General features: G+C 39.8%; 2 protein-coding genes across 3 annotated transcripts in view; one reads left to right on the forward strand and one right to left on the reverse strand.

Annotated features, from left to right (window-relative positions):
* The first annotated feature begins 1,662 nt into the window (after positions 1-1,662).
* Positions 1,663-56,583, forward strand: KCTD3 (potassium channel tetramerization domain containing 3). Its single transcript, XM_058701415.1, has 18 exons — positions 1,663-2,168; positions 6,711-6,764; positions 7,029-7,074; positions 8,691-8,764; positions 13,234-13,292; positions 13,570-13,650; positions 14,581-14,721; positions 15,436-15,526; positions 20,356-20,546; positions 31,708-31,823; positions 38,183-38,270; positions 38,396-38,512; positions 41,157-41,327; positions 45,362-45,517; positions 49,494-49,590; positions 53,383-53,567; positions 53,654-53,792; positions 54,816-56,583. The coding sequence occupies exons 1-18, from the start codon at positions 2,086-2,088 to the stop codon at positions 55,372-55,374; spliced, it is 2,448 nt and encodes an 815-aa protein (XP_058557398.1). The 5' UTR covers positions 1,663-2,085; the 3' UTR covers positions 55,375-56,583.
* Positions 56,584-60,682: 4,099 nt separating this feature from the next.
* The window catches only part of USH2A (usherin), a 745,506-nt gene continuing 734,099 nt past the window's right edge, over positions 60,683-72,089 (reverse strand). Inside the window, exons 70-72 of one of the 2 annotated variants that reach the window (XM_058701414.1) lie at positions 69,303-69,547; positions 62,985-63,206; positions 60,683-60,937 (exon numbers count right to left, since the gene is read on the reverse strand). In XM_058701414.1, coding sequence (XP_058557397.1) covers positions 60,848-60,937; positions 62,985-63,206; positions 69,303-69,547 — 557 coding nt within the window. In that variant the 3' untranslated portion in view covers positions 60,683-60,847. The remainder of the gene's footprint in view (positions 60,938-62,984; positions 63,207-69,302; positions 69,548-72,089) is intronic. The other variant, XM_058701413.1, reaches the window with a different exon arrangement.

Consider the following 72,089-nt stretch of genomic DNA (forward strand, 5'->3'; position numbering starts at 1 on the left):
AACTGAGTAAATTTGAAGATCTCATTGGTTTTATTCAACAATTCATGAATGGGGTAGCTTCTGACAGTGGTACAAAAAACCAGTTTTTAGAGGCAAAAGGAGGGTGGAATGGGGAGGTTTAAAGATTCAATTATTCCAGGTAGGGTTACCTTTCCTTAGGGAAAGACAAGGGGGCTTATCTGGCAAGTTTCCTCACTAATGCTGATTGGGAAATTCCAGACTAATTGCTTTATTATTTATTTATTTTTTAATTTATTTAGTTTATTTTGAGAGAGAGAGAGAGAGAGAGAGAGAGAGAGAGAGAGAGAGAATGCAAACAGGGTAGGGGCAGAGAGAGAGGGTGAGAGAAAATCCCAAGCAAACTCTGCAAGCACAGAGCTCAATGCAGGGCTTGAACTCATGGAACCATGAGATCATGACCTAAGCCCGAAATCAAGAGTTGGTGGCTTAACCGACTAAGTCACCCAGGCACCCCCAGACTAATTGTTTTAAATTTCCAGTCCTAGAAGAGGCTTAAGCTGCAATTAGGTTAGGCATTAAGTTTTTTTGTTGGGTTTTTTTTTAAGATTTTATTTCTAAGTAATCTCTATACCCAAGGTGGGGGTTGAACTCACCAAGCTTCCACATGAGCCAGCAAGGTGCCCCAGATTAGGCACTAAGTCTTGATGGGGTTTAGCAAAAGTGACTCCATCTTGAGTCTTTTTAACAGAGTTTAGTACCACAGACTAATAATGAACTCTGAAACATGTTAGCTAACATCAGGTATTATAGTGTTATGATTTTAAAAATATACTTTAGGGGGCTCCTGGGTGGCTTAGTCAATTAAGTGTGGGACTTTGGATTTCGGCTGGGTCAGGATGGGGGTAGGTGTGGTGGGATGGAGACCCCATCAGCTCAGCACTGAGTGTGGAGCCTGCTTGGGATTCTTTCTCTCTCTGCCTCCATGCTCGTTCTGAAATTTAAAAAAAAAATTAAAAATTATGTGTATATATAATTATATACATACATACACATACACTTTAGTAGCGGCTAAGTTTTCAGATTCCAATATATATTTAAAGTAAACAATTCTTAAAGTGTGTATTTGTGTGTGTCTAACACTGAATGCTTACTGTATTCCAGAAACACATTGCCCTACACATGCTAGGGGTTGTTTTTGTCCTTTTGTTTCCTTCCCGGTTTAACAAAACAAGTAACAAAACTGCTTGGGGGACTAGGGTTGAGACTAAAGAGGGTAATACAGTAATGAATTTGCTGAGATAAACACTATTTTAAAAAGTTACAAAATCCCCAAATTTTCATTGTATTTGTATTTTTTACATTTAGGCAGCAACTACTACCTCCAGGAAATTTCCCCTTCACCTCCCAAATCGGCGTGAAGGGAGACAATAAAGTTGCTTAGGACAGTCTGCCCAGACTTGCCCCCAATGTGGGGAATCTGACTACAGGAAAACCTTAAATGTAAAACGGAACGGGCTGGGATCGCGCGGGGGGTGGGGGGCGGTTGGAAAGACCTGGAAACCCGCGCCTACGGGCGGCGGCCCAGGAGCACATTCCCTTAACTCCCTCAGTGCCAGCCCCGCTGGGTTGGGAAGCTCCTCCCCCGCCCTTCCTTCCTCCTCCTCCTCCCCCACCTCCCCCGCAGCGGCGGGCGAAGCGGTGAGCGCTGCGGTATTTTGTCCCCAGCGGCGACCCCTTCTCCCAGGCAGGTTGCAGCTGCAGCGGCCGCCTTGGCGGTGGCGGCAGCGGCGGCGGCGGGAGCCGAGCAGTAGGAGAGACCGGGGCCGGCCCTGCGGCCTGGAGGCCGCGAGAGGTGGAGGCCAGGCCGCCCTCCCGCGCCGCGGGAGCGGAGGGGAAGAGGCGGCCGCGAGAGAGCTCGGCCCGGCCGCCGGGAAGGTGGGGGACGCTCCGGGCACCTCCCGCCCTCCGGCCGCCGCCGCCCTGCTGGCCCTGCCGCAGCCGCCGCCCCCGCCGCCGCCGCCCCCGCCGCCCCCGCCGCCCCCGCCGCCTCCTCGGGCTCCCTCCGCTGGCTCGACGGCCCCGGCCGGGGACGGCGGGCGGCGTGCGCGCCCGGAGCCTCCAGAGATGGCGGGAGGGCACTGCGGCAGCTTCGCCGCGGCGGCGGCTGGCAGTGGCGAGATCGTGCAGCTGAACGTCGGGGGGACCAGGTGAGTCCGCGGAGAAGGGCCTCGGAGCGGGCATGCGGCGGACGGCCTGCAGGGGGACGGCGAGGCCAAGGTTGGCGGGGACTTGGGCGAATGTGGGAGCCGAGCCCGGTGGGTGACGCGGGGGCCCTCCCGGCGGGAAGAATGTCGGCGGTCTCGAGTTGAAGTCTCTGCTCCGGGGACGGAGAGGCAGGAGGGCCTCTTGGAATTAGAGCGAGCCGGGCCCATGTGCCCGTGGCTGCCTTCCTAGAATGCCAACCTTTGTCCCTCCCCCTTTCTAAACTATCAGGCCAAGTGGAACATTAAAAAGCCTTCCTTACCTAACCTTAGAGTGTATTTGAGGAATTTATTTTGTAGAAGCCTGGCCTTGTGGTTTGGCTTTTGCAGATGAACCTGCTTCCCTTTTCGGTCAACAAGGTGTCGGTGGGCGTGGGTAAGAAAGAGTACTGTGCTCTTTTACCCTTCTAATTAAGGAGTGTTTGCAGTCTCGAAGGGTTTCGGTGGATGGAGTACAGTAGAGTTGCAGTACGTTATTTATTTTCAGAGTTTCTGGGTGTATAGCTTTGAAGGATCTGTTCAACCTGCAGGGCAGTGGGGTCCAGGAACCGCAATTTTAACAGTTGGTTCTGAGAAGCTTTGGATATTGGCACTGTCTACTCAGAGTAGACAGACTGAAAGCTCTTTATCCTCTCTCTTGCCTTCCACTCCCTGTCTGTGACTTCTATTAAGCTTTCTTGGGGGAAAATCATTTGTGGATTCGGTATGGCTTATGAGTCACTCTTCTCAAAAATGGGACTTTGCCAGTTCTGTTTGAAGGAAGGGGTGGTTGAGTTTTAAGCTTGGTAGGAGATGAACGATAGAGTGCTCGAGAACATGAAAGGATTTCAACATCTCGGACGTAACTGATATTTTTAAAAAAACAAAACAACATTGTGAACCATACGGATAAAAATGTATCGTACTTTAATCCTAAACGTTTAATTCTAAGTGTACTTATTCAACACAAGAATCAGTAATTCTTCATTCTTTCCCGGTCGCCCCCTCCCCCCATGCAAAACCGTTCAACAGTGTGAGGTAGATTATTGCTCTGTATAGATACTGGTCTTCTGGAGAAGACATGTGTCCTAATGTAAGAAATGGATTTTTTCCCTTAAAATCACATGGAAATTTTGCGTGTTTGATAACGTATGGATGCAAAGGAATACCCCCTCTAGAGTCGACCTGCAGTGTGTGTTAATGCTGAGGAATAGCACTATAGTCATTGAAAATACCTGCACTGGTTCCTAATTGCTATAGATTGTGGATGATGTTTCTTTTCAGGTATTCTAAAGTATTACGATATTACTATTACGATAAAAATTAAATGTAGTGTTATTTACTGCATGCTGAAAGTGGATGGTTTAATAATGAGTGAACTCTTGGTAATGACTGTAGAATTGAGTTTAAATTTTTTAATCATAAAAGGCAGCCATCTTGGAGCTGAAACACTTTATTTTATTTCACTGTTTATGAAACGATTTTATCAGGGTGTAAGTTTTTCTAAGTGATGATATTAGCAAAGAATACAAAAATAAGATAAATATATTATTGGATCGAACAGTTTAGAAGACATACGAAAGTTGTTAGATAGGAATGAGAATTTAAATTAAAAAAAACAGCATAAACTTTATAGATTTGCTAGGATAACATGGTTTATAAAATAAGTAATGACATGGCCTATAGAAAATAGGACATCCAACTTCAAGTGTTCTAAGGCTATTTTCTTGAGTTACTTTGAATCATAGACTCTTGCAACAGTTTAGAGCTAGAAGGGATCCAGAAGTCATCTGTATCTTGTACAAAACAGATTAACACAATCACCTTAGCCATTGTGAAGAAAAAAAAAAATCCTGATTTGATTCTCAATAAAGTTGAGGAATTGCCCCTGGGAGAACTACCTGTGGCAAGAATGGAGGTAGGCTCCAAGGTGATAGAGTAAAACTCAAAAGGAGGGTATACTGTGAGCAGAGAAGCATATGTTATATAGGTGAGGTCCTTTCCACCCCCCGAAGAGAGGAAGGATATGAAATTGGACATATTCAAAGGAATTATAGAAATGAGCAATTTTTATGATTTATTTAACACTGTGGGTAATTCAGGAAGTAGAGAAGAAAAGGGTTCACTTAGAATTAACAGTATTTACCAACCCCCCCCCCAAAAAAAAACCTAAAGAAGTGAAAGAAACCTAATATGACTCAATTTGTGATTAATGCTGTTATGAATGAGTACAATTTGAGGCCTCACAAGAGAGGTCTGGGATCTGCTAGTGGGAAACTTATGGACAAAGGACTTTGGAATCATGCAGATACAGATTCCAGTTCCCAGGCTTTCCCTGTAACTACTCAGCAGCCTAGGGCAAATTATTTTTTAGTGCTTAGTTTTCCTAAAATGTAAAGTGATGATAATAGTACCAGCCTTACAGGTTTGAAAGGAATTTGAAGTAAAAATGGGAAATGTAAGGGTTGGTGGCATAGTAACATTGAAGGATAAATAATTTTAATTAGATTGCTTCCAAGTTAATTTAGAGGGAGGCAAAGAGCAAGAACTATAAGTGTAGATATTATGCTAATATCTTGAGTAACATTTCTGCTGAGACCAGATTGGACATGGCCCTTTTCTTGGCACACTGTGGATAGGAGCTAAAAACCGTTAGATAAGGCTTTCATATATATTGCAGAAAATTATGCTTGTCACATGTAACTTTATTTTTTTCCTTAAAGTGTAGCTAATTTATTTTTTCTTTAAAGTTTATTTTTGGGAGAGAGTACATGCACACCTGCACGAATGGGGGGAGGAGCAGAGAGGGAGTGAGAGAATCCCAAGCGGACTCCAAGCTGTCAGTGCAGAGCCCAGTGTAGAGCTAGATCTACAAACGGTGAGATCATGACTGAGGTGAAGCCCGAGAGTTGTACGCGAAACTGACTGAGCCACCCAGGCACCGCATGTAATTGCAAATGTCATTTTTATGACGTCAGACTTGAAACCTGGTTTTTACGTTCTGTGGGGTCCCCCCCCCCGTTTGTCTTCCTCTTGTTTGAAAAGTGGAAAATTGGTGGGGGAGAGGATCTAATCCTTTTGCCCATAAATTTCAGATTACTAACCCTACCCCAAACTGCTGATTTTAATTGAAACTGCTAATGCAACTTTAAGCAGACCTGTGTAATTTTCTTTTTTTTTTTTTTTTTAATGTTTATTTATTTTTGATACAGAGAGAGACAGAGCATGAATGGGGGAGGGTCAGAGAGAGGGAGACACAGAATCTGAAACAGGCTCCAGGCTCCGAGCTGTCAGCACAGAGCCTGACGCGGGGCTCGAACTCACGGACCGCGAGATCATGACCTGAGCCGAAGTCGGCCGCTTAACCGACTGAGCCACCCAGGCGCCCCGACCTGTGTAATTTTCTAAGTGACACAAAATTTGAGTTCTCTGGCAGTCTGCTGAATAATGAGTGCGCATGAAGGATCACAAGTTATAAGTGATCCTTATTTGGAGTTAATTTGATAGCCTCAAGAACATAGTGATTTTGTGGGGGGGGGGGGGGGGGGCAGTGGATCCTTGTATCCTTCAGTTTGCCATTTACTGAATTTGCTTTTATTTATTTGGCCAAGTCGGTTTCCTTTGACTAGCCGTAATCTCCTCATGTTTTCTTAAGATTTTGCTAAGATACACACTTGCAAAATTTGCCGTGGTTTCTTGAATGAACTCCCTGGATCCTTTCTTAATCTGATTAATGGGCACAGGGACTGCTTTAGAACAGTCATAATGCTAGACAAGGAATGTGGAGAAAAGCAGAAGTCTGTTTGGCTGTCTTCTGTGTGAGGACACATGGTGATGGCAACAGAAAGTAAAAAAGAATATGTAGGTAGAGTAGATACCCAATGAGAGAGTAAGCATGAATTGTCCAGGGGTATTGAAGTACTATCTTATTAGATGGGAATACACTTGTGTTGGAGAGATGGAATCGGACTTGAAGGTTATTATAAATGTTGAGAATTTTGGACTTGTTGTGATGCGCTTTGTTGATTCTTCAGCAGATGGCATGCTGGAAAGTGGTATTTTAAGAAGCATTATATGTTAGCGAATTAGTTATTTGATTTTGGGAGCACCTGGGTGACTCAATCGGTTGAGTGTCTCACTCTTGATTTTGGCTCAGGTCACCAAGTCAGGATCCCAGGGTGATCCCTGCATCGGACTCCCTGCTGAGCATGGAGCCTGCTTGGGATTCTCCCTCCCTCCCCCTCTCCTTTTGCCGCTGCCCCCCCCCCCCCAGGTTGTACACACACTCTCTCTCTAAAATAAAAAATAAAAAAAATTCCGTGACTTTTGTTGCACTCTCTGAATAATCTTAGCTCTGAATTGAAAGTGGCACGATTTTAAAATAATAAATGTACATAATTGATGTAGCTATAGCTCTGCAACAACTTGTAAATTATTATATGAAGCAGGTTAACACTGAGATTTCAAATCATGTCCTCATTTATAATACCAGATTATTTTTAATTGCAGATTTAGTACCTCAAGACAAACCCTTATGTGGATTCCAGATTCTTTTTTTTCCAGGTATTTTATATAATTCTTTAGTACCATTTTTTTTTTTAAACTTGATTATTAAAGTAATAAGAAATTTTATTTTTCCAGTTAAATTAATGTTTTCATTTTTTGGGTAAAAATCTTCACTTTTAAAATAGTTTTAAAATTTTTGATTTTATTTTGAAGATAGGATGATTCATTTGTATTGGTCTTGGACATTTGATAAAAAACGAGGGCATTCTTTTCATACTCAGCTTTTAGGAACTAACCGCTTATTGATCATGGCTCTTCTAGTTTGCTGAGTGGACGAATTTCGACACTGCGAGATGAAACTGGTGCTGTGAGTATAATATGCTGATATGCATGTCTCACTTGAAATGTTTATTAGTAATATAATTAATTAATAATGCTAATGATTGTTCTGTATTATATAGTGACTCTAAGAAGACAGAAAAGCTACTATTTTAATAGCCACTAAATGAAAGGGATGTATGTGTACTTAAAAAGTGTTTCATTTCTTGTTACATATAGTGTTTCTGTAATTGATAGAACTCAAAATGGAATACTGCATATAGCAATTTAGGTATTTATGATTAGAGAGATTGGATGATATGAGCTTACGTTGTCAGGAGAGGAAATGCTTTTAATCAGTAATTAAAACTTTAGCAATAATTAGATGAATATGGATACTAAAGCATTTTGATATTGAATTAGAATGGTAAGATATTGCAAATTAATTAAGTCCTACAATTTTCTTATTTTGGAGAAAAACCTTAGGAACCTGTACAGCAATGGCAAAATGAGGGAAGGAAAGAACTATCAGGGTGCAGTACAGAAATACGAGTTTATACATTTAAAAAACAGTTATAATGTGCACAACGGTATGTAAAGGAAATGGCTAGTACTCACAAAAGCTAAAATAGCTTTCTGTTTGGAGGCAATAAAGTGACCAGACGTACTTATTTGCTGTGATGGGATTTGCAGATGAAATTAGGCAGCAAAAGCATGTACGTCCGTGAGAGATTATAGACATCAGTAGTAACAACATCTGCACCAATCTGTTGTGTTTCTCCAACTTCTCACTGGTCCTGATAAAAACAAAAGCAAGAGCTTACGTAGCGAGAACAACCTCATTTACTGTAAAAACATAATCAATTATAGTATAAAGAGGTTTACTGCTAGCTATCATTTTTCTGTCTAATTGAATAATGCAAGCTTTAAAAGGTGTTCATTTTTATGGTTAGAACTTTTATAATTGATTTAAAATCTGTATCCAAAGTGTTGGTATACATTCCTGTAGAAAGTTATCAATTACCTATTTCATATTTTCTAAAGCATTGTTTTTTTCCCTGTATGTGGTGCAGTATTTGTTATTTAAGAAATGTGTTTTGTCATCATCCCCCCACCCCTGGCTTTTGAGGAAACTGAGATAGTGGAATGTAAAAATGCTATGAGAATAGTATTCGTTTCCAGTTTTTATAGTAATGTGCAGTATTTATTTTTCTTGATTACCCTGTGTGTTTTATTAAAGTACATTGTTGTTTCATTAATTCACATATGAATCACAAATTATATAAGTCACAATCATTGTCACCAGTAATTAATGATAAGATAACATAAGAAGGTATTATTTATGTATAATGGTTTTGAAGTATTTACTGATTTCTACAATATTTCAGATAAAAAGTATGTCACTTTTATCAAAAATATCAATAAATAGATGCCAGTATTCCTACATTTAAAATATTATCAATCAAATAATAGGCTTTTGGGTGAAGAGACAATACTACCTTAAATGCACACATTTAAAACTGCATTCTAACTTTAGAAACATTAAAATGTAAGAGTGGGATCAAGTAAATACGGTATTTAAATAATTTAGTGTTTGTCCCCTTAGTGCTACAGATTAAGTAGTTGAATTTATAATTTGAAAATAAAACAATTCTTCATTTACAGATATTTATTGATCGAGATCCAGCCGCATTTGCACCCATTTTAAATTTTCTTCGGACAAAAGAACTAGATTTAAGGTAAGAAATGTATCTTTTTAAAGTAAATTCTTACTGGTAGGTCTGTGTTTTTGGAATATTCTGTGGAACGAAAAAGTTCTCCCCCGCCCCCATCCCCAAATTGTTTTGCTTGAAAGTTTCCCCAGAATTAAACTCACAGGTAGAGGCCACCATGGTGTCTATCATCTCTTCCTTTAGACCCCTCCACTAGCTTCCCATTCAGTTTCCTGCCTGCATTCTTACTTCCTTCCGATTAGTTTTCACACTGTAGCCAAACTTATCTTCTAAAAATATAAATGTCATCTGGTTGCTACTCTACTTAAAACTCTTATTTAATATGTTCTTGGATTAATGGCTAGGGATTTGGGAGTTTATTGTTTCATAAGGCTCTCTATGATCTTGCCCCTGCTTAATTTCTCTTGTTTCAACAGTTTCACCTCTTGGTGGTGTTGGTCTTTTTTTTTTTTTTTTTTAATTTTTTACTATTTAGTTTTGAAAGAGAGAGAGACAGAGAACGAGTGGGGGAGGGGCAGAGGAAGACACAGAATCCAAAGCAGGTTCCAGGCTCTGAGCTGTCAGTATAGAACCTGATGCAGGGGTTGAACTCCCGGACCGTGAGATCATGACCTGCGCCAAAGCGGGACACTTAACTGACTGAGCCATCCAGGCGCCCCTTTGTGGTCTTGGTCTTGGTCCTGACTTCTTCAATAATGTCTGGTATGTCCACTCAGTATAGGTCTTCCTAGTTTCCTGTCCTGCCATTACCACAACATTTCTTACACATTTTCCTTTTTTAGTAGTCTATCTTCTGTTTGACTTTAAATTCCAACAGGGTAAGCACTGTCCTATATAGTCCCAGGATCTAGCATTGTGTTTGGTACATGAGTTTTATGCGTCATGTCCAATACGTGAGTTTTATAGATTGTAGATAAACGAATGACCGTTTAAACTGTTACTTTAACTTTGCCAACATCTGGATTCCTACTAAGAATTTACAGTCTAATTTGCCTTTATTATTCTTTTATTCCCTATATTCCTAGTGAACTTTCACTGAAGATGTCTTTATACTTTTTTAGACACAGCTTTTAAAATTCCAATTGTTTAGAGGTGCCTGGCTGGCTCAGTTGGTGAAGTATGTGCCTCTTGATCTCAGGGTTGTGAGTTCAAGCCCCATGTTGGGTATAGAGATTACTTAAAAATAAAATCTAAAAAATATTTTAAAAATTCTAGTTGTTTATTTGACCTGCTTCTTTATAATATTATGTAAGTTTTGGCTTGTATTTACTGGAATATGAGCTCCTTAAAGATGACAAAAATCTTTTGGTCTCTTGTTTCCTGTGATTTTTCCAGTGTTAAAACAGTGCATATAAAACAAAAAAGACTGCATATAGTCACTTTGTAGCTTTTCAATAGATATTTACTGAAGCAATAAAAGAGTTTGTTGGAGCTTTTTGTTTTTTTTTTGGTCCGTGGAGGTGGCAAATAAGTTACTAACTGCTTCTTGAATAAAATTATCTTGACTCATAGAATTTGATGAAAGAAGCCTAAATTTACTTGTGGTCGATTTCTTGTGACTAGTTCACAGCTAGATAACCCAGTAAAGGCAGAATTAGTAAGAATTAAATATCTGTATTTATTGATTGCGCTTCTTATAAATTGCTATGTTACTTCATTTAAAGAGGCCTATCAAATTAAAATTCTCTAAGTAGTAGTACCTTTCAAAAGAAGATGGGAAGGAATTTAAAAAATACTGTATTCTAATTTTCTACCTTCTATAAAATTCTTCTGTTGCCCTTATCACACTGCGCTATAATTACCATATTTGTTTTCTTGTCCTCCCCAGGAGACTGGGTTCAAGAACTGTTGTGACCTGAGCCACCTCATAATTAGCCAGCACTATTGTGCTGTTAACACAGATGGTTTTGAAAAGAAAGGTTTAACTGTTTTTGTGTTAAACCAGTCACAACCAATTTGACAAACAAAAGCAATTTAACATTGCAGTTGTACGTGTTTATTAAACCCAAGGAATTGTTTAAAAGACCTTTTTTGGAGCGATTTTAGGTTTACAACAAAATCAAGAGGAAGATACAGAGATCTCTCATGTACCTCCTGTTCCTACACATGCATAGCCTACCCCATTATCAACATCACTTACCAGAATGGTACTTTTTTTTTTTTCATGCCAAGGGTGAACCTCCATTGACACATCATAACCACGCAAAGTTCATAGTTTACATTATAGTTAACTCTAGGTCTTGTGTATTCTGTGGGTTTAGACAAATGTATGACACGTGTCCATCATTTTAATATCATAGAAAATATTTTCACTAACTTCATCTTTTGTGCTCTGATTGTTGATCCCTCCCCCCCCCCCCCCCCCGCCCCCTGCAACCGTTGATCTTTTCATTATCTCCATAATTTTGCCTTTTCCAGAACGTCTTATGCTTGGAATAATACCGTAGGTAGGCTTTTCAGATTGTCTTTTCTTTCGCCAGTATCACACTGTTTTGATTACTATAGCTTTATGGTAAATGTCATGGTTGAGTACTGGCAGTCCTCCAATTTTATTCTCCCTCAATATTGTGTTGACTATTCTGGGTCTTTTCACTCTCCATAGAAACTCTAGAATCAGTTTGTCAATATCCATAAAATAACTTGCTAGAATTTTGATTAGGATTTAATTGAATTTCAGATGAAGTTGTAAAGAACTGACATGTTAACAAAACTGAATTTTCTAATCCATGAACATGGAATATCATTCCATTTACTTAGTTCTTTGATTTTGTTCGTTAGAGTTACGTAGTTTGCTTCATATAGATCTTAACATATTTTTTGTTAGATTTATACCTAAATAATTGTTTTTGGTGGTACTAATGTAAATGGTATTATGTTTTTAATTTTAAATTCCACTATTCATTATTAGTACATAGCAATTGACTTTTATATACTAACCTTGTATCCTGCAACCTTACTATAATCGTTTATTAGTTCTAGGAGTTTTTTGTCTGTACTTTTAGATTTTCTACATAGATAACCATGTCATCTGTGAATAACAGTTGTACGTTCTCTGTGTGCCTTTATTACAATTCTTGCCTTATGGCATTGTTGAGAATTTTTGCACCAATGTTCATGAGAGATACTGGTCTGTACTCTTCTTATAGTGTCTTAGTTTTGGTATTAGGGTAATACTGGCCTTATAAAATGAGTTAGGAAATATTCCTATTTCTAACTTCTGAAAGAGATTATAGAGAATTGGTATGATTTCTTAACTTAAATGTTTGGTAGAATTCACTAGTGAATCTTTCTGGGTCTGTTGCTTTCTGTTTTGATTCAATTCCTTTAGTAGGTATAGGCCTATACGGATTGTCTCTTTTTTTCTTATGTGAATTTCAGCAAATGATACCTTTCAAAGAATTGGTCCATTTCATCTTGGTTATCAAATTTGTGGGAAAAGAATTGTTGACAGTATTCCTTTATTATCCTTTTAATTTTTAGTGATGCTGCTCTTATTTCTTCCCAGGCAATATTTTTAAAGTAAGGACAAGTTATAACTGCAAGTTAAAATGAATCATTAGTATTGTAAGCTCTTAACCTTCTGTTCTTTTTACTTTTTATTTTCAAATTATTTAATGGTCCTATAACATCTTCTAGTAAGCTTAGCCCTTTTTAAGGCTAGTCTCCCCCCCCCCCCAACTTTTTCTTTATATTTTTATTTTTGGTTTCTGATGAGAAGACTCATTTATCTGAATTTCTTTGTTCAACAAATATTTATTACATAATTATTATATACAGTCATTATGCAAGGTATATGAAAATGGATGGATCATGCGCTTGTAGGGATCTTAAGAAAGTTTTTTTTAATGTTATTTATTTTGAAGAGAGAGAGAGATAGAGGGAGAGCGGGGGAAGAGCAGAGAGAGAGAGGGAAACATAGAATCCTAAGCAGGCTCCTGGCTCTGAGCTGTCAGCACAGAGCCAGACATGGGGCTCAAACTCAAACCATGAGATCGTGACCTGAGCCAAAGTTGGACGCTGAGCCACCCAGGCGCCTGGAGTAGGGATCTTTATAGTATAATTGGGGAGGTTAAAATATATATAGAAATAATTATGATAAAAATTTAAAAGCAATAAATGTCATACAAGAATGATTCTTACTCTTATGTGCCTTATTAGGTATTTCTTGATAATTTATTCATATTAACCCTCTGAAGCCCTAATTTCTCAGTTACCCAATTCATCTACACGGAATGGTTTCTAAGTAAAAAAATGTTTTCGTTGGCATGCGTTTTGTTTTTTGTTTGTTTTGTTTTGTTTTATTTAGAGCTTTTAAAATGACTAAAGATATTAGGAGAAGAGTAAGTTTTAAAGCCTTATGAATTTGTTCACTTTAAGAATGTAGTACTTTTTCCCTCTGCTTCAGATAATCCAAGTTGCCAGTGTTGGAGGATTTATACCATTTGTTTGGTGTTTTGTTTTTTTTTTTTTTGTAGGGGAGTAAGTATTAATGTTCTCAGGCATGAAGCAGAATTTTATGGAATCACTCCATTAGGTATGTGTTGTCCTAATAATTTTGTTTTTATGATGTGACTTTTCATGTAGTAAACTTGTCTAATGAAATATGTTCTATACCAGGTCCTGTTTTTTGATGACCTGGTTCAGTGTGCTTACTTTTTGTGGTTTTCATAGTAAAAAGATGTTGTCAACTGATTTAACTTAAACATTTTCCTTTTCTTTCCTTATCCTCTTTAACTAGAGAAAATAAAAAATGGAGTCCTATTTTTCTGTTTGCATGTACTCTTGACAAGTTTGCTTTGAAATGTTTTTAGTAAGAAGGCTTCTCCTATGCGAAGAACTGGAACGCTCATCTTGCGGCAGTGTCCTTTTTCATGGTTACTTGCCTCCACCAGGTACTTCTGCTTCGTTTAGCTAGTCTTTAAGAAAAGTTGGTTTTTCATCGTTTGGCAAGCACAGGCATGTAGAGAGGAAAATCTGTTTTCTTGATTATTGAGTTTCTCGTGTATAAATATACTAGGAATGCTGAGAACTGTAATTTTAACAGAAGTCCTACTGTATGTTAGAGTGGGGATGTGCCAAACTTTTTCTTTTCTGTAAAAAGCCAGACAGGCTTGTGGGCTAGAAGATCTGGATGGCAACTACTCAGCCCTGTCGTACGCTCTGCGGACATGAACGGATGCAACCAGTACAACTTTATTGATGTAAACAGCCATGGCCCGTAGCCTGCCAGCCCGTGTTAGAGCACCGGCTGTCAGTGTCCTTTCTGTAGAACCCGGGGAGCTCTGCAGGCATAGGCCAGTGTACGAGAGAGAGGCCGTGAGGCGCCTGTCATCCCTGTCCCACCTCGGTCAGTTAGGAGGCTTTTGCCTTTACCTTTGTTAAGCTGGGCTTCTGAGCAAGATTTCATTCCAAAACAGACTCTTCTGCCAAATAAAAGACATTTAGTAAAAGGGGCAGTTGAGCTGTAAAGCAGTTTCCGTGAGTGCCTTGTACCGAACACAAAGCAACTGGAAACACTGTAAACAGACAGCAAATGTGAACACTGGTGACAACTGAATTAATGATTGATTTCAGTAAGCTAGAGTTAGCTAAAATGGAATATAACATGATTGATAAATAGAAATCTGTTGAAAGAATTTATTTCGTTTTCATTTTGTTGTTTTTCACAGTAATTAAATTATTTGTAATAAATTGCTATATTGGAAGGTATTTTTTAGCTATGATGAAATTCACATTTGTATGTTTCTTTGTTACAGTGTGAAATTATAAATTTTTGGTAGGTGAATTTAGAAATAAATGTGCCTTATTATTTCTTTTTATAGGTATTCCTAGTCGTAAAATAAACAACACAACTAGATCCTCTGCTGGTTCTAGGAATGGATTAAATTCCACAGAAAGTGAAGCTCGGGGAAATGGTACCCAGCCTGCTCTCTCTGGAACTGGAGAAGAGACTGTTAGGCTAGGTAAACAAAGATTACAGAAGTAGACAGAAAAAAAAAAAAAATGCACATGGTTTTAGTTCTGAGTGATACTGAGTAATTATTTTTTAAAGATGTGATCTTTGCCTTACCTGTCTTTTTAATGTAAATATATCATTTATATTTTTATATCTCATTTGACATATAATTTATTTAAAAAGTTTGTGATTATCTGTTTGCTCTAAATCTTTAGGAGTTGACAAACCTTTTTTTTAAACATTTCTTCATTATTGAGAGACAGAGAGAGACAGAGCACGAGCGTGGGAGGGGCAGAGAGAGGGGGAGAAACAGAATCTGAAGCAGGCTCCAGGCTCTGAGCTGTCAGCACAGAGCCCGACGTGGGGCTCGAACCCACGAGCAGTGAGATCATGACCTGAGCTGAAGTCGGACGCCCAACCGACTGAGCGGTGCACCGACAAACTTTTTATGTTAAAGAAACAGGTGCCCCGACACCCAGGTGCCCCGACAAACTTTTTATGTTAAAGAAACAGTAAACATTTTATGCTCTGTCAGAACTGTTTGACTCTGCCATTGCAGCATTGAAAACAGCCAAGGACAATATGTAAATAAATGTGCATGGCTGTGTTTCAGCCAAACTTTATTAAACAAAACAGGTAGAAGACTGGAATCAGCCCATGGGCCATAGTATACGCACCCCAGCTTTAGAACATTAACCACTTCTTTTTCTAAAATCAACAGGGTTTCCTGTGGATCCACGAAAGGTGCTAATTGTGGCTGGCCATCACAACTGGATTGTAGCTGCATATGCTCATTTCGCTGTGTGTTACAGGTACTGTATAAGTAATAAAGGTTTGTTTTTGGAGAGGTGTAGTTCTTAATAATTGCGATTTTATATTTACAGACATAAGAGTTGTTAGTCATCATATTTTTTTCCTGCGTATTTTGCCCACTTCTGTGTCTCTTGACTAGATTTCGTTTGGTTTTATTTATATAATTAATTTGATAAATGTTCTGATAGCTTTTATATATCTTTCCCATTTAATATCAACTGTGATAGAATTGAGGTATCTTGAGGTTATTTCTTTTTGCTTATTCTGTCCAGCTCTTGAATCACTTAACTATTATATTAAGTGGCTAGGCAGAATTACTAATAGGAGTCTTGTGATTTTCTGTCTATAGTGATTTCAGTCTTTTGTACTCTGTAGTTGGGGGTAGTAAGACTTGGTCATGACTTTCAAAGAGTTGGGAGTGAGGTATTGAAGCAGGACAATTGTGGGCAGCAGTGATATGGTTTAATGTCTGTAACATGTGAGACTTACACAGAGGTGGTTTGGTTTTACTAATTCTTGGCATTCTCAGAAACTAAGAGAGAATGAAGAAGAATGTAGTGGAGACCAGTGATTCTGTTTCTTTAAGTTGGAGAAGGGGTAGGATTCTTTGTTCACAATCACTGTATACAGTGTTACTCTGACAGGGTGGCATAGTAGCACATAGACGGTTGTGATTATTATCCCACTTAATTGCTAAAAAATAAAAGAATATATAAACATTTTGTCACTATTGAGTTTAGTTAAGAAAAAATAGCCACAATAGATTAAAAATATGAAAAATAACTTATAGAGTTTACAGATGTATTTTAAAGAATCCCAGATGTATTTGTTTAAATCTGAGCTTATTGGTAGGTTAGCCATTTGGGTAAAAAAGCCTTTTGTAACAATAATCTCTATGTTATATTTTCATTGCAGTAGAGAGTTAGTGCAAACTTTTCCTTCTGAGAGTATTCTGTTTTTTTTATTTTAATTATTAAATAGTATGGAAATGACTTTTTTGGTGATTTATTTGGGGGATGACTTTTATATGAAGCAAGACTGATTTGAAAAAAGGAATTTTTTGAGGGGAGGTGTTTTGAACTTAAGGGCTGTGGCTCTAAGTTGAGAAAACTATTTTAGATTTTATTTTTTATTTGGTTAAATATTATGTACGTGTTTTTATTAATAAGGAATTCCAGAGGAGTTGTGAAATAATTATGTTACCCAGGTGCAACCTCTGTTATTGCACAGCAGTACTGAAGATTGCTACTTGCCACACAGAGACATGCAGTATTGCACAAAATTTCCCTCACTGAGTGACAAATATCAGAAGGATGCTGTTACATTTTCCATTTTTTGTGTTTGCTTTTGACCATGACCTTTCTTTGCTTTCTCTGAGTGTTGTTGATGACAGACTAATTATGCACAGTGACGAAGGAAGAGAATTGAGGATGTATTGCACTTCCTCATATATGGTTAAATCATTTAACACAGTGGCAATTAGAAGATTTCAAAATAAATACTCAAATGATTTCAATAGTGTAATCTTTTCCACAAGTTGTTTTTCCACAGCTTTTCATAAATTTAAAACCCTAAAAAATGAAATAGTACATTGAACCCCTGTATGTTCTCACCTAGATTTACTAATTTTCCATATTCTTAGGCTTTACTTTTTTTTTTTTTCCTTCAAATTTCTATTTAAATTCTAGTTAGTTAACACACAGTACAGTGTTGGTTTCAGGAATAGTTCAGTGGTTCATCACTTACAACACCCAGTGCTCATCCCAACAAGTGCCCTCCTTAGTGCCCATCGCCCATCTAGCCCTTACCCCACTCACCTCCCTCCCTCAGCCCTCAGTTTGTTCTCTGACCTTAAGAGTCTCTCATGGTTTGTTTCCCTCTCTCTTTTTTTTCCTCCCTCCCACGCTTACCTGTTTACTTTTGTATATCTATGTTACTGAAGAGAGGTTGTGTAAATTGTTGCCCTCCAGGAGCTTTTCGATCTTCAATCCATTCGGAACTTGCTTTTGGTTTATGGTGTGAGATTTAGGGATCTATTTTCTTTTCTTCCAAGAGGGTAGTAGCTAATTATGTTCTGATTATTTATCACATAAATTATCCTTTCCTCAGTGAATTTGCAAGCCCTCCTTTATCTTGCTTTATATTTGTATAGATATACTTAGATCTAATTTTAGACTCTCTTCTAAAATGACCTATTTTATCTGTTCCCATATAATCTGAGGTACTACATATTTGTAGTAAGTTGCACAATGTTGTCGGGGCATGACTCCTCCACTACATTTCTTTTGAGATTTTAATGTGGATGGTATTCATATTCTTTGCATAAGTCTCCTGATTTCATAGTGTTGGTTCACTGGGCAGGAGTAAGGAGGTAGAGTACCAATCAAAGCTCATCTGTCTTGTTTTACATATTAAAGTTTTGTGTCACTTGTGTGGAAAATGATAAAGCATATATGTTTTTCATCTTTGTATTTGATTTTAACTTAAAAACAGTATCACCTATCATATTGAATTAAATTTTCTTTTTTGTTTAATCTTTAATCAGAATAATTGGTTTATTTTGAAAGAGACAGAGAAAGAGAGCACATACATGTAGGAGGGACCGAGAGAGAGGGAATCCCAAGCAGGCTCTGTACTCGCAGTGCAGAACCCCATGTGGGCTCAGACTCATGAACTGTGAGATCATGACCTGAGCGGAAACCAGGATTTGGATGCTTAACTGACTGAGTCACCAGGTGCCTCAAGTTAAATTTTCTTTTTTTTAAAAATTTTTTTTTCAACGTTTTTTATTTATTTTTGGGACAGAGAGAGACAGAGCATGAACGGGGAAGGGGCAGAGAGAGAGGGAGACACACAGAATTGGAAACAGGCTCCAGGCTCCGAGCCATCAGCCCAGAGCCTGACGCGGGGCTCGAACTCACAGACTGCGAGATCGTGACCTGGCTGAAGTCGGACGCTTAACCGACTGCGCCACCCAGGCGCCCCTCAAGTTAAATTTTCTAATTGTTATAATCACTTTCAAATATGTTGTCCTGATTCTTTTACTCTTTTTTGGCATCCCTATTTTATAATAACCTAATTTCTGTAGAGAAAGGTACCTTATAAGTATGATTTCTATAAAAGATGAGCTCATATACACTGACATTTCTAAAGTAATGATCACAAAAATCACATCATTAAATTCCGCACAGGATCTCTGTTGAACACTGTCCTGAGCCTCGTATGTGTCTGTGTCTACATCAGCAGCGTGTGGTCACTATTCTCAAGGTGCTGGCAAATCCCTGCTTTGTGCCCAGTTTGACAGTTCCTAAGAGGGCCTATATGTCATATCTCAATGTTTGTACATGTTTAGATTTTACTAAATGATTTTTTTCTGTTTATGTATCATAACACATGATCCCATCTGGTGGCTGAAGTGAGTAATTGCAGAACCATATAATGCTTAGGAAAAATTGTGCATTTTCTTAGAAAAATTGTGCATTTTCTGTATATTCTTTTGAAGTTAAGGAAATCATTAGTTCTTTGAAATGATAAGGCTGAATTGCATATTTTTGCGAGTTATGGTTGTATTACTTTAGCGTACTTCAAAAAAAATTTTTTTAAGTTTTATGTATTTATTTTGGGGGTAGGGGAGAAAATCTCAAGCAGGCTCTGTGTTGCCAGTGCAGAGCCCATTGTGGGCTTGAACCCACAAGCTGTGAGATCATGACCTGAGCTGAAATCGAGAGTCAGCTGCTCAACCGACTGAGCCCTCCAGGTGCATGTTAGCACACGTTATTAAACAAAATTGAAGCGAAAGTATTTCTACCCAGGTCCTCAGGTAACTGTCATGTATGAACACTGAAGGTTTTTTTGTGATTGTGTGTCAGGTAGTATATAAATGAGCATTGTTTTCTTCACGCTGTGTTTATTGTCATAGGTAAGGCAAATAAAAACTTTACAACTTTGTTTCCATCGGTGTGACTTCAAAAACAGATATTCCGTAGTTAAGGTTGAGGTCATTACTTGTGACTGCATAACTGTAAGTTCTAAATGTATGAAGGCTGGCTATATAATCACATGGAATACATGTCTGAAAGACTTAAGTTCAGATAGGGCAGAAAAATTACTAAAAACTTACAGGTATGTTTATAAGTGATGAAATATTAAAGCATTTATAGTCACTCAACTGCAGATCTGAACCGTGGTAGGCTTTATTTATTTGGAAGGAATAGGCTCATGCAGTTTTTTCATTTAGAATGAAACCTTTAAAATCAGGCTTTTCCAAAGCCCTACATTTTTTCATTTGATTGTCCCAGTTTATTGGAATGCATAGTGGTATATACCGGATTATGCCTTCATCTTGGTTTACCTGGATAGACTATTAGCCCTGTCGCCTGAAGTACCAAAAAATAATAGTTTGATTGTAGGTAGTTACAGTTAATAACTGAATAACTGATTAATAATTGAAAGGAATAATATCCTAAAATTCTGATTTTTGTGACTGTTCTATCCATAGATAATGATAGTAGCACTTTTCTGAGTAGAAAAGTGAAAGATATAATCTTTTTCTCTTTTTTTAAGTTGTTAAAGCTTTTTCAAAATCTGAGTGATTGTTCTAAACTTTCCTTTGGAGAAATATAAAATGCTGGTCTCTTGTTATGTGGCTTATATGTCCTATGTATGTAAATAGAAGATAGCTTAAGAATATTGTTCTGGCTTTGTAGAGGAAATATATTGGCAGAATCTTGTATTTAATAAATATAGCTGTGATTAATTTTTTTGGAACATTCGTTTGTATTTGCTTAATTGCTGCTGAGTCTAACTTATACTTTATTTTTACTAACAGAATCAAAGAGTCTTCAGGATGGCAACAAGTGTTTACAAGTCCATATTTGGATTGGACTATTGAACGAGTAGCTTTAAATGCCAAAGTGGTTGGAGGTCCACATGGAGACAAAGACAAAATGGTTGCTGTTGCTTCAGAGAGTAGCATCATCTTATGGAGTGTCCAAGATGGAGGGAGCGGAAGTGAAATTGGTAGGGAAATTCTTGTTCCTGCTGCATTTTGCTGGTATATGTAATACTGTGAAGTTTAAGAGGGATCGCCCATCAGCATAAGAGCCAACCTGGACCATTACTTAGCTAGAGCCGCCGCATCATCTTTCCAGGGTTCAGTGGTAATAGAACTACTCAATGTGAGAGGAAAGATCTAGTAAAGATGGGGAAGTTTAGTGTTTTAGGAGAGAGGGGAGAGGTTTTTTGGGTTTTTTTTTGTTTTTTTTTTTTTACCAGTTTGCTCCAGCTGAAAGCTGGCAGCTTTATGAGCATATATTTTTCCTGGATCCCAGTGAGTGGGGCCACTTTCTCTCCAGTTCCGTATACTGTGGGGCCTGAAGATGGGGTAAATAACTGTCTTTCTCACCCTCATTTGTTGCTTCTAGAGCAGAAATTCTCAAACTTTTTTTTTTTTTTTTTTTTTTTTTATTTTTATTTTTGGGACAGAGAGAGACATAGCATGAACGGGGGAGGGGCAGAGAGAGAGGGAGACACAGAACCGGAAACAGGCTCCAGGCTCCGAGCCATCAGCCCAGAGCCTGACGCGGGGCTCGAACTCACAGACCGCGAGATCGTGACCTGGCTGAAGTCGGACGCTTAACCGACTGCGCCACCCAGACGCCCCAAACTTTTTAATCTCAGAACTACTTTGTACTCTTAAAAAGTCATTCAAGACCATTAAGAGATTTTGCTAGTGTATATTATATCTATCGTTACTTATCATTAGGAGAATTAAGGCTGAAACTTTTATAAATGTTTATTAATTAGTTTCAAAATAGCAATAATAAACCCGTTGCATGGTGACATGAGTAACATTTTAATGAAAACTAGCTTTGTTTTCCAAAAATGTTTGTGAGAAGAGTGGCATTGGTTTACAGTTTTGTGAATCTCTAATATTTTATTGAATTCCAGTGCCTGCCTGTTTGTGCATTTAGTCTGCTGCATTATGTGTTTTTGGTTGATCTACATGAAGGAAATTTGGCTTTATGCAGATAGGTAGTTGGAAAAAAAACATTTTAATAGTCTTTCCAGGTAATTGTGGACTATTGTTTTTTTGCTACTTTTCTTAAACATTTGAAATCGTATCGATGAACTTTGCATACTCTGTTAAACTAAAATTCATCAATCTGTCTTATTTAGTTTTTAATTTTTTTAATGTTTATTTTTGAGAGAGAGAGACAGACAAAGCATGAGTGGGGGGGAGGGGCAGAGAAAGAGAGAGACACAGAATCTGAAGCAGGCTCCAGGCTCTGAGCTGTCAGCCCAGAGCCCGATGCGGGGCTCGAACCCACTAACCGTGAGATCATGACCTGAGCCAAAGTTGGACACTTAACTGACTGAGCTACCCAGGTGCCCCTCAGCAGTCTCTTTTATACTTTGAATGGATGTTTTATCCATGCGTGGTTTTGTGACATCATGCATTGGTCATTTGGAAAACGTTGGTTTACTGAGTTATGGAGATCTTCCCAATGTTGATATCTTTCATTGTACAATATCCAGGAAAAAAATCACTACTTATCACGTCTCTAAATTCTAATGTATTGGGACACCGTCACATTCCCTGTGGTAGATAAAAGTATTCCACAATTCCAATTTTCACTTGAATCATTGAATTTTTATCATTGAAATAACAGGCTTATTTTGTTCTCTTTTGAGGGAAGTCTACTAAGTACTCAAATCTGAATTACAATGGTTTGTCACCCTTTCAGATAAAAATGACATTCTGTGAAAAGAGCTGCTAGGTTAGCTCTCAGCTCCAGCATTCGAGATGCTTTTCCTTGACTGACGTACACATAGTACTTAGTCACACAGAATATTAAGAACACATATACTCAAAATTGAGATTGAGTCAGTACAAAATGCTATATAAATTGCTTCATCAAAGACATTCTTAAACTGGCCTTTTTTTCTTCCCTTGCGAGAGTGTGTGGCAGAGAATTGAATGGCTGCTGGTACAGTTTGGTGCCCCTGCTTTAATTCGTGCTCAGGTGCCTGCCATTGTCACCCACGTTGCTTTGCATACCTACCGTCAGTGTAACTGTCAACACAGATGTTTTAGGATAAAGCATGAGATTCATAAAAGTTTTTAATGTTTCGAGTATTTCAACACCACATGCGTTTGTGGCCGTACATTCACGCAAAAGATCTTTAATGATCGATTGGTTCTGACACCAAATTAATAGAAGCAAAATACCAGGGTCAGCTACATCTGTATATGAATCTGTTTGTAGGACAAAAATGTAGTCTGGCTCACAAGATACTGTCTCTGCCAAGTCTTTAATTCAGGAACTTACTGTGTAATTGAAAAGTGGCAGCATTGTGATTTTTTTACTGACTTTTCATCTAGTAGGCATTCAGCATTGTCACGTGTCCCAGGCTTTCTCAGCTGCTAGCAGTTGTGTGCACCTCTCTAGCCAGTCCAGCACCATAATTACCCTGTAAAGTGCTTCAGTGCCTCTTTCATTTCTACTTTAGAATTTTATAACAGTTCTGGCTTTTGAAGACCTTTTCATATCTTCATTTAAAATATTTTTTTCCAGGGGCACATGAATGGCTCAGTTGGATGAGCATCCGGCTCTTGATTTCGGCTCAGGTTATGATCCCAGGGTCATGGAATCGAGCCCCATTTTGGGCTCCGTGCTGAGCATGGAGCCTGCTTGGAATTCTCTCCCTCCGCCCCTCTCCCCTACTGCCACATGCTCGTTCTCTCTCTCTCTCTGTCTCTCAAATAAAAACAAGTTTTTGTTTTTTTTTTAAGTTTATTTATTTTGGGAGAGACAGAGTGCAAACAGGGGAGGGAGGGGCAGAGAGAGGGAGAATCTCGAGTAGGCTCTGTGCTTTCAGTGCAGAACCCAACACTAGGGTTGAACTCACAAATCTGTGAGATCACGACCTGGGCCGAAATGGAGTCAGATGCTCAACCAACTGAGCCACCCAAGTGTCCCAAAATACTTGTCTTTAAACTGAATGTGTGATCTCAGTGTGCCCACAACTGGCATTAGGGTAGTATTCAGAAATGTTCTGTTGGATAGGCACAATAAGGTATCAACATCTATACATTTGAGGGAAATAATAATTTTTGTTAATTCTAATAGTTAATTTCCTATTTTCCTATTTTGCTCCAGTCTCCCTTCCATGTCATATCTATATTTGTCAGCACCTTTAGACTTAGATGGCACAGCTGTGGGTTTTGCAGCAAATGTTTGAATTTTATCATTTTGAAGCCAAAGAACCATCAATAAGTAGATGAAAAATGTATTAGAATAAACTTATTTTAGAATAAAGTATTTCAAACAGTTTCAAATAAAGTTTTAAAATTTGTAGAGGTTTCCAGAGCATTTTTAATACTAATATTGCAAAACACAGCAAAGTACATATTTCTCAACTGTGTTTCTTTGTAGGCTCGAGGAAAGTTTGGGTTTTAAGGTAATTTATTGGACAATAAAGAGGTTATAGCAGATAAAACTGAAGACAAACAGAACATAGTGGAAGTATTTCCAACAAACTAAGTTAATCTTGGGGAAACTTACAAAGTTAGTTATATCATACAGCTATCAATATAGACAATTCTAGGCAACATAAGAATAGATACATACATTCTGTTAGCTGTCATAATGATGTCCCCATTAAGTCAGGTAGCATCTGGAAGATTCCTCTGTATATTCTTGAGATAACGACAGTAAACAAGGCAAATAATTCTTTAATATTATATAAAAATAGTCTTGACCTCTCAGACTTCTAGAATGTGTCTCAGAGACCCACAGAGACTCACATACCACACTTTGAGAATTATTGTTCTAGACCACTTGCCTTCCCTTCTCTCCAGCTTGCCACCTGACCTCCCCACATTTCAAATCTCCTGTGAGTCATCGGGGCTTATACTTGGTATGTCTTCACCTGGGTCATTATCCTTTATTCCTTTGAAGTTACCAGCTCTAGTTCCCCAGCTCAAACATTCTTTTACTTCCCTGGGATCTTTACTTATCGCTTCCCTTGTATCAGGTTTGGAATCTGTCATCACATTCCCTCTGGCACAGAGCCTCAGTTTCCTCGCACTACTCCCTTTGCTGTTTTTCCCTGAAGAAACCCCAACCCTGGTGGGGGTGCCTGGGTGGCTCAGTTAAGCGTCGTCTGACTTTGGCTCAGGTCATGATCTCACGGTTTGTGGGTTCAAGCCCCACATCAGGCTTTGTGCTGACAGCTCAGAGCCTGGAGCCTACTTCCGATTCTGGGTCTCCCTTTCTGCCTCTCCCCTGCTTGCACTCTGTCTCTCTCTGTCTCTTAAAAATAAATGTTAAAAAAAAATTTTTTTTAAAAAGAAGTCCCAACCCTGGCCAAATCCACCTTTCTACCTGAAAAGCTAAATATGACTTGGAAACAGAAATGCATGCATACAAAGCAATACTTCATCTCCATTCATGACCTCTACTCTCAGGTGGGCCTTTAAAAGCTACCCAGAGGGGCGCCTGGGTGGCTCAGCCGGTTAAGCGGCCGACTTCGGCTCAGGTCACGATCTCGCGGTCCGTGAGTTCGAGCCCCGCGTCGGGCTCTGTGCTGACAGCTCAGAGCCTGGAGCCTGTTTCAGATTCTGTGTCTCCCTCTCTCTGACCCTCCCCTGTTCATGCTCTGTCTCTCCCTGTCTCGAAAATGAATAAAACATTAAAAAAAAAAAAAAAAAAAAGCTACCCAGAAATGCTCATGCGTTATCCTTGTCACTTTGCCACTCTCCTAAATGACTATTTCACACTGTTTTCCTTTTCTTTAGACTTCCAGCACTTTCTGCCATTCTCATTGAGAGAGAATGTCAAGTCATATCTGTGTATCTGTGCTCGTATACACTGTTGTCCCATGTGTTACCGTGGCTAAGTTGTCCCTGCTTTAATCTAAGGCCAACTGCGTGCATTTTGTTGTATAACTAGATCCTGTTTGCTTTCACTTACAAGGAGCAAGGACGTTGCTCCAGTAGCCGTTTGCTCTGTCTCCTGCTTCGTAAGGACTGCTCACCTCCTGCTCTTGGACCCTTTTCCGCCAGCACACAACCATGCTGTAATTCTGTGGTGAGAATAACAACAAAAACTACCCTACATTCTCTTTCAGGTTTTGCTCCATTTTTCTGCTTTCCTAAAGCAGAAGATAGGAGTTACCTGAACTTGTTTCAACGTCCTCCTCTTCTGTTCTTTCCTGAAGTTGCTCTAATCATTCTTTTGCACCCACTGCTTCATAAAACTACTCTTGTTAGTATGACCTGTGGTCTGTACTCTGCTAAATCCTGTGATCAATTCCGAGTCTCCTCTTATTAAAACTTTAGAGCTGTCATTTGATACCATGATTCCTTTCCTTTGGAGGACTTTTCCTCTTTTGGCTTCCAGGATACTTTATAATCCTGATTTTTATCCAACCTCCTTGTGTCTTATCGGTTCCTTTTTGATAGTTCCTCCTCATTTGACTGATTTCAAATTGTTGGAGGGCCCCAGAGCTCATCTTTCCTCTGTATTTATTCTGTTACTGATCTCATACACTCTAATGGTGCTGTGTGCTGATGATTCACATGTTTATGTGTCTATTGTTGGCCCCTCCTCCGAACTTCAGAATTGTGCTTGTGTGAGGGGTCCCAAGGACCACTTCCAGTTTCCGTGGTTTGCACTCACAGGATTCAGCAAGAGCTACTTAGGGTTATGATTTATTACAATGAAAACATACAAAGCAAAATCAGTAAAAAGACGCATGGGATGAAGTCTAGTGGAAATCAAGTATAAGGTTTCAAGAGTTCTCTTCCAGTGGTGTCCCAAAGGACATGCTTAATTTCTCCAGCAATGGATTGTAACAATACCTGTGGAATGGCTGCCAGAGAAGCTCATTAGACATTTGGTGCCCAGGATTTTTCCTGGAGGCTAGTCACAGAGGCAGCCTCTGCGTGGCACGTACCAGGAGTCCACAGTTCCCAAAGGAAAGCAGGTGTTCACCATTAACCCCATTGTTTACACAGTTTAGGTTGTCTGTCACCATGGATTACATTTCTCTTGTTTAGTTTCATGAGTGGAATTACTTAGTATGTATTCTTTTGTGTCTGGCTTCTTTCATTTAGCATAATGTTTCTGAGATTCATCTATATTGTTGTATGTATCAGTGACCCGTTCCTTTTTATTGCTGAGTAGTAGTCCGTTGAATGAGTATCCTAGAATTTGTTTATCCATTTATCTGTTGATGGACATTTGGTTTATTTCCAGTTCAGAGGTGTTATAAATTCAAGAAGTCGTCTTTCTCTGGGCATGTTTTCTTTTCTTTCTTCTCTTGTTTTGTTTTGTTTAGTGAATATGTTTTCTCAAGGTAAATAACCTAGCAGTGGAATTTCTGGGTCATATAAAAAGTATATGCTTAATGTTATAAGACACTTACAAACTGGTTTCCAGAGCAGTTGTATTATTTTACATTTCTGCTAGCAGTGTATGAGAGGAGTATATACAGTGATTTTAATGGTGGTTTTAATTGCATTTTGCTGCGGATTAATGATACTGAGTATCTCTTTCATGTGCTTTATTGACCATTTATATTATTTCTTTTAGGATGTGTCTTTAAATCATTTTCTCAGGGCACCCGGGTGGCTTGGTTGAGCATTCGATTCGGCTCACGTCAAGATCCCAGGGTTGTGGGATCCAGCCCCTCGTGGTTCGGCTCTGCGCTAAGTGTAGAATATGCTTGGTATTCTCTCTCCTCCCTCTGCCCCTCTTCCCCGCTTGTGCACGCACTCTCTGTCTCTCTCTCTCTCAAAAAATAAAATTAAATAAAAAAAAAAATAATTGTTTGGGGCATCTGGGTGGCTCAGTCGGTTAAGCGGCAGACTTTGGCTCAGGTCATGATCTCACGGTTTCAGGAGTTCGAGCCCTGTGTCGGCTCTGTGCCGACAGCTCAGAGCCTGCTTGAGATTCTCGCTCTTTCTCTGCCCCTTGCCTGCTCATGCTCTCTGTCTCTCTCAAAATAAATAAACTAAAAAATAAAAATAAAATAAATAAATCATTGTTCTCTTTTTATGAGGTTGTTATTCTATTATTGATTTGTGATAGTTCTTTATATATTCCGGATTAGAGGTTTGCAGCCAGGCATATTATCACCTAGGAGGCATGTGGAAGTGTCTGGAGACATTTTTGATTGACACAGCTAAGGGAGTTCTTTGTGTGTATCCCTCTGTCTTCCTCCCTCCCTCCCTTCCCCTCTCCATTATCTCTTTCTCCTCTCCTTTTGTCTTCTTTTTGGAACTCAGCTTTGTATTAGACTACTTCATATTGGTCTAGAGATCACTGAAGCACTGTTGGTTTGTTTCATTTCTCTCCGAACCATTTTTAAAACAATTTAGATCAGTTTTTTTTTATGCCTTTAATATTATTTACCCATTTTCTTCAGTTAAGCCCATCTAGTAAGTTTTTTATTTGCGATATTGGACTTTTAAGCTGCAAAATGACCTCTTTTGATTCCATTTTAGTTTGTTTTTCTGCTGAGATTTCTTAACCTTTTTACTTATGATGTTCTACTTTTTATTAAATCCAGCATATTCATTATAGTTGTTCCGTTATTTTTTGACTTTAATTCCAGTATCTGGATCATCTCATATCTTTATTTCAGGCCCTATTCTACTTTGCACGTCTAGGAAGTTTTGACTGTATGCAGGGCATGTGCATGATACATCATATAGGGGATATGATTATGTTCTCTCTTAAAAGATGTGAGGTTAGTCCTGGTAGGCAGTTAAATTACTGGAGGATCTTCTTGATCCTGCTGGGCTTGTTTTTGTGCTTTGTTAAGGGTAGTTAGCCTCGCTCTGCTTGATTTTTTATTTAAAGGCTTGGCTCCTATTCAGGGGTGTGGTCCTTATTCCTAAAGTGTTGCCTTTTCTGGAGTCTTTACGGAAGGAATGTCTGAGGTGTTCATCCAGGGTTCTCCACTCTTCCTGAGCTAGAGCGACCCATGTAACCTCTGTCACCTGTACTCTGCACTCAGGCCTGTGGCAGCCTTTCTCTTCTGTTTTTTGGGGATTTTTCCTCTGCCCAGGTGCAGTCCGGCCTCTGCCAACGGGTAGGAAACCCGTGTGCAAACCTTCTGTGCCGCCGGCTCACTCACCCTGGCGCACTTGTCTTTTTCTTATCACTTTTGCTCTCAGGTTCTAGCCACCTCATCAACTGCGTGCTCTACCTCAGTCTCTTCAGTTCAGGGAGAAGCCGTCACTCTGCCCGTGATTTTGACCTCCCTGTGGTAGGGCCAGTAAAGCGCCCTGAACGCCGAAAGCCGGGTGAATGCGGGGCTCCTGGCTATTTCCCACCTTTGCGTCTTCAGCTACCCGTTGTCCGGTGCCTGAACACAGCTGCCTCGTGTGTTGTGGCCCGTTGTCGCTTCACCGTGAGGAAAAATCCGATGCCGTGTGTATGCCATCATGGCTGGCAGTGGGAGTCCTCCCTAACAACTGTAGGGAAAAAGTTTTAACGTTACAACTTTGAAATTATGATACGCTGGTAATTACTTGTACGGAGAGAAAGTTAAGTTGTGTTTTCTCTCCCCTCCCCACTCCTTTTTCCAAACAGGCGCTTGTAACACGGCAGCGAGTGGAGATTTCAGGCCTTTCTTTGCTTTCAGAGGCCAGTGTGGTAGGGAGCTGTGTTGGGAGACGGTACGTGGTAATTTGTTCGTGTCCAGTGAAAGAAACCACTGATTATTACAGATGTTCTTCAAACTTGACAGCACCATCCAAAGAAAATTGTTTGGCCGGTTTGTCTGGGATAGAGCTCTTCTAGAGGTCGGGCTCCTTTCATCTTAACTTGTATAAGGCGGCGCTGCTGGATTGCTGCTAGAAGCAGCGTTTTGCTGAAAGGGTCCCCGAAGACAGGAACTTGTCATTACTTGTAGCGTGTCTTCCCTGTGGATAGTAGCCGAGATTGTTGAGCCTAAGCAGGAGTGACACTTTGAGTTTCTTGAGATCATTCAGAATGTCTTCCTTGATTTCCCTCGATTTCATCCTTCTCTAGAGTAATCGATGTTAGTTGGTTTTCTAGTTTTTATTTCCACCTTTCACGCGGCCCATAGTACTGAATATGGTTGGTTTCACATGTTCTGAACAATTGTTTTGCATCAAAATTAAAGGACTTCCTAAAATTGTGTTTGAGGTGATGATTTTCTGCTCTGGAGTGGCAGGTTTTTGGGTATGTGTGTTGTATTTTATTTTGCTGGGTTTTTTTTTTTTTTTTTTTTTTTTTGACAGGTTTGGTTGAGGTGGTGTATTCATGTGTATAAATACATATTTATACATATAGATTATATATATATGTGTATATATACATATATATATACACACATATATATGACATTCTTAGCAATACTTACCACTTTTTTTTTCTTTTTGTCCAGTGTAAATCATTTTTCCTCCTAGGTGCCTGGCTTTTTCAAAATTAGTTGAGAAATTTTTTTTGAAGATTTATTTTTGGACTGCCTGGCTGGTTCAGTCAGTGGAGCGTGCAACTCCTGATCTTGGGGTTTTGGGTTGGAGCTCTTCGTTGGGTGGAGAGATTACTTAAAAATATTTTTACATTTTTATGAAAAACAAAGAGGTTGCATGCTCCACCAACTGAGCCAGCCAGGTGCTCCTGGTTAAGAATTTTCAAGGCGTTATTTATTGCTGCTGGTCTTGTCTTATATGTAGTTCACAGTTCTGAACAGAAAGGGAAATACTGTGCACTGGTGTAAGAATCAAAAGAAATCAGTTACCTTTTCTGGATTATGCTTTCAGTACATGCTGCAGTTGCAATTAATTGGTTTGTTTCTTCCCACGAGTTCTTCAGAGCCTTATGCATCATGTTTTTCTATTATATATTGTCCAGAAACGACTGTAAAGGGCCATAATGCCATACCAAAGTGAGCCTAGAATTCTAGAATTCTCTCTTTTAGCTATTCTTGGGTCTTCTGCTACTGATGTGGGATATTTGCTCCTTACAGCCTCCCTTCCTACATCCCCTCTTTCCCCTTTCTCTGATTCTCTGGGCTTGCCCATCCCCCCCCCCCCCCCCCCCACCATTTGGTGAACTATTTACCTTTAAAAAAAACTCAGATGGCTTCTTTTCTAAAAAATATCTTCAAACCTCTTTTCTTAATCCCCCCCCCCCCTTATTCCTCTGGACGTTACTTGATCCTGTGTATCCACATCTTTTAGTTATTGTTGTGTTATGGTATAATTGGTTGTTTGCATTTTTTCTCTTTTAAACCTTAAGTACCCAGTAATATCCTGTCTTTTCATGTGTTTCATCCTATGGCCTGATATGATGCCTGTTGAATGAATTAAATGGAGATCTGCAATGCTGAGAGACAAGGAGTTTAAAATAATTTGAGTAAAGGCTTGAATGTTTTTAGTAAGATTTCTTGCTGCTTTTTTTTCTTTGTGTGTGTGTGTGTGTGTGTGTGTGCGCGCGTGTGTGTGTGTGTATCCAGATTTCTGGACATGTTCTTAGATAGTTAACGCTGCCAAGTCTCTGTCTTGAGATCAGTGGTTCCCAAATACCCCAGTCATTGGCAATCTGTAGCTAAATCTCATATAGGTTTTATAAAGGTGTGGTGGGTTTTCTGATTTAGTGAGTCTGGGATGAATCTTAGGATTCTTTTTATTTTGTTCACTTAAAAATTTTTTTTTTTTAATTTTCTTTATTTTTGAGAGGCAGAGAGAGACAGAGCACGTGTGGGGGAAGGGCAGAGAGAGGGAGACACAGAATCCGAAGCAGGCTCCAGGCTCTGAGCTGTCAGCACAGAGCCCAGTGCGGGGCCCGAACTCATGAACCTTGAGATCATGACCTGAGCCGAAGTCGAACGCTCAACTGACTGAGCCACCTAGGTGCCCCGTCATTTCGTTCACTTTAAATTTACCTGGTTATTTTGATGGTCAACCAAGTGTGGGAACCACAGCTTTAGATAATACGGTGTTTTAGGGTAAGGTTACTTAGGGCAGCTACTTATGAGCTTACCAAGTTTCTTGTTTTTGATCCCTAAAGGGTCTAGCATATAACTTATGGAAATGAGAACACATTTAGTTACCTTGAAGATGTTTCTAATCTGGGCTTTGATGAATTCTAAAGATAGTGACTATTTAACTCTTTATTTTTTACTATCATTTAAGGAGTGTTCAGCCTTGGTGTTCCCGTAGATGCTCTCTTCTTTATCGGTAACCAGTTGGTGGCTACGAGTCACACAGGGAAAGTGGGAGTATGGAATGCCGTCACTCAGCACTGGCAGGTTAGTTTTAACTAAAGCACATTACAGAAAATGTTTCTGAAACTCATGCTGATTATGCATTTGCTTCATTTTTGTGGAATTCATAGCATAATGATTAGATATTCGTGTATATTGCAGAATGGTCACAGTAAGCCTAGTTTAACATCTTTCACCAAATGCAGTTACAGAATTTCTTTCTTGTTTCAAGAATTTTAAAAGATAAACTCTTAGCAACTTTCAGATGTGCGATATAGTATAAACTATAGCTGCTATGCTGTACATTACATTCCCTTGACTTATTTTATAACTGGAAGTTTGTATCTTTGTATCTTTGTTTAAGTAGGCTCTATGCCCAATGTGGGGCTTGAACTCACAACCCTGAGATCAAGAGTTGCATGCTCTAAGGACTCAGCTGGCCACGCCCTTACTTTTTTTTTTTTTTTAATCTTTAAAAAAAATGTTATATATATATATATATATATATATATGTATATATATTTTAGATTTTTTAAAAATTTATTTTGAGAGAGAATGAGAGAGCGTGAGTGGGGAGGGACAGAGAGAGAGAGAAGAGAGAGGGAGGGAGGGAGGGAGGGAGGGAGAGAGAGAGAGAGAATCCTAAGCAAGCTCCGCATTATCAGTGCAGAGCTGGACAAGGGGCTGGAACTGAACCAGGGTTTAGAACTGAACTGTAAGATCATGACCTGAGTGGAAATTAAGAGTTGGAAACTTAACCAACTGAGCCACCCAGGCGCCCCTTACCTTTTATCTTTTGGTTTTGTTTTGTTTGTTTGTTTCTAGGTTCCACATAAGTGAAATCATAGGAATTTGTCTTTCTTGGTCTGATTTTTTTCATTTAACATAATGCCCTCAAGGTCCATCCACATTATTGTAAATGACAATGTTTGTTTGTTTGTTTCTTTCTTTCTTTTTTTGTGGTTGAGTAATATTCCAATGTATATTTATACTACATGTTCTTTATCTCTCCATCCATGGATGGACACTTAGCCATATCTTGGCTATTTTAAATAATGCTGTAGGGAATATGGTGGTACCTATAACTTTTTGAGTTAGTGTTTTTGTTTACTTCAGATATCTACCCTGCAGTGGAATTGCTGGATCCTATGATAGTTCTATTTTTAATTTTTTGAGAAACCTTCCTACTATTTTCCATAGTGGCTGTAACAATTTACCTTCTGACCAACAGTGCACGAGAGATCCCTTTTCTCCACATCCTTGCCAACACTTGTTATTTCTTGTTTTTTGATAATGGCTATTCTAACAGGTGTGAGGTGATAACTCATTGTGGTTCTGAGTTGCATTTCCCTGACGATGAGTGATAGTGAGCATGCTTTCGTGCACCTGTTGGCCATCTGTATGTCTTTGGAGAACTGCCTATTCAAATCCTCTACCCATTTTTTTTTTGTTTTTATTTTTGATTACATAAAATATTACATATATTTATAGTGACATTTACTTCTAGATACAGATTTGATTATGTTTTGAAGAATGTTTAGTTACTTGGGAAAATGAGTGAATATTTAAACTGCGGTTTGATGTTTCATATTTTTGAAATGTTTTAACGTAACATGCTTTGGGAATAGTAGTCCAGGCAAACTTCATTTCCTGAGTAAAGCTCAGAACGTTGTAGAAATACGTAGCCTGTTCAGAGAAGATAGCAAGCTAAATGATCTCAAGTACTTGAGAGGAACAAGAGGATAAGACTATAAAAGAGTTAATGCTTGATTCTGAAGGAGAGAAGAAAAATTAAAGGACTTAAGTAGAGAGTAACATGATTAGATCCCTGTTTTAGGAAGGTAGCAGCATTAACTACTATGAAAGCAGGGCTGGAGATCAGGGGTAATCCAGCAAAGAAGCAGACAGATTTGACGAAAGGCAGTGATGGTAGAGGTGGCAAAGGTGAGCCTATTTGAAAAACATTTCATAAGCCTTCCTGAAAGTACAGGACTGGTGTCTGGTTTGGGTGTGGAAAATTAAAGGAGAGGGAGATGTATTTCCAGTTTTGGATTGCTAGTTTTGACAGTCGGGTGGATGGTAATAAGTTGACAGGGAACATGTTTACTCTGAGATTCCTGTAGGCATCAAAATGAATGTGTGCAGTACACATTTGGGAGCATTCCTTCGGAATTTAGGAAGGAAGAAAGGGCTAGAAAGTAGTATTTAGAAACCACAATGCTTCTATGACAACTGAAAAAGTAAGAACTGATTCAAGGTTTTCTGTTGAGAGGATGCACATAGGAAGAAAAAAAGTCTGGGAAACATTAGCATTTAAGGGGACAAGATAAGGAAACCAAGAGCCACAAGAACATACGTGATTGAGAAATAACATTAGTCTAGGATATGATTTGTAAATATAAGTTAATTAGGTTTTGTTTGGGGCAAGCCAGATTGTGGGAACTGAAGAATCAAAAGACCAGAGATTGGACACAGCAGACTCGGAGTTAGCTTTCAAGAAGTTTGGTGGTGAAGGAAAGCAAGGAGACAAAGTGATAGCGTGAGAATCAAGGCTGGGTGGTAGAAAAGATGTTCAGTGTTTTGGTTTTTTTCTCTAAGATGAGAGAAGCTTGAGCATGGTTGTAGTCAGAGAGGGAAGTTATCTGAGAAAGCACATGGAGGGTGAAAGAATGGAGATGATCTCTCATCCCATCGAAGTCAGGAATGTATGAGATGTAAAACAGCTTAGAGACTTTCACCCAACAGAAAGTAGAGATGCCTCCTTCTCTGATGAAAGAGTAAGGAAGGAGGATTGAAGAACATAAATTCAGTGGAAGACAAAGGCACTGGAAGTATGTATCGAGGATTGCAGAGATTGTAATTTGTACATTTGTAGTGGACCTGGGTGATAGAACTATGTGAGTGTCTCCATTAGTGCTCAGTACTGGGAATAAATAGGAGCAAGAGGAAAGAAACCAGCATTAGCCTGATCCAGGATTGGAGAGTTAATAAAGTGGATATGACACACCAAGGGATGAGAAAACATAAAGATGGCAAAGTAGTTGAAATCCTGAGATCAAGAAGTAAGGAGGTGCCAGGTGGACAGAGAAGGAGGCAGGGATGTCAAGGGACTCGAGGGATGTTAAAGCCGACTGATGACTAGTAAGGAGTGAGAATTGTTGGGAAGACAGGAAGTGATACCTCTGTAAAGAGGAATGTGAATTTCTAATGATTAACGGAAGGTCTGCTTTCAGATAGGTTATTTGACAAATTATGTCAAATCTGAGCTTTTAGTGGGTAGGGGAAGCTATACTAGCTGTGTCATAAATTTGCGTTCCTAAAGGAACATACTTCTTTATTCTTTTTTTAAACCAATGTTTCTAAAACTACATATAAAAGTGTTCATATCTTTGGGGTCCTGAAAACTGTACCAGCTTCCTCAAAGTGCCCTTTATTCTAAAGCTTTTATTCCCATGTAAAACCTGATGATTCTCGTTTGGTGTACGCATGAATTGAAAACCGTATCCGACAAAGCGGGTTTGTTTCTACATTTCAGGAAGACCTTGGGAAAGTTGAGCATTCAGCATACAAGCCTTGTAAACCAACTAGGTGAACTTCACTGTAGTGTAGAGGTGGCATGTAATGAAGTCTCAGCGTCTGTGGTCCAGACATCCCTGGGCAGTTACCGGACCCCAGGCCGACCCGAGTGCTGTGACGCTGGTTGAGTAGGTTCTGATTTGGCCTTTAGCAACAGTTCTGCCCTCGAATAACACACAAAGTATGCGGGACAGCCGTTATATATTCAAGGTTGATTTGAAGTATTTGAATCAGATGAGAGAGAGAGAGAGAGAGAGTGTGTGTGTGTGCGTGTGCGCGTGTGCGCGTGTGTGCGCGCATGTGTAAGTTCTAAAAGCTGTTGTGAAATTATCGTTGGTGTAGCAGTTCTTATAACAGCTGCAATAAGATTTTAAGGAAAATTTCCTAAAAGCATTGTATCTGATTTGGGTAAGAAAAAAGAAAAATGATTTTTTTTTTTGTTTTAGTGCCTCAATGAAAGAGGCATTAAAGAAACGCCCTTTGATAAGAAGGATATTCATACTTTGAAGGGAAGCACTGGAACGAAATACACATCAGCAAAGAAATTGATAGGCTGGTAAATCCAAATAAGTGATTATTTAATAAGTAATGGATGAGGGTAAAAGCATACTGTTAAAAATGATGATTATCTAGGTAGAGATTGTGGTTGAAAGATTCTAGGGCCTTTGTAGTGCTTGGGAACACAGATTGTTTTTTTTTTTTTTAGACTGATTGTTTTCAAATTGTGTATCATTTAATTTTGTACATAGAGATAATGATAATCATCATGTGCTACCTTAGAAGAGAAAATCCACTTCCATTGTAGATTTGTGACCATCATGTCTGAACCAAATACATTAATCAGTACGATTTCTCAGGTTCTTGATGTGAAGTTGTTAGGATAAAGAAGAAGAGGCCCCAGAATGACTGTCTCTCGCTTATGCTAGGAGAGAAGAACTCAGTCCTAACACCTCTATAATTTACTCATCCTCTGCTTTCTCTGTTCTTCTTGTACTGAGGGGTAGACATGAAGGAAAAGCAGGATTTGGGTCAAGGGTTGCAGAAAAAGAGGTTGTAGAAGGTTCTGGTCTTAGAGCCTATCTTCCCAGAGAACCAATGGTAGAAATGTTTGCCTTGGATGTGTGTTGGGACGCTCCAGGCTGCAGCCACTCTCTCATTGATAAGGGATCTAAAAGGAGAGGAATCTCATGCCCTTATCTGTCCCCATCCCCCTACTCTCAAGATTCTGGGGTAGGAGTTGAAGTTCTTCCTAGAGTATTGGAACTAAAAAAAATGAACTTGGCATGAGAAAACTCGTCATTGGCATTAAAGCAGCCTTCCCTCCATTCTTCAGACACCTTTACTCATATCACTGAAAGGCTCTCAGGGTTTACCTGCTACAAAACTCGTTAGCTCTGATGAAACGGAAACCCTGACCTGAGGTTAGCGCAGGGGTGGGGGTGGGGGGATGGTAATTGAGTCTTTGAGATATTTCCGTGTACGACACCAGAAGGTTCATGCAGGAATTAGGGTCATATGCATGCAGCTTTAGAGGAATCATTGCTTCCAACTTTTAGCTTTTGGTTAAATTTGTTCCTTTTATTTAGAAGGGACCCATATTGTACACTTTTATACTTGCTGTTCTGTTTGACATGGCCCTTCCTCTACCTAACTCATATTTGACTTTTTCAATTTTCATGCTTCGCTCCCTTTCTGAACTTTTCCCTGATCTTTGCCCTTTTAAACCCCTCCCTGGGATTGAGATGAGAGTCCTCCCTGCTCTCTGGTGTAGTACACTCTATTTTAGGGCCTCTCACACTGTGATTTTCTTTTTTTCCTTTCTTGCCCTCAAGTTTATAAGCTCTTACAGAGCAAGTGATGTCTCACATCCCTTATCCAGCCCAGTTACTCTTTCTCTCGGGTAATACCTGATACATGAGAAATAGCTCATTTAAATGTCATCTGTGAAGTTTCATGTGACTCTCACCTGGCTATGCATAGGGAAGATTCATTTTGATCTTATTGCCACTGCTCTAAAAAACATTTTTTGTTTGTTGCTTTGTTTTCTAGTAAAATTGTGCCCTTTGCTTTTCTTGTAGCACACATATAGGCAGTTACTAATTTTTAACTAGACTGATTTGCTCGGGAAGCTGACTTTTTTATTCTAGTACTTGAAAACACAAAAGCTTAACGGAATTTTTTTGTCCTGCCATTTCCTGGGAAACAGGGGTCTACAGCAGAATGAAGATAGAGATTACCATTTTATCAAAGACATGGTGATAAATTATCAAGGGAGCAAGTGCTATTTGGCGATGAGTCTGTTTTCTAGTTCTGTCCCTTACTACATGAATTTAGGCAGGCCATTTAATCTCTTCTATAGAAGAGAGAAGGAGGAAGGGACCTGGTCAGATTGTGCCTTCAACTTTAATGCGTGCTGTGAGCTCACAACCACTTGCAGAGAAAAGAGATAATCCATGGGAATTCTGATAGGACAGTTCTGCCTTTGGAAATACATTTTTTTTTTAAAAAAAGCTTTAAAAGGACCTGTATTGACAGCTCTTCACAGTTCCCTGTGGGAACTAAAGAAAGTAATTTTCTAAGTCCTATTTAAATTAGATATTAGTGGTTTGTTTTTTTTAATTTCATTGAGTAATCTCCACACCCAGTGTGGGGCTCAAACTCACAACACCCACATTAAGAGTCGCCCACACTACTGATATAGCGAGCCAAGCGCCCCTAGTGAGTTTTGTTGTCGTTGCTATTGTTAAAAGTGTCAAATTTTTAAGGAAATTGAGCAGTAAATACAAATTATTAATATTTAACATCTAATAATAATCTTCCTACATCAGGTTCAAGATGTTGTCCCTATAACCAGTTACGACACTGCTGGCTCATTCCTTCTATTGGGATGTAACAATGGATCAATATATTACATCGGTAAGCTTATGGGCGTTTAACCCTGGTCCTATTTTATATCAGTTTTTAAAAATAAAATATTGCCTTCTGTAGTTTTAAGTAGATGCACTATTTTAATATTATTTAAAATTTTTGGGGTTTTTTAGATATGCAGAAGTTTCCTTTGAGAATGAAAGATAATGATCTTCTTGTAACCGAGCTTTATCACGATCCTTCAAATGATGCCATTACTGCGCTGAGTGTTTACCTCACACCCAAAACAAGTTAGTACATGGCAGCGTTCTGATAAATTCTTGACCGTTTCTGAGAATGTATGTTTATTTATTGGTTTATTATGCTAAAACTAATCCAGTCCTTTCTCTTTGAGAACTGCAGTTCTAAGAGTATCATCTCTATTAGTTTACAGTTCATATTCGTTATGTATTAAAGTTAAACGTGACGATTAAACAAGCATAAGTTGAGGTGGGAAGTTAGAACTTTTCTTCTTCTGAATTATATTTAAGTCATATCATAATAGTATTGACTAAAATTATTAAAAAAACAATTTGCACATTGACCTTCCTATTTACCCTAGCTTATTTTGTTTTGAAATTAGAAGCTTTTGTTTTTTTCAGCTGAAAGCAAGAAGGCTCTTAGACTGTTAATCTCTTGTGGATATTGCCTTGTTCCCTTGGGAAATTTTTAAGTTATGGGAAAAGACATTTTATTTGGAGGTTTAGTATCTGTAGCTTTCATTATCTTTCAAAGGTCATTGCAATGAAATTAACAAATCTGTTCTGTAAATTAAGGATTTTTATTATATTTTTTATATTTTTATATTTTAGATTGAAAGATAAACATAAATAGAAAGTTGAAAATTTAAATGAAAAGAATTCTAGGAAATATTAACATGTGTCCAGTAACGTTAATAAATTTGAATGTTATTTGTGTTAAATCATCATTTTATTGACTTCATTGAAAGAAATCGTTATCTTTAATGTGAAATAAATATTCTAATTTATGCAGATGATTTTATTTAAAATTATAGTAGGATTTCAACTGTTATGCTAAATGGGTCAGCAAACTGCCCTTTTTATCGATGGTCTTACATATTGCATTGGCTGCTTTGGGCAACAGTTGACAGAGTTGTATGGTTATGACAGACTGTATGGCATGCATAGTTTAAAATATTTGCCATCTAGCCTTTTACAGAAAGTTTGCTCACCTCTGCTCTAGAATGAGATGTACATTTTTTAAATCTAATTAAAAAGGGAGGAGAAAACTTCTTTTGCAATGGCAGGGGGAGAATGGAGTCACTTTTTAGGTTATGAGAAGTGTTTCCTATGGTATGTTCTTTCTCTTTTGATTCAGATATTTTTGGGTAAATCAGGAAGGGTAACTTAAATCCAAGAAGTTCTCTGTGAACCTTTTTAAGTACATAGGTCACTGAACTCCATTCTGTCTTTAAATATGTGGTAGAGTTTGGGCACTTTTTTTTTCTTCCTTTTTAATGCTTATTTATATATTTTGAGAGAGAGAGAGAGAGAGAGCGAGCACATGCGCACATTGGGGAGGGGCAGAGAGAGAGAGAGATGGAGAGAGAGACTCCCAAGCAGGCTCTGTGCTGTCAGTACAGAGCCTGATGTTGAGCTCAAACTCATGAACCATGAGATCATGACCTGAGCTGAAATCAAGAGTCAGATGCTTAAGTGACTGAGCCACCCAGGTGCCCCTGGACACATTCATTCATTCATTCATTCATTCATTCATTCAAAAAAGCCACAGATGAGCTTCACATGATGAGCTGTACGTGATTAGAAGAGACACCGGTGTATTTGTTTCAGAGCTAAGTATTTTGAATTTGTTAAATGGTATATACTTGATTATTCAAGAAAGATTAAATAATATAGCAAAAGTAAAAGTAAGAACGCCTGGGTGGCTCAGTCAGTTAAGCATCTGACTTCAGCTCAGGTCATGATCTCGCGGTCCATGGGTTTAGCCCCATGTTGGGCTCTGTGTTGACAGCTCAGAGCCTTTAGCTGCTTCAGATTCTGTGTTTCCCTCTCTCTGCCCCTCCCCTCCTCATACTCTTTCTGTCTCTTTCTCTCTCTCCCTCAAAAAATAAATTAAAAAAAAAATTAAATAAGTCAGGCAGAGAAAGACAAATACTGTATGTTTTCACTCATAGGTGGATCCTGAGAACCTTAACAGAAGACCGGTGGGGGTGGGGGGGGAGTTACAGAGAGGGAAGGAGGCAAACCATAGGAGACTCCTAAATACTGAGAACAAACTGAGGGTTGATGGGGGATGGGGGAAAGGGGAAAGTGGGTGATGGGCATTGAGGAGGGCGTCTGTTGGGATGAGCACTGGGTGTTGTATGGAAACCAATTTGACAATAAATTATATAAAAAAATAAAAATAAGTAAATAAATAAACTTAAAAAGTAATAATAAAAAATTTAAAATAAGTAAAACATGGTCTTAGACTAGACTATGAATAGACTAGAAATAATATGGAATATTGCTTTAGGAATACTGTGTTGCGTCAGTGGTATTCTTAGCATGTCAGATTTACTAACTCTTTAAACATCTATTGAGGACTTGCTGTGTCTCAGGCACTCTGTAAGGATGACCGTGATTCAGTCTGTCTCAGTGACGAATAGAGGTAGATAGACTTGGAAATAGCAGATTGGTTTGTTACAGTTGCTGTGCTAGAGCATAACATACAGTCCAGGGGAGGGGTGAACAGATCTATCTGGGAGTGAGGGTTAGGAAATGACTTGCAAAGGAAATCATGATTCAAAGTTGGTCAGAGAGGTCTTAGGGTTTCTGGGCTCAGCTGGATCTGGGGACTCAGAAAAGCACTGCCTCTTTTATCCCTTTCTGTCATCATCTGATACGCCGCCTTTCCACTTCTGACCTCGTGCAGGTGTGTCTGGTAACTGGATTGAGATTGCTTATGGTACGAGCTCCGGAGCTGTGCGAGTGATTGTTCAGCACCCAGAGACGGTGGGCTCGGGCCCTCAGCTTTTTCAGACTTTCACAGTTCATCGAAGTCCTGTTACAAAAATCATGCTATCTGAGAAGCATCTTGTATCAGGTAAAGTGATTTTAGGTACTGGTGAGGAGTGTGCTTCATGTGCAGCCTTGCCTTGTGGGTAATTTCCCACACTCCTACAAATGGAAAGAATGTGTATATACACATGTATTTATATATGAATTTGGGAAAGAGTTAACCGTATCTTTTATTTATTCTCTATTCTAATATTTTGTTCTCATGGCACATTTTATTTTAAAATATTTATTATAATCCTGTTGAGATGGAATAGAGAAGTTTTCCAAGTATGAATTTTATATAAATTTGGTTGTATTTTCTTAAGATTTAAAGCTAAAGTTGTAGATATATGTGTGTATTTGTTGATCGTTTTCTAAAAATATTAAAAACTAGTAGAATGTATAAAGAGATTACTTGAAGAGAATTACATTTTTGTGAGTTGTTTCTTAGTCATAAAGTTTTTTTTTAATGTAAATACTAATTAGATACTGTATTAAAAATGATGCAGATATGTGACACACAGAGCGTAGTGATCACAGTAAAATTCCATTGATGAGGTTCATTGTGTATGATGATTTCAAAAAGGCTTCATTTTAATGTAATTTTGAGTCAGGTGTGTCAGTAGAGCTTGCTCTTACATTAAATCTTTTGTAGATCAGTTCCTGCCTAACTTAAACTTTTTATAAGCATCATTTTCATCTATCAAGTTTGTTTATATGAAGACCACATAATATTAAAAGGTGATGCATCTTTCACTCATCTCCAGTCTGATTAAACACTAAATGGAGCTAAAGTACGTTGTCCATGAATGGATGGATGGGTGGGTGGGTGCGTGGGTGGATGAGTATGTTTTTATTGATATCTAATTATTTGAGTATAAAGTCTGATTGTTTTGAGTATAATTGTGCCTCCCTGAAATAATCAGTCTCCTCTTCAGGCTCTCATAAAGCAACTCACCTGCCTCACTGGAGAGTCTTTCTCATGCTTTTGCTGGTTCCTCCTCTTTTGCCCAATGACTAAGTGTTGGATTGCCTCAGAGCTCTTTCCTAGATTCTCCATTCTTCCTTGTCTGTAGTTTTCCTGCAGATTTGAGTGTTATCATCTATATGCCAGTGACTCCTAGACTGTCCACTTGCGACCATTCGCACAGTTCCAAGCTTGTATGTCCAGTGCCTGTCTCTGGTCATGTGTTTCAGAGACATGTCAGAATTAACCTGGGTAAATGGCACTTTTGATTTTTCTCTCAGAGGCCATCTTAGTACACATCACCATCTGCTTATTTCGTCAAGCTGAAAACCCAAGAATCACCTTTGATTCCTTCCTTTCTCTCACCCACACAAACGTGTAATCTGTCTGTAAGTCCTTCTGGCTTTGCTTCAACCTACGTCACAAATCTGACCATTCGGTGTCCACTGCTGCCAACTTGGTAGCTCAGATCATTTCTCCCCTCGATCACGGAGCTGAGTTGTTTTGCCTGTTTCTGTCTCGCCTTTTCTTAAAATGTTTATCTGTTTTGAGAGAGAGAGAGAGCATGTGTGTGGGTACATGGGGGAGGGGCGAAAAGGGAGGGAGAATGAGAATCCCAGCAGGCTCCATGCTGTCAGCACAAAGCCTGACGTGGGGCTCAGTCCCACTTACCATGAGATCATGACCTGAGCCAAAGTCAAGAGTCAGATGCCCAACCGACTGAGCCACCCGGGTGCCCGTCTGTCTTGCCTTTCTATGGTACATGTTCTTTATGGTACATAGCATCCAGAAAGATCTTCTGAAAATGTGAACCATGTCTGATTCCCGGTGGCTTCTTATGGTATCCTGCTGTATCCTACTGTATTATAAATAAACTAGTAGTGTTCTTCCTGTTACGGGTCCTGTCTTCTTTTCAGGCCTCTTTTCCTCCCTATGCTTCATGTCACGTATTGCTCACAATACCCTAACCCTTTAAAGGCTTTCGATTTCTTAGAAATGCCACAGAACTTTTGCACTCGTTCTTTTTAGTTGAACTGTTTTGCCCCTAGATGTTTGTTTGGCAGCTGTCCTGTCATTCAGGTCCCATTTCCAGTACCTTCTCAGTGAGGCCACCCAGCCTAAATTAGCCAAACCTCTATCAGGTCACTTTCTCTGTCATCATCTCCTCTCGATTTGTTTTCTTTGTGGACTTTTCACTTGATCATTTCTTTGCCTGTTTATCATCTGTCCCCCTCTTCTAGAATATAAGTTTTACAGCAGCAGAAGCTTGTTTATTCTGTTCTCAGCACTTAGCATACTTCTCGACACGTACAAGATGCTGAATAAATGTTATGTAAAATGAGGTAATTTGATCCTGTGAGAAAATAAGACTGTTTTGCAAGGCTATTGTGATGACCACACTTAGTAGTAATTGCTGTTATTTTGATGGTGACGATGTTATTGCAGGATGAGACGCCAAAGAACTACATCGTAAAATCTGCATTTAACATCAAATGTTTCATGTAGGTTTAAAATTTAAATAAATTTGTCAAGAAAAATGTCCAGTTGAGCTACAAACGTAGAGTATTTTATGTATACTCCGTTACATCATTCTGCCACCTGGTGGATATTGACATGAATGTAATGACATTCTTTTTCCTATAGTGTTAGTTTTCATGTCTTAAAACTGTAATGATTATTTTTAACAAAATAACTAAATTGCCTATTGAGTCAACTAAAAGTGTTTAAGATGTTTTTTTTTTTAAGGTATATTTCTGAATTCTAGTAACCTTATTAGTGAAATAGGAAATTATTTTCTATGAAGCTGATAAAGCAGCCTAGAACTAAATGTCTCCTTTTTCACCAGAAACTGACATCCTGAGATAGGAGAATTTTGTTAGATAATGTAACACCTGTATACTTTGAATTTTTATTGCTATTTGTCAAAATTAAATTTCTAAACTTTTGTTTAAAATATGCAGCGGTGGCATTTTACCCAGTGAGAAAGATGTATCTATAAGAAAGTTTGAATACTTTCCTAGTATTTACTGATGGGTTCATAGCTCATTGCTAAGAATAGCACATTCTCTGAAAACTGAATAAGTTGTACTTTTCCATTAAAAAGTACACTTTTTTATTAAGGGATGCCACGAAAGTACTTTTTTTTTTTTTTTTTTTTTTTTTTTTGTATTAACAATATCAATTGCTGGTTTGTATTTTCTAAAGGAGTAGTTCCTCAGATCAAGAAACAATAGGTAGGGTACTTGGTAGGAGATACCTTAATATGTATCCACTTAATATTATTTACATTAAAAAAAAAACCTAATTGGAGTATGTTTCTTAAATGTAGACTCTCTTATATAGAATAGTTCTTAACTTTATCTTAGTTTTCTTTAATATAACTATGAGTAGGTGATACAAGCTTTTTGACAAACGTAATTCGTGTCCATAAATTTTCAGTAACTCCTGATCTAGGTTGTTTATGTTTAAGTAACATGAGCAGAAGCAGTTTCTATGGTTGAAGAAAAATAGGCTGGGTAACTCATTTACTCTGTAGTTTAGTCACAGCACAGAATAATAGCATCTTTTATCTTGCATGCATTTTTTTTTTAAACATTTCTCCAATTATACTTTACACGCTACTTTTGTAAGGACCCATAGATTTACTTACATACCTTATGTTTGCCTCAAGGTAAATTATATTCAGTTCTTTCATTTTTGTTGGCCAGGTACAGATTAAGTATAATTTTAGGATAAAATACGTCATTTGCCACTTAAAATGTGCTATGATCTATTTAATATAGATCACAGTTTAAAAAGTTACACACAAAAACAGTGATATTGTTGGTGCTCTTTTTTTTTTAATTTTTTTTAATGTTTTTATTTATTTTTGAGAGAGAGAGACATACACAGCATGAGCAGGGGAGGGGCAGAGAAAGAGGGAGACACAGAATCTGAAGAAGGCTCCAGGCTCTGAGCTGTCAGCACAGAGCCCGACGCGGGGCTTGAACTCACGGACTGTGAGATCATGACCTGAGCTGAAGTTGGACGCTTAACCAACTGAGCCACCCAGGTGCCCCTGTTGGTGCTCTTATAATCTATATTTAACAACTTTTTTATGTTCTCTTTCCTAGTGTGTGCAGATAATAATCATGTCCGGACATGGACAGTAACACGATTCAGAGGAATGATCTCTACTCAGCCAGGTTCTACTCCTTTAGCATCATTCAAGATACTGTCTCTGGAGGAGACAGAAAGTCATGGAAGCTATTCCTCTGGAAACGACATAGGTGGGCTGGATAATTTGGGGGCACTTTCAAATACTTTGTGGGCAATGCAAAAGTAGTATGCTAACTGTAAAGAGAAACCTAAAAATGAGTTTCAAATAGAAGTTTTCACTTCAATTTTGAAACTCATTTAAAACAGAAATTTAGTGTGTTTTCTTATTTAGTTCTATAAATTCACCAACTATAGCATATTTTTTGTTTAAAAAGTTGAGCAAATTTTCGTCTATCATTTCCTTTTTTAAATATCTCCAAATGCTAACCACTTTTGTTTATGATTAAAAGCCGTGATAGCTGTGCACATTTGAAACGTGAAGGTTGTTTTCTTTTATTGCTAATAATCTGAAAATAATTTTTTTTAATATTTATTTTTGAGAGCGTGAGAGAGAGATAGAGCGTGAGTGGGGGAGGGGAAGAGAGAGGGAGACACAGAATCTGAAAAGAAAGGCCCCCAGGCTTTGAGCTGTCAGCACAGAGCCCAACGCGGGGCTTGAACTCAAGAACCGCAAATCATGACCTAGGCCAAAGTCAGATGCTTAACTGACTGAACCACCCAGGTGCCCCTGAAAATAAAAGTTGAAGCTAGAGCAGGGCTGGCGGTGTTATGTGCTAACAGTTGTTTTGATGGCATTGCAATGGCCATCGGGAAATAATAAGCATGTCTCCATTGATATGCTCTGATTTCAGCAAAAGAGAATATAAAGTTGATTTGACTTGTCCCTCTATATACCATACGACACTTGTGCATGTGGATACTCACACATACAAACATATGTGCAGTCTTCACAGAGACAGATCATTGTCTTTTTGGAAGATTCTGTACGTTGTATCTTCACTGTATATAATAGTTCTATGGGACCTGTTCATTAACCCATGTGCCTTTCTGATCATTTTTTTTTTTTTTTATAGAAGCAGAAATTATAGCACTGATAGGAGTACATTAGAGTTGTTTTATTAGAATTGTTTTATGTGAAACATTTAAATGTATGTTCAGCCAGAATATGCTCTCACAGTAAAGATTTTAAAATAGTTATCTTTAAAAAATACAAGCTATTTATGAGAATTATAGTATGACTGTCTTAGTATTTTTAGAAAAAGAAACACTCAGCTTTGTTGATTTTAACAATTGCTCTGTGACCCAGTTTTCTCTGTGATCTAGGCACTGTAAGTTTAGTTTTATCTCCTCAACAAATGTCTTGCTTGTTTTGAGATACAATTAATTGACAGTAACATTGTACAGGTTTGAGTTGTAGCGTCCACAGAATTTTATTGAGTACCTTTGCTCCAAGCATTAGGAATCTTAAGAAAAAAAACAAAACAAAAAAACTGCGGTGAACCTCCAGTCACAGTGTGGTGACCAGTAGAAACAAAAAGCAAACAATCGCATGGGGCAAAAACACCAAGGGGAGATAGTTCTAGTCTGCTTGCTGAGTAATTGTGACATACAGTCTCATTTAATTTTCTTGATAGTTGTATGAGGAAGATATTATCCCCCACTTACACTGGTGGAAACTGACATTCAGAGAACACTTAGTAGAGGTCTCAGTGTTTGAACTGAGACATGAAGGATGGGTAAGGGTTGAAGTGTTACCTGGCAAATTTGGAAAATGTCGGAAAAGTCATTAATTGGTGGTATGTGGGTGAGAATAGTAGGGCATGAGACTGAGTGGATAGGCAGAGGTCAGATCAGGGAGGACACGTACAATATGAAAGAAAAGATGTTTAGAAACAGCCCTGGAAATTACAACAGCCTTGTAAACTGTTTGAAAGAGGGCAGGGAGATTTTTTTTTTCCTTTATACTTCTCATAAAAAAAATTTCTTAAGAGACATTCAGGATAGTGGAACACAATAGAAAGTCCAGTGTCTGTAGGCTTCTCTGTATGGGTGGAATCTAGATTGCAGTGGTCAATTGAATAAATACTGGAGGCAACCGTGAAAGAAAGAAGTAATGGATCTAGTTAGAAAGCAAAAGGTTCAAAGGCCATCTTTCTGACTCCCTGCTCTCTTCTTCCCCATTGAAGATAGGAGAGACCTGAGGATATTTATGTTCTGAAGGAAAGGAACCAATTTGGGGAGAGGAGTTGGAGAAACTTTAAGGAAGGGAGGTGTGGATAATTAATTGAGGTACAAAGAGTTAAGCTACGTGAGCATCTCACATGAAGGTAGTTTGAGGGGAGAGAAGATACGGTCCCAGAATCCTTATTTCTAGTTTTTATCCATCATCACTATTTTGACTTTGGTTACGGGTTATTGAATGAGGACTCTCATTTCATCTCAATAGAATTAGACTTGAGAAAATTGTCCACTAACTGAGCAAGTGCATAGCTTAGAGGAGCCAGACATCTTGGATTTGAACTCCAGTTCTATTAGGTAGGACCTCTGAGATCTTTGGTTAACTAATCTCTTGGTGTCTTAGTTTTCTCATCTGTAAAATGGAGATCATAATAGTGTATCCCTTATGTATGATGATTAAAATGAGTTACGTGCAGAGCGTTGGCTGTGGCACACAGTAACCATAATGTATTTGCTAACTAATAAAGGTGTTATTGTTGCATTTATTAATTAGGTATGATTCACTTAAGATGAAATTGTATCCTATATCACATACATTTGTGAACAATGAGTTGGTATTATTTTAGCTAATGAGTATGATGAGAAACAAGAACTGCTAGAATTTTTTTTTAATTTTTCATGAAACATTTTTTATAATGTTCAGAATCTTTCTAAAATATATGAGCCATATACCTGCTTTGCCAAGTACAGTAAAATAAAAATAATCGAATCTTTCTTTTTCTTTGTCTTTTTTTTAGCATTTATATATTTATACCCAGTGCTCATCCCAACAGGTGCCCTCCTCAGTGCCCATCACCCACTTTCCCCTCTCCCCCAGCCCCCGTCAACCCTCAGTTTGTCCTCTTGTATTTAAGAGTCTCTTATGGTTTGCCAGCCTCCCTCTCTGTAACTTTTTTTTTCCCCTTCCCTTCCCCCATCGTCTTCTGTTAAGTTTCTCAGGATCCACCTGTGAGTGAAAACATGGTATCTGTCTTTCTCTGCCTGACTTATTTCACTTAGCATAACACTCTCTAGTTCTATCCACATTGCTGCAAGTGGCCAGATTTCATTCTTTCTCATTGCCAAGTAGTATTCCATTGTATATATATAAACCACATCTTCTTTATGCATTCGTCAGTTGATGGACATTTAGGCTCTTTCCATAATTTGGCTATTGTTGAAAGTGCTGCTATAAACATTGGGGTACAAGAATCTTTCCTTTTACATTGAAAACCTTGTGGGATACAACAGGCTTCTTCTAGTTAATTAAATTCTGTTTATTTATTATTTTAATGTTTACTATTGAGAGAGAGACACACACAGCATGAGCGGGAGAGGGGCAGAGCACAAGAGGGACACAGAATCTGAAGCCAGAGAACTCACAAGTCAGATCAGGACCTGTGCCGGAGTTGGATGCTCAACCGACTGAGCCACCCAGGCGCCCAATTAAATTCTATTTAATGAAGTCACCCTTTATTTCTTAAGATTCTGCATTTGGTTTTTCAAGAAAGAGTAAAGTCCATACATAAACTAATTTTATTTATGTGTGCTTTTTCTGAAGGTATAAGAAACGGCGCACATTCTCAAAGATGATAGATGTAGAACCTGTATTTTAACAGGTCTTGTACTAGTGCTGTGAATGTATAGCCTTCAGCACAGTAATGCCTTCAGCTTTAATAGGCTGAGTGCATAAAATAGAATTTGAAATATTACATATTTCTTTAAAAAATGCTTACTGCAAGTTGGAGTATGTGCAGCACTGCACTTTCTGTCTGACTGGGATGTGGACTATAAGGCCAGGTGTTGACAGGTGTGAAAAATGCCCCCCCCCCCCTTTTTTTTTTTTTTTGGTATTGACATTTCTGTTGTTCAGTGAAACCAATGGATTTCGGTTAACTTCTTTTCACATTGTCTGTTTTTTGACCCAAGGGCCTTTTGGAGAACGAGATGATCAACAGGTGTTTATCCAGAAAGTTGTTCCCATCACCAACAAACTGTTTGTAAGACTCTCATCTACTGGGAAAAGGTAAACTTTATTTGTATTCAGAAGTCACTTTTGTCTTTAAAAAAAAAACAAAAAAAAAAACAAAAAAAAAAAAACGTGTAATTTGACATACTGATAAAAAGTACTACCAGAAGCAAATTGTTGAAAAAAGAAGTCTAGTCGTTACCTTGGATCTTTTTAGCTTAAAATTAAGACAGTATATTTAGTACTTAATCTTCTAGGATTTATTTAAGATTTTCACTGATCCTGTGAACAGTTGAGAAGACTATGGATGCGTGATATAACAGTAAGAACCCATGAATTTGATGGCAGACAGCTGAGTTAAATTCTGATTTTGGCACTTCCTCTTATTAGCTGCATAAATTCAACTTGTTACTTTGTTTCTCTGAACCCCCAGTTTCTTTATAAAATAAGGTTCAACTACCTTGGAAGGATGTCATTAAGATAAAATGAGTTAAAAACATGAAATATCTTTCATGGTCCTAGACAGTAACAGATGCCCAATAGAAATTAGTTTCCCCTTTTAACGTTTGAGTGAAATTGTACTTCTTTTAAATTACTATATATAGCCTCAAACCTCAAACAGATTGACCTGTGCATTTCTCTTCTATAAAAACAAATTTTTTTGCACGCCAAACAAATGAAAAAGGTAGAATTCATACCTAGTAGTCATTAAGAAGGTTATGGATTTTCATATTAATGTTACTAACGCTACTGCTCTTGTTCCCCTTCAGCATGTGGTTTCTCATTTCCTAATATGTTAATGAACAAACTCTTGGAGATGATAAATTTTCTTTCCATCAAAGTTCATTGCATATAGTCATCAGGAAGTGTTAAATGAATTGATTCTAGAGAATGATTTTTAAGTACTAAACTACTTTCGTTACCTTTTTCTTTTTAAGAAAATGTATTAGAAGCCTGTAATGTAGTTAGAGATCAGATTATTATCTTGAGAAATGTTATAAATCACCATGATTCATCATTTTCTCTGCATATTAGTGAAGGTGCCGTCAAGCATGTATTAAAACTGCTGCATAACAGCCTCTGACAATGTGTTTCATATCCTTGTTCAATTCTAATGTCCTCCCTCCTGTGTTAGGTTAAACAGTGGCAGTGTGTTATCATCTACAGTCTCTGCATGACAGAACAAATTTTATAATTTTTAAATTCACGATTCCACAGGAAGAGTTATATTTATAAAAATAATCAGAAATTACTTTGGGGGCACCTGAGTGGCTTAGTTGGTTAAGTGTCCGACTTCAGCTCAGGTCATGATCTCGTGGTTCGTTGAATTCGAGCCCTGCGTCAGTCTCTGTGCTGATAGCTCAGAGCCTAGAACCTGCTTCGTATTCTGTGTTTCCCTCTTTCTCTCTCTCTCTGTCTCAAAAATAAATAAATGTTTGAAAAAATAAAAAAAAATACTTTGTAGAATTAAATAGAAAATCAACCCTTTATGGGGTGTCTGGTGGCTCAGTAGGTTAAGCATCTGACTCTTGATCTGCCTTAGGTATGATCCCACAGTTGGTGAGTTCGAGCCCCACCATGGGGCTCTGCACTGACAGCACAGAGCCTGCTTGGGATTCTCTTTCTCCCTCTCTTTCTGCCATTCCCCTGCTCCCACTTCCTGTCTCAAAATAAATATATAAGCATTAAAAAAAAAAAAAATCCCTTTATGAGGCTAATGCTAAGTAAAGCTTTTGTTTAAAAGTCGTTCAGTTTCGGGGCGCCTGGGTGGCTCAGTCAGTTAAGCGGCTGACTTCAGCTCAGGTCATGCATGATCTTACAGTCCGTGAGTTAGAGCCCCGCGTCGGGCTCTGTGCTGACAGCTTAGAGCCTGGAGCCTGTTTCAGATTCTGTGTCTCCCTCTCTCTCTGACCCTCCCCCATTCATGCTCTGTCTCTCTCTGTCTCAAAAATAAATAAATGTTAAAAAAAATTAAAAAAATAAAAAAATAAAAGTTGTTCAGTTTCTTAATACTGAGAAGTGAAATGAAAAGGTTTTATTGGGGCGCCTGGGTGGCGCAGTCGGTTAAGCGTCCGACTTCAGCCAGGTCACGATCTCGCGGTCCGTGAGTTCGAGCCCCGCGTCAGGCTCCGGGCTGATGGCTCGGAGCCTGGAGCCTGTTTCCGATTCTGTGTCTCCCTCTCTCTCTGACCCTCCCCCGTTCATGCTCTGTCTCTCTCTGTCCCAAAAAAAAAAAATAAATAAAAAAAAAAAAAAAAAAAAAAAAAAAAAAAAAAAAAAAAAAAAAAAAAAAAAAAAAAAAAGAAAAGGTTTTATTGAAAGTGGGCAGGGAAAAAACCTTGTCAGCATTTAAAGGAAGAAGCAATTCTAAGGAATCTAGCCCATAGGAAAAACAAAAAGCAAAATCATGTTTGTTTTCAAGCACGTAGGTTTATATTGTGTCATTTTATTTTGATTTATTTGGTTTTAAATGTGAACAGTAATTTAGATTTTAAAAATATTGTATATCAATTTATAGGTATTGCTAAAAATGTAAATTCACTATGTTAAGAGGAAAAAGCATTTCACAGTTTCACACCCATTTATGGTTAAAAAAAAGAATCTTAGTGCTTAAAATAAAGGACAGATTTTTTAATCTGATAAATAATGCCTACAGAACAAATTATAATAAACTTTATACACAGTGGTAAAATATTGAAAGTTTTTCCCTTTGGTTGAGAATGAGAGTAGGATGACCTCTATCACTATATGTGGATGTCCAGTAATTAACCCTTCTCCCCTCATCATTTTATCCGTGCTTGCCAGGAGGCTCAGCTATGCTTCATATTCTGTGTTTCCCACACTGATAAGTATGGTATTTCCCCTTCCTCCTTTATTTAAAAAAAAAAAAAATGTTTTATTATGTTTATTCATTTTTGAAAGACAGAGACAGAACACAAGCAGGGGTAGGGCGGAGAGAGAGGGGGCCACAGAATCTGAAGCAGGCTCCGGGCTCTGAGCTGTCAGCACAGAGCCCAACGCGGGGCTTGAACTCACCAACGGTGAGATCATGACCTGAGCCGAAGCCAGATGCTCAACCCACTGAGCCACCCAGGCACCCCTCCTTTACTTTTTGACTTTGCATTTGCCTGGTACTATTTATTTACTTATTCATACATTCATTCATTCATTCATTCATTCATTCATTCAATAAGCCTCTTTGTTTTGAAGTAGTCTGGGGTAAATAATTCAGTCAAGCAAAGTCAGTCAACTTTTACACGATTTTGACAAATCATTTGCTGACATTATTCCTTGTTTGTTTTATTTGTCAAATGTAAGTGATAATTGCTCTTTCTAGGTCCTTTTGTCCTTTATGAAAATCAGTGAAATAGTTATAAAAATCCTTTAAAAAAGTTAAGAATCTTATCTTAATGGAGGATACTACTTAGACCTCATTAGACCTGTACATTTTTTTTTCTGGTTTCAGACTTGAATTTCCACATACATTTTAAATGACTTCTCAAGATCTTTTCCAGTATCATGCCTACTTGCTTTTGTTTCTGCCTTTTTAGTTTATAACTTCCTTTTCAAGAATTAGTTCCCATGAAGGTTCTTTCTGTTTTTAAGGTTGACTTAAATGATTTGCTTTATTTCATAATTATTTAAATATGTTGTTTTATAACAGCCTTTTCATAGACTCAAAGAAACAAGGCTTGAATCTTATTTCTGTTGACTTGCCTTGAACTTTTTAGATCTGTTTTAAATATATAGAATAGTCAACTCTAATTTGCTAATAAGCAATTTCAAAAATCTGAATTGCAACGTGTTACTTGCCCCCCGTGGTTTACAACTATACAATATTTTTTGCAGAATCTGTGAGATCCAAGCTGTTGACTGTACAACAATATCCTCATTTACAGTGAGAGAATGTGAGGGATCCAGTAGGATGGGCTCGAGGCCAAGGCGCTACCTATTCACAGGCCATACAAATGGCAGCATTCAGATGTGGGATCTGACCACGGCTATGGATATGGTTAGCAAAAGTGAAGAGAAGGGTAGGTTCCATGTGGGAAGTTGTTTGTCCGCAGGGTAATAAGCTTTTGACAGAAGTGATGATAAAATGAGCGTGTGTTTTCCTAAGATGTAGGTGGTCCGACTGAAGAAGAGCTACTCAAATTACTGGATCAGTGTGACCTGAGCACATCTCGCTGTGCTACTCCTAACATCAGTCCAGCAACTTCTGTGGTTCAGCACAGCCGTCTCCGTGAATCAAATTCTAGGTAGGTTAAAGAGTCGTAAATTGTATTTATAAGTTGAATTGATTGCTTTTGGGAAAATTGGCTGAGATACTGTAATCACATAGTTGTTGAAAGAATCATTTTTCAAGGCACATTTTTAATTCTGACTTTGTTGACTCAGTTTTTTTAAAAAGATTTTACTAAATTTCTCATCTATAAGCATATCTGGCTCTTTTTATAGAAGAACATTTTTTCCAGAGCATCTGGGGGCTTGGTGGGTTAAGTGGCCGACTCTTGATTTCCGCTCAGGTCATGATCTCACAGTTGGTGAGTTCGAGCTGTGAATTGGGCTCTGTGCCAACAGCGTGGAACCTGCTTGGGATTCTCTCTCTCTCTCTCTCTCTCTCTCTCTCTCTCTCTCTCTCTCTCTGTCAAAAATAAATACATAAACTTTAAAAATTTAAGAACCGTTTTTTCTTTTTAACTTACTTTGTGAATTGCTGCCAATTTGGTTGCCTATTATGTGATCAAGAGTTCATTCAAAGGAGATGGACAAAACACATGTCACCTTGAATAGTGTGTGGATTTTTTGTTCCTGTTGCCTCAGGGAGATATTAATTGAAGCGATTACATCATCTGTGTAAGCTTACGTTTGGTTATTCTGTACTTCCGATACAGGAGCATTGTATGTCTTCTGGTTACCACATTTTTAAAAATTCCAAAATTTGGATTCAGGACCAAAGACTAAATCATATTGGTTCCATATTGATTTGAAAGGTTTTTTTTTTTTCCTCCCCCAGCGTTTTTCAGCTATTCAGAAATTCAGATTCACTGAATATGTTATTATTTGCATTGGTGATTTGATAAGCATACACACACCTACACACACAGTAATCCATAATATATGGAGTACTTAAGTGAATTTTTATATATAGAAATGAGGATATGCATTCTTTATATATTTAAATAATACCTTTTCATTGTAGTTTAGTTAATGAGATGTGCCCCTGAAGAATCCCAGAAAGTGATCTGAACTGTAATTTTTTTATAAAACCTGTATTTCAGCCTTCAGCTCCAGCACCATGAGACTGTCCACGAAGCAGCCACTTACGGTTCCATGAGGCCTTACAGAGAGAGTCCTTTGTTAGCAAGAGCAAGGAGGACTGAGAGCTTTCACAGTTATAGGGACTTCCAGACTGTTAACTTGAACAGAAATGTAGAACGAGCTGTCCCTGAAAATGGTAACTTGGGTCCAATACAAGCCGAAGTAAAGCGGGCAACGGGGGAATGTAGTGTATCGGAGAGAAAGTCTCCTGGAACAGAAGTAAAAAGTTTGAGAGAATCAGATAGTGGATTGGAAGTGCATAAAGTAGCTGAAGGTCTGGAATCTAAGAAAAGGTCATCAGAAGAAGAAAATGAAAATAAAATGGAGTTAAGGAAGAAAGGGGGATTTGAAGGAGGAGGATTCCTTGGAAGAAAGAAAGTTCCGTATCTGGCATCATCACCAAGTACTTCCGATGGAGGAACTGACTCACCTGGTACCGCGTCCCCATCTCCTACAAAGACCACGCCGTCTCCTCGGCACAAAAAAAGTGATTCCTCAGGTCAAGAGTACAGCTTGTGAGAACTCACCAAAATGAATAGTAGTTTTGTTAATTTAGACAAAAGTTGAACACTTTACTGGATTTCAGTACATTAGCTTTTACACCAAAACTTTGCAAATTAAAACTGGAGTTCATTCAATATCTTTTTAAACAGAATTACCTGGAGTAAGGAGAGAAAATAATTATATCTCTTTTGACCTTTTGGAAAGTTTTTTTAGTTTTACAAGTACATTTAACAGATTGTTTGTAAAAAAAAAAAAAGAAAGAAAAAAGCAAGAGTCCATGTCAATATTTCGTTACTCTCCAGATTTTGGAAGCAAAGTACCAAGTTTTACTAAGATAGTGCCCACAATAGGTGAGCATCCTTTGAGGGCACGGGGACCAACAGTGCGTTCCTAACCTTGATAATGCTTGAGATTTGTCTTGCAATGTTATGTTAAGTGAATCACGTTAATTCTCTTTGGAATTTAGTCTCCCAACACTTACTGTGATTGCCAAGTGTTTACCAGATATTTAATGAGGTGCTATGTTTGTGAAAAAATATCATCTAATTCAAAAAACACTATTGAACACCAGATAACACTATAGTAGTCAGTCCCTTAGGGTATTTTTTTTTTAATTGTGGGTCATTATCTGATTCTCATTTTTGGAGTTCTTAAGTTTTACCAAGCATCATCCATGTTAAATACCGAACATCCATTTAAACTTCCTTTAAAGTTGGAGCAGTTGTCTGTGTTTGAACAGGTGAAGTAAAAATAATAATCCAGGATCGAGCTTTTGAGTGCCCAGAAGGGAAGCTGTACTAGTTGTTAGCCTGCCTTGTTTTATTTAGGATACACCATATTTCCCCCCACTGTTAATAACAAAGATAATCAAGTTAGAATGTGGCCATTTTGTTAAGCTTATGAAATCGCAGTTCTCAATTTTTGGTTAAAGGTTTTGGCTGCTGTAAAAGTATTATTTTAAAATATACTTTGAATTGTAAGAACGAAAGACAAATTTTTGTACTTTTTTCTTTTAATTGGAATCATTTTCAAGTTTCTGCAAATAGGGTAATTGTAAATTTAAAGCATTAAGCATTTATTGATGAATAATGTATATATTCCCATTCCAAGAAATACAAGTGAGTGAAGCTGAAATAAATTCTTTAAAGTTTATTGCTCGTGATTTCACAACAGTTCTCTTGTATTTATTTATCAATTAAGTCTAATAAAAACGATTAAATAAGACTATGCGTTCTTGGTTATTTAGGGAATAGAAGGCCTGTTTGAAGTACACCTGCATGTGGTTGTTCATGTCTTCTTCCTGCAGTAAGAAAGGGGGAGGGAACCTGCGTGGAAGCTAATGTACGTTATCGTGGAGGGAAAATGTTTGGCCGAGCATAATTTCCATATTACCAAGGATTTGTAATTCTCTCCATACCCTTCTTTCTCATTATCACTGTCCTGTAAAAGTTGTGGAGGCAAGTGAGAAAATGAAAGAAAAATTTTTGAGGATTTACCCAGCCTTTTCCATTAATAAAAGGCCGGGGATGGGGGCGCCTGGGTGGCTCAGTCCATTAAGCATCTGACTCCAGCTCAGGTCGTGATCTTGCAGTTTGTGAGCTCGAGGCCCATGTCAGGCTCTGCTGAGAGGTCAGAGCCCGGAGCCTGCTTCAGATTCTGTGTCTCCCTCTCTCTCTGCCCCTCTCCTGCTCATGCTGTGTCTCTCAAATAAATGTTAAAAATGTTAAAAAAGGCCGGGGGGGGGGGGGGGGGGCGTAGGGGAGACTATTCTATAGTAAAATCCCATAAATAGGCAACTCACTATACCACGGGTTGCAGTATACTATGAGTCAGATCTTTTTGATCTCTTTCAGTTACGGGAATTTGAACCTTCATGTTAGGACATGGGTTTTGAGTCTATTCTGACACTTTGTGACCTTGAGCAGATGATCCCTGCTATGCGTGTTTTCCTTGTACCTACCTCATTATGGTTTTTGTGACCCAAAGGAAAAAAAAAGTTGAGATGAATCTATATACTTTGTGTTCAATGACAAATGAGAACAATTCTAATTCTCATGATGAGAGTATTTCAAGTAATTCTGTACTTCAAAGCAGTACTCAGAAGTGCCATCATACCGGTTGGGTAGGTATTGCTGTCCTCATTTCGTAGAGGAGACCACTGAGGAGAAATAACTTTGCCACAAAGCTTGTGAGCTACTGAGCCAACTTTGAACCCGGGCTGCCTGTTTCAGGAGCCTGTGGTCTTGTCTGGCTTTCTCATCTAGGCTTATACACCAGGATGACCTCAGGTTATACGTGCACACCTGCCCAGGCCTCCCTCCAATCTGGTGGGGGGACTCTTGCTTTGGGAAAAGTACCACAGTTGATTCTTATGTACAATTAGGAGTTGAGATTATCCGGAGCATCCTGTTTTCTTAAATGGGTTCAGCTTTATAATTGTTATTTATGTGTTAGTTGTAAATATAACTCAGAGCTGTTAGAGTGGTTTTTTCACTAATAAACTTGGTTTACTTTTTAAAATTAAACAAACCAACTTTTAGACAAGTTTACATGATATCTGTGCGATGGAAATAAACTACTCGTGATATAATTAAGTTCCTTATCACCGAATTATTCCATTTGGCCTATGTTTTATTTATAGGTTGTTCAAGTTGAATTATATTGATGTTAACATGAGTTTTGGATCAGCATAAAATACACTGACATATTTAGGTTTTCCATTTAGTGGAAATGACAACAGATCATCTATAGATACAATTTTTAATAGAGCTTATAAATACAGCTACAGACTCTTATCAAAGAGTTAGTATTAGGAATAACCGTAGTTCTGAACCCGAGAATGTGGCCTGTACTAGTGGTAAGACCTGAGTTCAGGAGATTTAGAACCTATTTAAAGGGATCCATAAAGAACTGGTCATTGTTCGCTCTAAAGGAGAAACGGTGTGCCAAGGATTATAGTCCCTGTGCATAGCGCCAGCCGCATGAGTTCTTCCAGGTGGCTTTACATCACTGGCTTTCAAACTAGAACACTGGAAAGCTTTTAAAAGTACTGATGCCTCAGGGGTGGCTCAGTTTAAGCAACTAATTTCGGCTCAGTTGATGATCTCGCGATTCACGAGTTCCAGCCCCGCAAGATGTCAGGCTCTTGTGCTGACATCTCAGAGCCTGGATGGATCCTGTTTCAGATTCTGTCTCCTTCTCTCTCTGCAGCTGCTCCCCCCACGCCCCCCCCCCCCGACCCTGCGCTCTGCCTCTCTCTCAAAAACATTAAAAATACTGATGCCTTAGCCTCATGGCAGACAATTGAATCAATCTCTAGGGATGAGTCTACACTGTGAAATGAAAGTTGGCCCACAATACGCCTTAAAATAAAATCTTGGGCTGCTTCTCTGAACAACGTAAAAGGTTTGGAATGTTGCAGGGGGCAGTGTTCTTGGTGGGAGCCATACAGGCTTCTGTCCATTCCGAGCTATGGGATCAAAATGTAAATGTTACAGCTAAATGAATTCATGTAATAGCTAAATGTCTAGATTAAATGGATAATGATTTAATATAAAAATCCCCTGCAGTTCTCTATTTGTGTCTAATTTTAAACTGTGATAAAGGTATCTGGTTAATTTTTCAAAAATGGGGAAGAGCTCAATGTAAATCCACCAAATTATATTTGCAGAAGAGTAGACCAAGGATAGAGTGCAAGTTCACAACTGGAGAAGAGCTCTTCTTCCCTATGTACCTGAAGTAGCTCATGTGATCAGAAACTCAACCTTGGTTGAGGCTCACTTGGGCCAGCTTTAAACAACCACTTGACCCAGAATCATCAAATGCAATTAAAACCAGTAAACTAGCCAATCCTGTGTTTCCATTTTAGAAAGTTAAAAAAAAAAAAAAAGGTTAAAGAAAAGAATCTTATAATTTGTACATCCACTGCAAGGGTGCACAATTGTTGCAGATTTGTCTGCTTAACAGTTCTCACGAGGGAGCAGAAGTGCTGTTTAACACTGGCCTGTGCTTTTGACAGAGTTGGCGAGATTTGTCAGGAGTTGGTCAGTCTGAGGATCTGTTCTTCCACAGACTGAGTTAAAGCCTCAATACCCCCAAAGTCCACAATCTGACTTGTTTTGAGGCAGAACAAGGGTATCCCTTAAGTTATAAATTTTTGCCACTTTAGCCTTGGGAAAATCCACCTACCTCTGGATTAACTCACAAAATATTGTCTGACAATTGTGTATGCGACCTATAGACACAAAATAACTTTCCGGAATCATTACATAGCCCTTTTAAGAATAAGAAAGACAGTATTTTTTAGTGTGTTCCATGAAGAACAAATACCTTTAATTTAATGTTGATGACTTGGAAAAAAATGTTTCTTGGTCTAGGACTTTCACCAATGACTTCGTACTCCAACTAGAGCAGATGCCAGAAGCTGTTGACCCATGGCAATTGGTACTGGGGAATATCATCTGCTCTTAGTGATTCTAGGGCTAAAATAGTTCTTTGAAATGAAGGGCTATAGTACCGAGTAATAGACACATACGCGTATGTACATATGACATATATGCTCGTGTATCATCTTGTGTTTACATACAAATGTTAAGTGAAACACTTCCAAAGCTGGGAGGAGCACAAAACTTCTTTTTGAATTCTACAGGCTAATTAAATGTTGCAAATAGAACAGTGGTTTCCATGTGAAAGGTGCAACGCTGACGATGTCAGTATGCCTAGGGATGCAATTGACAGAATTTTATGGAAAGTATTGATTGGAGTTTCAAAACTATATAAAATATGTGGGAAATAGTTCTTTAGTCCTTAGACTTTCAGAAGATTCATAAATCAAGAACAGATTTGTAAGTTCATGTGGTGCTCTGCCAAAATTTGGTGTGTACTTTTTTAAAAAAAAACTAAGTTTGGTGAGTACTTATTAAACACTGTAATTACATTGAACCTTCCGCTCAGTGTGTATCCACCACTGCAGTCTGTTTTTCTCTGATTCAGCTTGGCCTGAAACTGGGATTTTATTTTGTAGCTGTGATCATTAGAATTGCTGTTTCTTCCAGGATCGTGTCACTTCATGGGAATAAAGGATTGAAAGGAGCAGCAGTGACGTCCTCTCAGAAGAACTGCTTAGTTCCTCACTTGTAACCACCGTGGGCCGATTTGAAATTGTCCCTGATTATCCACTTAACCAATGGAGTCACTGTCTGGGCCAAGTGAAAATCACAGGCTCGTTTAGCTTCCTCAAAGTAAGTAGAGCAAAATAAGTTTTTTCATATCGGTGGTACCCCTTATTTCAGACCACCTGAAAAACAGACCTCTATCACAGAAGAACAATTTCAAAAACAAGCCTTGTTTTTGTTTGGTTTTCTAAAGGATTACAGAATAACCAGCAATGACTCTTTCTGGCATATACGGTGCGTCTGTCTGTGATAACCCAGCGGGGACGGGGCACGGGGCCTGCCTTTCAGCTTTATGTCTTGCAAGTTACCATCCTTCACAGGTGGGTGTCGGTGAACGTGGTGTGTTCCTTAGTCACAGAGCTGAAACCCTTGATGGCATTCATCAGGTCCTCTTCATCCACATACTGAAAAATAAGCCAGTCATCAGTTAGGACATTCGCTATCAGTAGTATTTGCCATTGATTGATAGTGGTATCAATTTAGTATAAAAAGTACTCTGTAAGTATTTTGTTAAAGGCTAGTATTATGCTCAAATCCTTAAGGCATCGTTTGAGATTGTCCTGCCTTAAGTTTACCTAATTGAAAGGATCACATGTACACATGAACTACGGACTAATCCAAAATGTCATTTGAGTGTTATTAAGTGCCGTATTTTAACTTTCTAAGCCTCAGTTTCCTCATCTGTCAAGTGAGGAGATTATATTTTATTTGATATTTATATTCATGGATGTTATACACACATCCACACACACACACACACATATGTATATACATTTATATACTTAAGATTTGGTTCAGGGGTATCTGGGTGGCTCAGTTGGTTAAACGTCCGACTTTAACTCAGGTCACGATCTCATGGCTTGTGAGTTCGAGCCTCACGTCGGGCTCTGTGCTCAGAACCTGGAGCCTCCTTCAGATTCTGTGACTCCCTCTCTCTCTGCCCCTCTCTTGGTCATGCTCTCTCTCTCTCTCTCTCTCAAAAATAAACAAACATTAAAAAAAAAGATTTGATTCAAACTGTAAGCAGAAGAGACAGAATGCATGCTGTTGTGCTTCCCACTCTCTTACTGTATTTTGTATTTATTGAATAGGGCTAGTAACATTGTTTGTAAGGTTATAACGAACAGATTATTTTCCAGGTTTTGCATCTTCGAAAACTTTCATTAAATTGCTTTGCATATTGTCTATTGCTAGTACTGTCAAAAGCAAGCAAAACTGGCAATAGAGCATAAGAGTGAAGAATGGGGCTTCTGTAACCAAATGATGGTTTTAAGATCCCAATTCCATCGAAAAACCACTGTGTATCCTTAGGTAAGGGCACACATGCATCTTAAGCCCTCTGTATGTTATGTTGTCCCCTATAAACTTGTCCTTTTCCATGTCAGATATCATCAATTAACAATTCTTTAGGTTTCAGCCCGATGTAATTATTCCTGCCATTTAGAATCTTTAGATCTGGAATGGAATCATGGAATTCGAGAGTCATAACGATGTCAAGCAGGCCCACAATTTTAAAAGCACATTGTAGATCATTGTCCTGAACAAGCCAACACTGTGCATTTTTCATTGTGATTAGAACCTGGAACCAGGAAACTTGCCCTATTCCTTGCCATTAGTTAAGAAAGTCTTCATGGAAGTCCTCAACTTTTCAGCAAAGGAAAATTGAGTACTTAGATGAGAGGAAGACTCTAAAGGCAGAAATAGACGGTTGGAAGACATGGAAGTGAATCAGTCTGCTCTGCAGAGCAGGTGAGTTCTTAGCTGGCGATCTTTCCTAGCTAACTACCCCAAAGGAACAGTTCTCCAGCAGTTGTCTAGGTAGTCGGCATAATGCAGAAGGTTGATTGTTGGTAAAAACTATAGGGTTTTAGTCATTTCAGCCACTAGGGACTTATACAAAATATTAGATATTAATGAGGTTAACTTTCCAAGAGTCAGTTATTTGTATCCACTGGACTGAAATTATGAAAGATGAAGTTCATAAACAGTAATACCTTTATTTATCATGATTTTCTGAGTTTCTTGGAAAAGAACCATTGAGCCTATTGAAAGAAAGATTTTCTCCTCTAACCATAAACCCAAAGGAAAAAGGTGATGTACTTTTTTTTTTTTTTTGGTTGTTTCTCTTGTAGACCAGTTCCAATGTTCCTAGTCGCCTTCTGCCCAAGTTAATAGAGTATAGCCTGTTTGTCTCTCCACCTACTTGATGAATTCATTTTTTTGAGCATCTGATGTTTGCAAAAAGAATGAGACAAAGTTTCTACCCTGCTCATCAAACAATTTTAGTTAACACTAATAAGTAGGTCATTATAAAATACTTGAGCAAATGGTCGGAGAGATGCAAAGTGCTGGGAGGCAGCATTCAATGAGGACAGGACGCTCCATGCCATCCATTTACCAATGTTCTTTCGGGAGGTTGATCAAAGGCTCTGGATAAGGAAACCCACTCACCAATCCACTATCGTGGCCCATGATGGTTTCCCACAATGAGTCATCGATCAAGACTTTCTTGTCCTGAAAGTCCATGAGTTGGCTGACACTGCGGTGGAGAGAGCCTTGGGAATAAGTTTGGCTTATTTGGCTCTGACTTGGGATCCGAAGTACAGATATGCTGCGGTTGCTCCTGATACTGATGGGTGTTCCAGACCGGGGAATTTTGGTATCAGCTAATCCCTGAAAAGAAAGTTGCTGTTGGTGATTACTGTCTAAAGAAAATGGATTTGCAATGGGACAGAAAATGTGTGTCACACATCGTCAATGAAGGGAACACTCCATTTCCTCCTACAGAACAGCTTGTCTGGAATACCGTGGACCCTGGGTTTTTGGTAAGGGTGAGATGATAAACTAATAGTTGTATTAGACATCAGTGTTCTTAGCACCTACAGAATGTATGCGCTAACGCTTTGGCTCTTGTTTCCTGGAGACAAGGGCTGGCTGCATTGCAAAGTGGTGAGGTGAAGGAGATAGAGGTTCGGTTAACAAAGTAATCCCTTCGTGAGTGTCACCACTGAGCCTGTGTCTTGAGATCACCGCTTTTCCCAGAGCAAAGTTAACAATGGTCTCTTATGGCTGCCAAGTGAACACAGTTGGATTATATTTTAAAATCCCTGGATTTGTGTAGGAAAATGGACTCTCCCCACCCTCTCTTCTCATTCATATTGTTCTATTTGTTATAAGACTCAGCCATCAAAATAGGTCTGTGGGGCGCCTGGGTGGCTCAGTCAGTTAGGCATCCAACTTTGGCTCAGGTCATGCTCTCACGGTTCGTGAGGTCGAGCCCTGCATTGGGCTCTCTGCAGTCAGCGCAGAGCCCACTTCGGATCCTCTGTCCCCCTTCTCTCTGCCCCTCCCCACTCTCTCTTTCTAAAAAAATAAACATTAAAAAATTTAGTAATTAATAAATCACCAGGCACCTGTGTGGCTCACTTGGTTAAGTATCTGACTCGGTGCTGACAGAGCCTGGAGCCTACTTCGGATTCTGTCTCTTCTCTCTGCCTCTTTCCCACTTGCACCCTATAACTCTCTCAAAAGTAAGTAAACATTAAAAATTAAAAAAATATGATTTAAAAAATTAATAAATCAGGTCTGGTATTAACATCAGAAAGACAAAGGCACTATGTGATTAGAACCTAGAATGTGCCATAAGAAAATCTAGCTGCTCTAAACATCTGAGGTTTGATTTAGCTGTTCCAATCAATGAAATGTTCCTGCTTTTCATTGTGTGTGCAGTCAACGCATCATGCACAAGATCATGCATTCACGCAGCACACGAGGTACCTCCAAGTGCATGGTGTAACTTTTTAGGGTAACATTGCTTGACACATCAGATATATCAGCCACAGAGTCAAACTGAGAACAGAGAGGGAGGCATCAGTCAGCATTTAGAACAAACAAAATTACCATCAAACAAATTCTTTGTGTTTCTCCAACAATGACATAATCATACAATCATTCTGAGATGCATCTCAGGGTGTGTATGTGTGTGTGTGTGTGTGTGTGTGTGTGTGTGTATTTCTGCCATTAAAATTGCATGGTGAGTGGAACGCAATGGCTTAGTGTTTCAAGTGAGTTCTACTGGAGTTATTTGTTTAGTGTTGCAGAGCATGAGAGGATCTTCAGGCAAGTAAGTAAACTGTAAGTCAAACCTGCACTTAAACTTAGCTATACTTTATGCTATGTGGTCTTGAAAATGTTAACAAATCATAAAAGCCTCTCTCATTCCCTGGTATCTCTGTCCCCGTCTCCTCTGTGAAGTCAGATTGGAGCGTAACATCCTTTGCCAGTATGTGTCTTGTGTCAAAAGGTTTCTTACCTATTCAGAGGACAGGAGTGCCCGGGATAGGAGCTTGTCGTGTGTGTGTGTGTGTGTGTGTGTGTGTGTGTGTTTCAGGGGTAGCTCTCATCGAGCTACCCAAGTGTACAGGTGGGTCTGAGACCCTGAGCAGGTAACTCCAGCTTGATCCTGTTCAGAATCTTACCCATTTATTCTGGGGCCCATAGATAACAACACCGGCTCTTTATTTGGTTCTGATAATGCAAATTATCCTCTCTTTAGTGTGGTTAACCTTCACTAATATTCTTCTATGTGCCCAACTTCGTGACACCAGCTTATGTTCAAAAATGTTTTTTAAAAGCAACAGAAGGAGGCCTGCAAGTACCCAGTTATTACCCGGGTAGGATTAACTTAGGATACAGTGGGTTCCGGGAACACTGCCCAGGGCTGTGGGACACTCCAGATTCCACTTCTGCTAACCCTCTGGGCCCTGTGACTAATACCCTCAATGCTGAAGAGCCAATGTGGGAGCCCCGAGCCCCTGGTAGCCAGCCAGTCCCCACCACCCCTGCCTCTCCTCACACCTCGCTTGGCCACTTCGCAAAAGTAACCAGTTGGGAGCCACTCTGCTTTCCCCTGACGGTAAGGGGTATATGAGAGTAGGGTGTTTCCACTCTTTTGCCTGCCTGTCCCAGTGGACTTCTGGCCTCAGAAGCAGCTTGGCTTGGGTTTGGCAGGAACTGTAAGGGCTAATCAGCACCCCTTACCTCTTTTGTGTTTTGTGTTTTGTTTCTTACTGTGGTAAGTACACTAATACGAGATCTACTCTCTTAACAGACTGGGTGACAATACAGCATTGTTATTAGGTACAATGTTGTACAGTGCATCTCCAGAACGTCTTCACCTTGCATCACTGACATTTTATGCCTGGTAATTAGCGGTTCCCCATTTCCTCCTCCCCCAGCCTGGCAGTCACTCTATTTTGCTTCCGTGAATTGGACTATTTTAGATACCTCACATAAGTGCAATCATGCAATGTGTCCCACCTGTTTTTATTGGTTATAGGACTGCACCCACTGCTTACGGGAATTGTATTATATGTATTACATTTTTAATTCGTTTATGGCTATTCTCAGAGTATTGTGTGTCCAACTTCCCGAGTGCTGGTTGGAATGGCAGATTCTTTGGTTTCTTCCTCACGAGATTCAGGTCCTGCTCCTATGTGATGCTGATACTGATAGTCCATGGGCCTCACTTTGACAAAACAAAGCTTGACAAGACTCGAGAGGACCATGAGCAATGGTGCCATCTGAGTACCTTCCATTTGGAATGATGTGATTGCTTCTTGACCCCTCAGTTAGCCAACTGGGCAAAACTCGATTCCTCCTCGGCAAGGATTATGAGACACTGATGCCTGCCTGTAGGATATGGGTCAAGAGACAGGATACTTGACCCCTGAAACGAGTTACAGACACTAATGATATGCGGTAGGTTTTCCTGGAAGCACACTTCATGTTACAGAGTAGATGCACCCGCAGAGCTCTGGAAATTTCCTCCCACGTTCTCCATGCACTCTGTATACCCCAGGGTTGATTTAGCTGATGTTGCCAGGCTAGATATGTCTCAGGTCTTCTTGGCCTTTCCATGCACTTCTGAATTCCAGAAGTGGGGGTCCATCTTTTGTCTAAGAACATGGTTTCCATGGGGCACCTGGGTGGCACCGTCACTTAAGTGTCTGACTTCGGCTCAGGTCATGATCTCATGGCTTGTGAGTTTGAGCCCTGTGTCGGGCTCTGTGCTGACAGTTCAGAGCCTGGAGCCTGCTCCGGATTCTTGTATCTCTGTCTCTTTCTCTGCCCCTTCCCTGCTCATGCTCTCTCTCTGTGTCTCTCAAAAATAAATAACCATTAAAAAATAAACAGAAGAACAAGGCTTCCTCAGAGAGAGAAAGTTACTCTTCAACAAGGGCAAACTTCAGAGTGTCTGCTCTTCAGGGAGAATCTTCTCATGACTATACCCTGAACATAAGCGAATTGCTGATGGTTTGAACTGGCCACTCAATGTTCATTCATTTCACAAATATTTGATGCGAGGCACTGTTCTGGGTGTTGAGGTGCAGCAGTAAACGGCCCACAAAATCCCTGCCCTCGGGGAGCTTCCATTCTATTCCAGGAGTCGGACAAGCATGTCTGCCACCGTGTCATGTGATGGCTGCCTGGAAAAGGACTAGTGGACAAGAAGCCAGGGAATTCTATCTCTCACGGAGGGGAGGTGACATCTCTGCAGAGACCTGAATGAAGTGAGAGTGTGAGCCACCCAAGAGGAGAGCAGCAGCGATGGCCCAGCCAGAGGAGCTTGATGTGCTCGGGGAGGAAGGAGGCTGGAGGGCCAGAGAGCAAGGAGAGGGGGATGAGGTGTGGTTGGTGAGAGCTGAGGCCCAGGCCATGGGAGACATTGTCTCCACTTCTCCACCACCAAGTCACTGTCCCCTGGCTGCTCCCCACCCCACACACAAACCATGGGCATCAGAGGGGTGACTCCCCCTCTGTGCCCCCCATTGTCACTACTTGGGCATCACGATACACCTTTGTCAGTGCCTTCGACACTGTTCGTGGCTGTGTCCTGCACAAATGAAGAGATCTGGATGGAACACAATGCTCTTTGGTTGACTTTCCTCTATTGTTTGAAGTGTTAGAACTCAAGCAGTTTGATCAGGCTTCTGTGCATAATTTGGTGCCGCTGTGATACTGTGATTTATAATAAATATATATTTGGCCTTCAGCCCAATTTCTGGCACAGGACTACTGAAACCCTTGGAATTTCTTAAGAGATGAGAGCCACAAAGGTGTCTTTTGTCATGCTAATGAGGTGATTTTCCAGGAACTACCTAAAGTTGGGGGCTGGTTATCAGTAGAACCAACCCTGTGATAAGGGTGTGGAAATTTCGGTCCCTGCTCAACCTCAGCTCACCCCCCACCTCTAAGGAGGGGAGAGACTGGAGGTTGAATCAGTAGCCAATGGCCAGTGTTGACCAAGTGCAGCTAAGTGATAAAGGCTCCATTACACTCTGTCCTATCCATCTCTTCCATCTGCCTGTTCCTGGGTTCTCTCCTTTTATAATAAACTGGCGATCCAATAAGCAAAATGTTTCCCTGAGTTCTGTGAACCGCGCTAGCAGATGAACTGAACCCCAGGAGGGGTCACTGGAAACTCTAACCCGTAACTCAGACCCGTAGGGTCTGTCAGAACCCCGGGTGACAGCCTGGACTTGTGACCCGGTGTCTGCAGCTGGGGAGAGGGGACCGTCCTGTGGAACTGAACCCTTACCTCATGAAATACCTCTGACGCCATCTCTCCCCGTAGGTAGTGTCAGAACTGAGTTGAATTGCAGGACACCCACCAGGTGTCAGAGAATTGCTTGCTGTGGGAAACTCCGCCCACATTGGAACTGGTAATCACAGTTTTAGCTGCACAGGGTGGCTACTAGCTCATGTGGAACCTTTGTGCAAACTGCAGCGAAGGTGGATTTCTCAGGCAGAGGTAGCCCTTTGGACACATGGCTTGGAGAAGAGACTGGTGCCTGGTGGGAGTTAGAACTTGCAGTCTTTCCTCCTCCGAGTAGACACAGCCCCACACCGCACAGGGGACCTTCAGAGTCAGTCACGTTTCCCCCTTCAGCGAGTGCTCTGGGCCTCGATCTCCCTGCACCACCATTTGTGTGACCTCACCCCCTAGACCTCTGACCTCCTATCTTGGGACTGGGTGGTCGGGAGCTCTGAGGAGCCATCCATTCTCGGTGGCCCAGAGTGTCACAGCCAGGGGACAAACTGAGCACTGCGAGGACTTTACTCTCTCCCTAGACCCCCTGTTTATTTCTAATCCCCACAAGTGGCACAGTTATATAATCTGTAAATTCCCCCGTTGATTTCAACATACCACCCTTCTCCACCAGCCCCTGATTGACAACGTTAGAACAGAAATATTCATCCCTGGCTGCACCTTAGGATCACTTTTGGAGTTAAAAAAGGAGATTACCAATCCCCAGGCCCCACCCAAAAGTGATGAAATCAGACTTTCTGGGAGAAGGCCCAGGCAATGGCATTTTAAGAAGCTTTCCCAGGTGTCTTCATCCACTCGGGCTGCTTTAATAGAATCTCATAGACTGGGTGGCTTCTAAACAACAAATTATTTCTCAAGTTCTGGAGGCTGGGAAGTCCAAGATCAAGGTGCTGGCAGATTGAGTGTCTGTCAGGTGCCTGCTTTCTGGTTCACAGGTGGGGGTCTAGTCTTCCTGCTGTGTCCTCACATGGAGGAAGGGACAAGAAAGCTCTGGGGGCCTCTTTTAATAAGGTCACTGTTGGCCTCCCGTGGTCCCCATATTTTGTCAAACATAACTGTCATCTAGTCCCTTGTTATTATGACTCTGGAGACATTTCCCTTTACATAAACGCACAAGCCCAGGGAGAGGGAAATGGGGCCCGCCTTCAGAGACCTACCCCATGGGTTTCCCCCGGTGGATAGACACTCAGTGGAGACATTCTCTTCTGAAGAGGTACTAAGGGAGGTCTCTCTCTGATATATGGTTCTTTGTGGATTTTTCTTTGTAGTATCAGAGACAGAAAAATGGCCAACAAGATCAAGCCCAGCATTGCCATTAACACGATGAACCATAACTGGCTGTAGAACTCGGTGTTTTTCCTCCCCGATCCTCTCTTTTCTCCAGGAGTTGTCAGAACCAGGCCTGCAAAACCCAGGGGCAGAAAAGGGAGATGTTATTTCAGAAGGCAATTTTGTGATCCCTTGCCCTGTCGTTTGGTAGTAAATTGGAAAGGAGTTTAAAGCAGTTTGTCTCATGGTGCTGGTTTGTACTTGTGTTCAGGCCGGGAAGCGGTGCCGTGCGTCTTCAGGGGCGGGCTTACAGCCCTCAGGAGACCTCGCCGACACTCCTCAGGCTAGAAATCACTGCTGCCTTTGCAAGTTTCCTGGGAGAGACAGGGGGAAGGGGAGGAGGAGGGGACTTTTAAAAGGGGTTACCAAGTAACCTTGAGGAATGCCTGCTTCACCGCCGTGGGCCCTGAGAGCCAAGTGTTTTCCTGGGCGACGGATTCTGGTGAGGGGCCAGCCTGACCACTGCTGCAGAGACCCTACTGGACACACAGTGCCGAGGAGATCCGGGGTCCCCTCACTTCATGCAACAGCCCGGTGCCTGAGAAGTTCTGTGCAAACCGGATTTGAAACATTAGATCCTACTTTCTATTGTGATGGAAACAGCCTGTGCTTGCCATCTTGTTGTCTTTATATTTCTGGCACCCTGGCCTCTCTGTGACCTTGTCAGGCTCTGCGAGTCGCCACTCAAGTGCCCTCAGAGCCTCCCCTGGGAAGAGGTCCTTTGGCAATAGGACCACTCACGCTTGACTCCTGCGTACGGGGGACAGTCCTGTGCGTGTGATTCCCTGCACGTGAGGCTAATCACAGGAGCTCATATTTACGGAGCACTCATCGGCCCTGTGCCTTACAGGACGAGGGCTGGGGAGTCCCACGACTATCAAGTCTGGGGGTGTGGGGGAAGCTGGGATGAGCCGGGCCAGACAAGAGAAGGGCTCATGGGGGACGCTGCAGGGCAGCGTGAAGCAGCGAAGTCAAACCCACGGAGCAGTGGTGGGTGTCAGAGCCCCTCTCCAAAGGGCCGAACACGGTGGGCAGAAAGGAGGAGGAGAGGGACGAAAGCGGGGAAGAAATGTGTTTTGTTTTGCAGAACGAACAGCCCCGGCCCAGGAAACAGCCAACTGGGTGTTTTGCCCGAGAGCCCCTCACTAGGTGCTGACAGCCCTTGACGTGAGCAGCTTTGAGCAGGACTGGATGAGGACCTAGACCAGAAGCCCCCGGCGTCTTCTCGAACTTATCTTTAGCTCATTATAATACCAAGAGCTCCTCCTGTGGGTGTTTTCTGCCATTTTTTGAACGCACCGTATTTGCCCTGGCATGTTGACATGGTAGGCACGTACAATTGAACCAAAAATGCCTCTGTAAGCTCCCTGTCCCCACCCCTTAATATACTCAGTAAACGCTTCCTGCACTAACCCCCTGGGGAGACAGAGCGATCTCCCTGTCTCCTTTCTTGTAACAACAACAACACAATTCTTTCCAACACGTCCTCTGGTTGTGTTCAATTTGATGTAGCCCAAGCAGCGAACCCTGGAGCTGGGCTCCGGGGCCGGGCTGCAGACGTGCAGGCTGGTGTGCAGCTGGGAGCCAGGGAGCTGCTCTTCCAAAGCAAAGGCCTGCAGCCAGGAGGAAGGCATGCCAACAGACACAGTCACGAGTGCGTCTTTACTCCTTGGACAAACTCCGCCTTTCCACAACCCCAAGGACTGGCTGGGCCTGTGGGACACTTAAAACCCACATTTTCAGTGGAAGGGAGTGGAGAGGGGGCTTCAGAATTGGAGTAGGAGGGTTTAAGAGAGGGCGAGAAGGTGACTAAGACTACATTTCAAGCTCCGTAAGAGGAGCAACCCTACTTTGCTAACCCTGACTCGACTTCTCATAGCTCTGAGGTTAAAAACCTCGCTCTGCCTCTCTGCGCCTCAGCTTCCCCATCTCTAAAATGAAGGGTTGGGGTCAAAGCTCTGCCAAGTTCCAGCAGGCAGGAATACCTCTAATTAGGAATCCAGGTGTGTTATTTGGACGAAGAAAACAAACCCAACCCCCCCCCCCCCCCCCCAAACAACCTTGGTTATTCACTGGAAGGGTTGAATTTCCTCTGGGTGGCACAGGGTTGTAACTCCAGAAACCGATCTGATGGGCCCGGTGGACCCCTTGCTTGGGAGGACACCAGGGAAGGTAGGGCAGCCTGCCTGAGGGAAGTCTCAAAAAGAAAACAGCTCTCAGATCAGGAGGAGGGAAATGAGGATTGGGAGACTTTCATGCTTCAAGGCTGCCTCAGGCAAGGGAACAGGAACATTTTAAAAGTTACATCATAAAATTAAAACTGACTATGGAAATTAGGTGGACAATACATCTTGGAATTTTCCATATCTTCTCAGGTCCTCAGTGTTCCTTCTCTCATCAGTGGAAACCTCACTTTGTATTCAGGAACCAAATACAGGTTTCCCCTGTTTTGTGGAGAGCTTACAATCAGGTAAAATCAGGACCATGTATCTTTATCCCTTCTCTTTTTTTCTTTTCAAAGTCCCTTTAATTTTAAGGGACTCCACCCAAGTGGGAGCTTCAAGGTTGGGATAGGGGACTCCAGAGGCTGAGCCTGAACTTCAAAGAAAATCCCA

Source organism: Neofelis nebulosa, chromosome 15 (assembly GCF_028018385.1).
Source record: "Neofelis nebulosa isolate mNeoNeb1 chromosome 15, mNeoNeb1.pri, whole genome shotgun sequence".
Lineage (NCBI taxonomy): Eukaryota > Metazoa > Chordata > Mammalia > Carnivora > Felidae > Neofelis > Neofelis nebulosa.

Bases quoted from the DNA above. Each gene is read 5' to 3' on its own strand.
- KCTD3 (XM_058701415.1), top strand. From the start codon at position 2,086: ATGGCGGGAGGGCACTGCGGCAGCTTCGCCGCGGCGGCGGCTGGCAGT. The intron at 38,513-41,156 runs GTTAGTACATGG...GACCTCGTGCAG, and splicing joins TTACCTCACACCCAAAACAA to GTGTGTCTGGTAACTGGATT. The intron at 53,568-53,653 runs GTAGGTTCCATG...TGTTTTCCTAAG, and splicing joins TAGCAAAAGTGAAGAGAAGG to ATGTAGGTGGTCCGACTGAA.